Raw genomic sequence first — 72,089 nt, forward strand, 5'->3', positions numbered from 1 at the left:
TGATGGCCGTCTCAATGTCTGGACTTTAAACCTTATCTCTTGTTTTTAGCTGAGTCTCATTACAACAATGTCGCGTGGCTACGCATATGAAAGTTGGTTTAACTTTACAATCAACGTTAAATATAATAACTTAGCCTGAAAGAAACATAAATTCTTCCCTAGAGAATTCTAATATGGGGAGAGTTCTACTTTGGGTAGTGTGTGTTTCAGTGTTTTATTTTGCAGAAATGGGTTTTTGTAGTTTGAATATTCCACCCCCTCTGCCAGTTTTGCCGGTGCCGACTGCCAGTCAGCTGAAATGGCAGCAGAGAGAAATGATCATGTTTATTCACTTTGGCATTAATACATTCACTAATAGTGAACGGGGAACAGGTAAAGAGAATCCTGAGTTGTTCAATCCCAATGGGCTTGATGCAAATCAATGGGCAAAGGTGGCAAACGAGGCTGGATTTTCACTTGTTATTTTGACTGCCAAACACCATGATGGATTTTGTCTCTGGCCTTCTGCTTATACAAATCAATCAGTGAAAAGTAGCCTGTGGAAAGATGGAAAAGGAGATGTTGTGAAAGATCTATCAGAGGCTGTCAGGGCCCAAGGCCTGGATTTGGGTGTGTATTTGTCTCCCTGGGATCGTTTTGAGCCTTTCTATGGTAATGAAGTGCAGTACAATGAATTCTATTTGGGGCAGCTGCAGGAGCTTCTCACCGGGTAAGAGTTTTTTTACTTTTATGGAGTTTGTAATGCAAAAAAAATTTGTGAAAAAACTAAACCTACGTTTGTTTACTACAGAGTTTAAATATGGTTTTCTTATATTGTTTCTTGCGAATATTGAATCTGTGCAAAATTGCTACTCCATAGAAATTTCTTCACAGTTCTGATAGTAGAAAAAATTACTCTGATATATGCATATTATCTATACGGTGATATCCACTGTAATTCTATGGAACATCTTCACAGTTCTGATAGTATAAAAAATTACTTGACATATGCATATTATCTATGCAAACAAATACGGTGGATACCTACTGTAATTTGTAGTTAAACAATGACAAGTTTAACCTCTTTTTATTTGCAACATTATCTTTTGTATAATGACTAGATAACTTCAACTCCATTTTCTACATTTTAAATATAGATATTTTATTATTTAAAAAAATTATATTTCTAAAATATTTTCCATTTAAATATCATTTTTATATGATCAAAAAATCAATAGTAAATTACATCTCACTTATACTAAAAATATAAATGATAATTATTTATCACATTTTAATTAATTTAAACTAATCTTGATATATTTATCTATTTAACTATATTTTTCACACTTGTAGATTTCAGTCCAAATTTTCTTATATAGAGAATAGAGATGGTAAATGGTCTCGTTGATGGTTCTTCATGGCACAATTTGGATATTGTAGGGATAGGTGGAATTGGACAAGATAGTATCAGATTGGCTTATTTATTTATTTATATTATAATCAGATGGAGACTTGGCCGGCTCCTTTTGACTCTTTATAGAGCTTGTGATTTTGGTTGGAATAAGATAATTTGTGAGAGAGAATAGGATTTTGGTCTTTCTTTTAAGTAATGTAATATCTCTAAGATCTTCTTAGAAGTTGCCTCTTAATGTTAAATAGATTCTCGACCTTTCACATAAATTTGAGCATATCTCTTATGCTCGCATCCCCAGGAATGTCTACCCTTTGCTCAAATTCCTTAGTTTCTTCAATTCCTTTGTAATGACTTATCTTGATTCATTTGATTTTATTTTTCACAAAATGTTTTGTTTTATCAATTTCATTGTTTCTTAGACTAACATGACAGATTTTTGATAAATCTCCTTCAATCTTTTAATCTTTAAACTTTAATGACAATTGTTTTTGATTAGTGTAAAATAGGTTTTACAGGGGCCCGAAATCCATACAAAAAGAAACAGTCATTAGAGACAAACCAGAAGTGAAGCCACAATGGGCCAGTAGCAACAAAAACAATAGAAAATAGGGTCTAAAAATCCATATATTAAATAATTTCGTTCAGCATTTGAATAGCCTTAACATTTTTCTCAGTAAAATCCCTATTGATATCAGCTAGCTCCTCCATATCATTGGCATTGACTTGCTTATCTTTATCCCTGCTTTGAGTGCAAGTTGAAGTTCCCTTATTAATCTGGGTCTCATTATCTTGGATGGGCTCCTTCACCTTGACTTTGCCACAAACTGAAATTGAGGGAGACGCATGAGTGGCCGAAAGGGAAACATTAATTGATTGAACCTTCTCATTTAGCCTCTAAAAGCCCTCTGTGCTATTAGTCATGGTAGTTCTACTCACTACAATGACAACTCTCAGCTTTTCATTGACCTTAACCATAGCCACCTCCAAGTTCATTATTTTTTCTTCATGGCTTTGACATCTGTCACTAGTTTTTGATTGAGTTCGAGTAGGTTGTTTGTGTTATCCGAAGAGGGGGAGTTCAAGGTATTCTATCCTGTTGTAAGGTAATTGATCCTACTTTTCAAATTAGAGATCTCTGCGACCACCCAATTGAAAAATCTTGTTTCTCCTTACATGGCCACCTTCACCATAACTTTGCTAGCTTCAGGATCCACCGCAGAGGATCCCGTCTCTTTACCCATAGGGGTAGCCTTGCCCAGCTCGATTGAAATTTCAATATGAAAGTGCAGATTCTGTTGGTCACCAACAAACCTAGTGGCGTTACTAACCACTTTGTTGGTCACCAACAAACCTAGTGGGGTTACTAACCACTTTGTTCTTAGGGATTTTAATTCATTGAGACTTCTCTGGGGAGGGGTTTTTCTTTTCACACTAGAGGAAAAGCCCAGCTCAAAATTCCTATCATTGCCATCCGAAGACGGAGGCTTTGGGGCTTTCCCATTTTTAGCAAAGCTTGAGCTGTAGGAATCGGAAACAAACTCATCTAAGGGAGCATAGTCAGAATCCTCCAAATCGGATACATCCTTTTGAGGAACAAAACCCTTACCCTTAGAAGAGGATTTCTTTTTATGGTTTCCCAGGTGGAAGGCATCTTCATCAGAGGTTTCAAACTCCGATGATTCATCAGTGTAGTGCCAATGAACATTTTGGGCATAGTGAATATTTTTCTTTCTAGAGGTCGAGGGTTGGGGATTTATCTCAAGGGATTTGGCATGTTGCATGTTCGACGATCGGGAGAATCAAACAAGGGAGCTCCAATTCTTGAGGTGAGCACTAACACAATTACATAGAGACGATAGACGATAGCAGATAAAATGGAATCGAAATGCATCTATCATGCCTAAAATGCACTTTAATGACAATTGTTACTGTAATTTATTATTTTTAATAATCAATAATCTCTGCGAGATGCAATGATTCTTTACCTGTGAAAATCTCAAACCTTTCTTTTCTTTATATGATCTTATTGAATTAGTGATTGTAAATAAATGGCAGGTATGGCCCCATATCGGAGGTATGGATTGACAGATTCAAAGGAGATAACACAACAATGATATATCACTTCTCCAATTGGTTTGCCATTGCCAAAGAGTTACAAATATACGCAAACGTATTCTCAGACGCAGGACCAGACATTAGATGGGTGGGAAACGAAAACGGTACAGCAGGATTAACCTCTTGGTCCACCATCAATGGATCTTCCTACAATTTTGGCCAAGGCATTAAAGGGTAAGAATAAATATAAAACAACAAATCACAACTGACTTGGACTATCCGCTATTTTAAAGTTGCTTGGAAGTAAACAACAAGATGGGTTTTCCTTGCAGGTATTTGAACACTGGAGACCCATCTGGAATGGATTGGAAGCCCCCAGAATGTGATGTATCAATCAGGAAAGGCTGGTTTTGGCACTCGGATCAGGAACCCAAATCGCTAAGCCAATTGCTGGACATCTACTACACTTCTGTGGGAAGAAACTGTGTCCTTTTGCTCAACGTTCCACCAAACACAACAGGCCTTATCTCTGGAGAAGATGTGGAAAGACTAATAGAATTCAACAAGGCCACAAAAACCATTTTTTCTGTGGATCTGGCTGCTGCTGCTTTTGTCACAGCAAGTAGCGTGAGAGGAATAGCCTTCAACCCTAGCAATGTATTGAATAACGATCTCTGGGCGTACTGGGCACCCAGGGATGTTGGGTGCAGCGAAAAACCTCATTGGATAGAATTGAATGTCAAAGAAGCTGTTGAATTTAACGTTGTGAGGATTCAGGAGACCATAGTATTGGGGCAAAGGGTAATGGAATATGGTATTTATGTATCAGGCGTTGATGAGAATAAAATGATGCTTGTGAGTAATGGGACTACAATTGGTTACAAGAGGCTTCATAGACTCGAAAAGCCTGTGAAAGCTATTAGGGTTTTGCTAGTGATTTTGAAGTACAAAGGCAGTGTGCCAATTATTTCTTCTTTTGGCCTGCACTTTGATCCATTTTACAATGGGTTTTCACAATAAAACTTTTAATGAAATTTTGTTTTGCTTCCAAGTAGTGTAAGTGAAGAAAGATTAATTTACTTGAACGCTGTTATATGAACAAATAAATTCTTTGAAGTTTTACCTGCTCTCTTTGAAGTCTTTGAACATGCCAAGAGAATAGGAATATTTGTATTGTATTTTATCAATTATATCATGAGTAGTAATTGCATCTTAGTGTAATAGGTATGTTAAATGGCTCTTAAAAGTAAATTGTGATGTTCTTAGATTCAATGAAATGGCTCTTAAAGGTAAATTGTCATGTTCTTGATTAAATGAAATGTTGTGTTTAATGTAAATCTTTGTGAATATATGTAGTATTTAGATTATTAATGTAAAATAAATAATTTAAATTCAATCGATTTGAGTTTAGCTATCATGTGTTAACATTTAGATGCATACTCATAATGTGTGGAACATTTAATCACACTTTAAGTAGCATAGGCTTCATGGTATAAAACTTCATGGCCCTTCTTGTCTAATAGTTGACGAGAATAGTCCTTTGTCTATGGAATTCAAAGCTTGCAAGCATGAGCTTGTGAATGTGGAAGCATGTGGATCAATTAGTAGTTGGTTCATTGACAAGGACATCAATACATATTGGCATGTAGGTATGGTGGCTATACCTTTGATAAATATTGAACCAATGGTGATATTTTTATTAGAATGTTAAATCATTTGTAATAAATATGTATGACCTCTTCTTGATTTGTTAGAGGCACATATGCACTATCCTTTAGTACCCTTATCCTTCTTAAGGCAATAGACATCTAAGAGATCAAAATATAAAATAGAGGAATAATTAATATGGATTTGAAGTTTTGTATTTGTCTTAATTCTTCTAAACACCAAGAAAACCTTGCATAACCAATTGAAAATATTGGAACAAGGGTGAGGCTATTCTCCAATAATCTCAACAATTATAAATATTAAAGAATGAAGGCTAACCTCACCTATTCAACAATTGGAAAAAAGACTAAATAAATGGTTCTAGTTGAAATGCACCTTGTAATGCCCACACTTGAGTTGGAGCTATAAAATATGCTTTGATGCGCCATTCCATTACCATTACATCAAAATCCCTAGATTTTATAGCTAGTTGGTTTTGAAGAGAATTTAGTACTTTTATGTCGAGTTTCTCTATTTCTATTTGAATTGAGCCTTTGCTAGTCCATAATTATTTTTATTATTATTTGGATTTACTCTTTTTCAACTCTACAATTATTACTTTAATTTGAATTGGGTCATTTCAAGTTCACAACTTTCACCTTTAATGAGTTGAGAAGGCTCTAATTTCTAATTTATTAGGTATTGATATTATTATTTTACTAAACACAATCTTTTCATCTATAATTATTAGATGTATATTTCCAGCTTGAGTGGGCAAGGAAGGTTTCCTATTTTCCTACTTTCAATTTGTAATTCCAATATTGAATTCCAATGTAAAGTAAAATATTCAAATAGTGCTTGAATGATAGAAAGAGCTCAATGAGAAACTATAAATTATAATTCAACTATGTACATTCATTTTAATAACTAGATTTTAAGTAATACATTTAAGAATAATTTTCTTAAATAATTAATTACATTTGAGACATCAAAACTCTTAAATATCATTACTATTAAATAAATAAGTTATCAATCCTACCTTTACACTGTAGTGCCCCTCCCTCAATCAGACTCTGTATAACTTAGTTTGACTTTGGTTGATTCCTTGGAGGTGTATGTGATTGGATGTTACTCTCTTATGTGATGGTTTTTATCATGTCGATAATGCATTTTATCTTGAAGGATACTTAGATGTTAGATTATATGTGTATATATTGACCTTAGTCTAACATATCTTTTCATCTACAATGTAATAAAAAACACATGCACTCACATAACAAGCACTAACATCAAGCACATAAGAGAAAGAAGTGAATACACATGTTAAACACAATTAGGATAGGCAGGAGACACAAAGCACAAAATACTCACAAGGCACTAATCATCAATCTCAAGGATACTCAGAAGGAAAATCATACAACAGAAAGACCAACCAAACTAAGGGCACAACCTTATCCAGAGATCCTAGTGTTTGACATATTGCACGGGGGGTGGACCTATTGGTGCCACATGGTTGGGTGGAGTGCTACTAGCACCCATTGGGTTTGTCTCTTTCCACAACATGTTTGAGGAGGCTCATGAAAATATTGAAGACTGTTAATATTGTACCAAATTCATGTATTCATCCCATCATGGGACTCTTGGAGATTTGTATCTTGAGGATCCATTGTAATGTATTTGATATTCTTATGTGTAATCTTCAACAATGTGATATGTATCTTATACCTATGTAATTGAGCAATGTTGTTATTTGTGTAGTATTTCTTTGTTGATGATGTTCACCCTTGTGTTGCATCGTTATGAGGCCTACAGGACAAAATAGAATAGACAATGAAAAATTGAATAATTTTTTTTATTTAAAAAAAAAATGATGTGTTACATTACATATGCAAGAGATACATACAACAAGATGAATAATGATACACTATTAACAACTTTCAAAACAAGGTCCAAAGAATAAATTCTTTTTCCAGAAATTAATTTTAGTCCTGAGATCAAAATTCGAGGTACAAAGAAGAACAAATCTCTCATATTCAAACTGTTCATCTCATTCTCCTTTTCAATCAAACAACCAAACTGAATTTCATTCAATTTAAGATGAGAACCCAAATCTTACCTCCTTATGCTATCTGGAAAAGTAACTAGAGATAGAGGTAGGAACCGTCAGACACCAATCTAAGAAACTTTAGCCCAAAAGCTTCAATAAAATCTCTCGATTCCTTTACAAAAACCCATATTTCCCCAAATTTCTTTTGCAATTTCCCCAAAAAAACCCAATTTACCCCATGCATAGAAAGCCATTTCTTCATGGCCAAAAACCTCCATTTCCAGAAAGTTAAAGCACACACCGAAAACTTCACGGCAGCACCCCCCCATGCTACCCAAAAAGAAAGATTATAATAATTTTCCCAATGTAACTCCTCAAAAGCATGAAATTTTCCCATTAATTACATTCCATTAATTAATTTATTTTAGTAAACCCCACACATGCAAATAGGATAATTAAATATTAATTATTTTCTTTAAAATTGAATTTTTTAAACAATTAAGTAATAAATGTATTTTAATAGATTATTACATGAGTAATGAAAATAGTTAATTAAATATTTATAATTTACTATTTAATTAATCCTTCCATTTTAGATAAATAATTTAAGCCCTTAAGCTTCTCAAATAATTACATAAATAGATGTTATTTTTTTAATTCCCTTAATAAATATAATTTTTTGAAATAATTTAAATAATTTGAATGTTTTAGTTCCACTATTTCAACTTATTAATTAATCTAATAACGACATCCAAATATCATTAAAATATAATACTAATCTTTTCACAAAATATTAGATAATTATAATACTTCACACAGAAACAACAAAATACAACAAATCAAAACACAGAGGACCAACCGAGCTTACGACTAACATGACTAGACAAACATGACACAAGGACACCCGAGTCCTAACTGGGGACTCATTCCACAGGAATGACAATACCACAAGGTCCGACTAATATCTCCATTTTCCCACTTTACCATTGGGTTGTAGAGCACGCTCAGACCTGAAGATTCAAGTGGAGTTGATGCTCAGTACCTGCAATACTGCATCACCAAGAAAACATACATACATACATACATACATACACACATACATACATACATACATATATACATACATACATACATACATACATCTAACAAGTACAGATACAGTAGTGGAGGAGAGTCATGACAGTTTGTGTCCCTTCAAAGTGGGTGATGGAAGATCATCCCCTCACACCCCATACAGACTCATACTCATACAAGAAGATGAACACAAGAAATATCTCATACATAGAAAAAGATGTGTTAGACTAAGATCAATATATACACATATAATCTAACATTTAACTATCCTTCAAGATAAAATGCATTATCGACATGATAAAAACCATCACATAAGAGAGTAACATCCAATCACATACACCTCCGAGGAATCAACCAAAGTCAAACTAAGTTATACAGAGTCTGATCGAGGGAGGGGCACTACATACACATTGTGTCTACCATTTTTATATATAATTATGTATTTTTTTGAAATGATTATCAATTATGAGTACTATACTTCTGATTGAATTAAATTACAAATGCAAGGCTACCAAAGCCACAACAACTACAAATCTATAAAATTCTTTATCTATTATGCTTTGATGGACATCCACACCCTATTCTTAAGCTCCCCTTTTTTGTGGTTCAAAAGAATGTTGCCAAATGTTGTGATATTTTACAACATACTTTCCCATCTAATTTGTATGCAAGATAACAAAATATTAACATATATAATTAAAAATAAATGGCACAAGACTAATGCATATAAATATGTAATCACCATAAATTTGTTTCAATGACCAATGAGTTGAATAAAATTTACACTAAAATAAAAATTACATACATAATTGTATCTATCTCCAATAGTTAAATCATCTAGTAGGAATTATAATTTTTTGTTTTTTTAAGCTAAGCATCATTATCATTTGCACATTTAGAATATGTGATATAATATGTGGACATTGGTTAGGAAGTAGAAGACCATGAGACCTTTTTTAAATGTCTCATTTCTTCAAGTCATATTGTCAAATAATGACTTAAAGAAAGGATAGGTAACACTAATTAGGAATTGAATAAAATTATGGAAAACCCCTATAAAATCATTCCTATATAACACATTAAGAAAATGAATCTACCATATGAACTTATGGAATGAAATGAAAAGAATGTAAAAACTAAATATTAACTACAAAGTGACAATTAAAATCTATAATGGAGTTTCAATCAAAAGCAATAAGTAGTTGTGAACCCAAATTTCATAACCTTTGCCAAAATCCTCCATGTGTATGGCAAGATGGACGTTTGGAAAATGGTGTGAATATCAATAAAAATATAAAGGATAGAGAAATATTGTCAAATGTTGCAATTAAAACTACTCTTGTAGATGTAAAAGGAAAATGTGGAATTGTAGATAGGGTATGCTAATTTTTTGGTATAATTACTCAAATAAATGTGATCTAAAAGCCTACAATGATTGTATAATACATAGAAAATAAATTTATTGAAAATTCTTGAAATTATTTCAAGAAATTATAATTGGTAAGTATAAAGCTATATCTAAAACCTCTGCTTCTTTCTCCCTACTTTTATATAAATATGAGCTTTGGAAAAAGGTAAGAGAATATATCAAAGCATAATGCAAGGGATAATTTTGTTATATTTTATACATGTAAATGCCTTAGTAGACATATGGGTATGTGCAGGATCATGAGAGGCCAAAAAGTGACGATATCCTAACTAAAACTTCCTAATTGACAAGCTGATTGAAAAATATCTATAACTTTCAAATAATATCACTTTTTTTGAATCCAAAATATGAGTCACATTCTATTCTTTGTATACTATATGATTTAAAAAATAAAATTGAATTTCATAAAGTTTTGACCAAGTTATGATCATTAGACATACGATTTTTTTATATTTTTAAAAAGGTATAGTAAAAAAATCATAATTAATTATTTATTTAAAAAAAAAAATGTGTCACATCCAGACATGAGTCTTCTACTTATATCTTAAATCTTATAAAAAACATTATAATTTTATTGTGGTTAGGGTGGTCAGACAAACATTTGCTTCTTATCTTTTTCCTTAAATTTAGCATTACTGCATTGAAATTTCAATTTTTTGTCAAATAGATTTATTTTTTTCCAAAAAACAACTGGTATCATTGAAACTACATTCAATTTTTGATAGATTCTAATCTTATATATTTTTGAAATAATGTTGGTAACTTATTCAAATTTTTATGTCAAGTTGTCTAACTCTATTTTTCTGATTTCCATTGCCACTTAAGGGTCTATTTGGCCCACCGCGATCCTGTATATATCCTTATATGTAGTATATGGAATCATAGACAAATAAATTTTAACTATGTGACATAACACCTTAAAAATTATTGGCATTGCATGAAGATTGCATTGATGAAGTATATTATTGTCATTGATGTTAATAGTAACCAGTAATGAAGATGTATTGCAACCGGTAATGATGCAGTAAAGCAACCAGTCGTAAAGAAGTGAAGACAACCGATAGAATTATTGAAGCAGAGAGATCAACTAGTAACCCTAACTAGTTGATAAAAAGAACCTTAACCGATGGAGCTTGGAGAATCGGTTGTGATGATATATGATTGAATGGTGATCAAAGATGAAGATGCCACGTATATAAATTGCACGTGATGAGTTTCAAATTAGTTTTGGCGCGTGAAGATAACCGTTTATCTTGGGAATGATCAAATGCATAGCATGAAGTGAAAAATGCATGATGAGCTATAGGATCCAATGTGCGGTGATCCAAGAGCGATTGAAGTTGTCGAGAACAATGTGTAGTTGATTGCTATATAATCTAACAGTCAAGATTGAACTTATATATTTGTAATCTCTATGAGATTTGTAGGTTTTGTGTTGTGCTACCGACCTTTTGTATTTTCTTATAAGGTCGATGATTTATTTCAATGTTGTGTTGGCAAATTTGGTTAAGTGTGATTGTTGCCAAACCAGAAGGTGTGTCTGCAGAATGTTGTGAAGAAAGATAGGAGCAGAAAATGATCTAATTAAGAAAGGAAGTGCTATTACCAGATCAACAAAGAAACTGTTGTTCTCTAACCATTACAATAGTTAAATCCCTTAACAAGGCAAGATTTAACCGACTTGTTGTTGAAATCCTCTAACAAGGTGATCCATTAGCTTGGATTTGAAATCCTCCACTGAGATTACCTCTAACAGGGTATTGCCTTTAACAGGGTATTGTAGTCAATCCCTTAACCGACTGGTGGTCCTTAACTGGATCTGTTCTTAACAAGACATTATTGTATAAGCTTCTAACAAGGCTTGGCTCCTAACAGGGCAAACTTCAGAAGAGTTCAAAATACTTGTGGGTATTCATCCCCACTGTGGTTTTTCCCATTTGGGTTTCCACATGAAAAATCACTGTGTCAAGTGGTGAATGATTTTGTGGATGTGTTTTTGATATGGTTGATATGAATGACTCGTAAATCCACTAAGATATGTTTAGATGATCGGAAACGATCTGAAATGAGCTATTACTGATATTAGTGAAGTGGTTTAATGTTTTGATTAAATGCTATCTGAGTTTCAAATCTGTTACATTGTATCATTGATGTTTTGGCCAATCGGTAAAGTTTGAAAGTGCAGTTGCAGTTTTTGATACAGTGACTAAACCAGTTAGTTTAGTGATTGGATTCTGAGTTGAAAGTTTGTTTGGTGAAAGTTTAGTTTATTTTCTACCTACTGATTCACCCCCCCTCTCAGTAGTTGAGCGGATCCTTATAGTTTCATCATATTATCAACTGGTATCAGAGTTGTTCAGGTACTCTTGAGTTTAAGCCTAATAGGTTGAGGAAAATATCTAGGAGATCATGGTGAAGAAAGAAGGTCCAAAGTTCAATAGGGAAAATTACAGAATCTGGAGTGATAGGATGAAGATCTATATCAATAGCTTAGGAAGTCAATATTGGGAACATGTTGTTACTAAATATAACTTGCCTAGTGGGATTTTGACAGATGATCAAAATAAGGAGCAACAGGAGAACAATCAAGCATTGGAGGCCATCATCAGTTCCTTTCTAGCTTCAGAATATGTTGATGTTCACGGATTGGAGACTGCATATGAAGTATGGAAGAAACTAGAAGATATCTATAGTAGTGATGAGCATGTTAAGATTTCCAAGGAAGAGAGTCTGAGAGGAAAATTTGATGATATGCGGATGGTTGAAGGAGAGAACATTCAATAGTATGGTCAAAGGATCAAGGAGATAGTCGGAGAAATCAAAAGTGTTGGAGGTACAGTGGAGGATACCACTGTGGTTAGCAAGGTGTTAAGAACCCTTCTACTGGTCTACACTATCAGAGTTGAAACCATTCAAGAACTCAAATCTATTGATAAGACAAAGGTAACTCTTGACTCTATCATTGGTAAATTGACTGCATTTGAATTAACTAGTTTTGATGGAAGTGTTCAGAGATCTGAATATGCATTTAGTCCCAATCTCAACCCCACCGGTAAGGAAAAGTAGAGAAGTGAACTACAGTCTTGAGTCTAGATCCAACAGAGAGGTAGATGATGAAGATAGTCTGATTGAGCTTAAAGTATTGTTGGCCAAGCAGTTACCCAGAGGTATCGATAAGTATAGAGGTAAATTACCATTGAAGTGTTTTGCATGTAATCAGATTGGACATATTTATGCTAACTATCCAAATAGAGATAATGTGGAAAAACGTGAGAAGTATAGGAAGTATAAAGACAAAGGCAAAAGAAATTGTCTCATTGCAGTGGATGGAGGAATTACAAATGAAGAATCCGAGGAAGATGCAAATGAGGATATTGTCTTTGTTGCTATTAAAAAATAGATATCAGATCAGAAGGCATTGGTCTCTCACATGGATAGTTCAGATGACTGGATTATAGACAGTGGTTGTTCACACCACATGACCAGTGATTGGAGTAAGTTTCTTAATTTGAAGGAATTTGATGGAGGTGTTGTGAGATTTGGAAATGACTCACCCCACATGGTGAAAGGGAAATGATCCATCTCTCTGAATGGTAAGAGCAGTGCAGATGATGTCTACTGGGTTGAAGGACTGAAACACAATATTTTGAGTGTTGCTCAACTCAATGACAAAGGTTACCCATTGGAGTTCAAGAATGAAGTGTGGAAAATTTATGGAAGCAAAGATGAACTGATTGCAATCAGAAAACAAACTAGAGGTAACTTGTTTCATTTAAACTCTAAAGTCAATAATTGTTTAATTACAAAAGTAAAAGATAGTTGGCTTTGGCATCAAAGATTCTGTCATGTAAATTTTGATAACTTTGTAAGAGTCAGTAAGTCCAAATCAGTAAGAGGTTTGCCACAGTTGGACAAACCGATGAATGCTTTGTGCAAGGAATGTCAATTGGGGAAAATGACATCCTCAACCTTCGAGATAAAATCTTTCTCAGTTGAACATTTGCTAGATTTGGTTCATACTAACCTTTGTGGACTAGTGAGAACTAGGAGTATTCAAGGTGATCGGTACTTCACGATATTTATTGATGATTGCTCAAGGATGATGTGGGTCACATTCTTGAAAGACAAGACAAAAGCATTTAAAATTTTTAAGGCATTCAGAGACTTAGGTGAAAATGAAAGTGGAAGAAAGATTAAGTGCTTAAGAACTGATCAAGGTGGTGAATTTACTTCAGAGGAATTCACTAGATACTGTGAAAACAATGGAATTAAGAGGCATCTTTCTGCACCTAGAACACCACAGTAGAACGATATTGCAGAAAGGAACAATCGGTCAGTAGTTGAAGATGCTAGGACTATGCTAATTCAAGGAGGTGTAGCTAAGACATTCTGGAGAGAAGTTGTTAGCACAACTGTTTATACAATGAACTAGATATTGGTTAAAAGATGTAAGGACAAAACACCCGATGAGTACAGGTATGGTAGATCACCAAATGTCATTACTTCAAAAATTTTGGTAGCAGATGTTTTATCAAAAGAGGTGATTATATTGGTAAGTTTGATGCCAAGAGTGATGATGGCATATTTATTGGTTACTCTACCAAGAGCAAAGCTTACAAGTGTTACAACAACCAGACTAGGAAGATCATTGAAAGTATCAATGTTCGAGTTGATGAATTTCTTGAGAAATAAGAAGAAACCAGAAAAGAGAAGGAAGAAGAAGAACCTTACACATTGTTTTTGGAACTAAAACCGGTGAATCTAGAAGCTGGAAAACAGAACATAGAAGCCCTAGTTCAACCAGAACATGAAGGTCCAGCAGAAGATGAAGAAAGTGAAGAAGAAGAACTTGAAAACCAAGATCATGTTATTCCAGGGTATGCTAGACTCAATCATAGCCCCGATCATATTATTGGAGACAAGAATGCAGGTGTACTAACTAGAACAAGGCTTAGAGAAAACTCATGTATGATTTCCACCATTGAGCCTAGAACTGCAAAGGAAGCCTTTGCAGATGAAGACTTGATCAAGGCAATGGAAGAAGAACTTGATTAGATAGAGAAGAAAAATACATGGTCATTGGTACCCAACCGGAGAACAAGAATGTAATAGGTACAAAATGGGTATTCAAAAATAAACTAAATGAAGACGGAGTAGTGGTCAGGAATAAAGCCAGACTGGTATGTAAAGGATATGCACAAGAAGAAGGTAAAGAATATGGTGAGACATTTGTACTAGTAACAAGATTGGAAGGAGTAAGGACTCTACTTGCATTTGCAACATATTGAGGATTTAAAGTATATCAGATGGATGTTAAGTCAATATTCCTAAATGGAATATTGGAAGAGGCAGTCTACATTGAACAACCAAATGGTTATGCTTGAACTATAGAAAAGGATATGGTGTGCAAATTACATAAGGCATTACATGAATTAAAGCAAGCCCCAAGAGCATGGTATGAAAGATTGCACTCAGTAAAGATAGGTTTTCAAATAACCAGTGAAGATAGTAACATATATCTCAAGATAGAAGGAGATAAGATACTGGTAAGTGAGGTATTTGTGGATGATATCATTTTTGGAGGAAATGATGATATGTGTCATGATTTTGCTAATGAAATGAAGAATGAGTTTGAGATGTCACTGGTAGGTGAGATAAAAATCTTTATAGGTTTGCAAATCTAATAGATGAAGGAAGGTATTTTTATCACACAGTCCAAATATGTGAAAGAAGTGTTGAATACTTTTGAAATGGGAGACTGTAAACTAGTTAGAACACCAATGGTTACATGCTGTAAATTATCTAAGGAAGATGATTCTGCATCAGTTAATGAAAAGGAGTATAGGTCCATGATAGGTAAACTATATTATATTGTCCGTAGCAGACCAAACATTGGTCATGCAGTAGGATTGGTTGCCAAATTTCAGAAAAGCCCGAAGGAGTCACACATGGTTGCAACCAAAAGAATTTCCAAATACTTGAAAGGCACAATTGATTATGGATTATGGCATCCATATGCAGGAGACTTTGATTTAAAAGTCTATACATATGCAGATTGGGTAGGCAATATTGATGACAGGAAGAGTACAACCGGAGGAGCATTTTTTCTTGGAGGTAGACTAGTGTCTTGGAGCAGAAAGAAATAGAGTTGTATCTCTCAATCAACAACGGAAGATGAATATGTTGCAACATATATTAATTGTACCCAAGCAATTTAGATGAAACACATTTTGGAAGGTTTCAAGTTGAAGATATCAAAATCGGTAAGAATTTTATGTGGGAACACAAGTGCTATAAATATTTCTAAGAACCCGGTGTTGCATGCTAGAATAAAGCATATTGAGCTGAAGTATCATTTCCTGAGAGAGAAAGTGCAAAGTAAAGATGTGTCATTGGAGCATGTATCTACTAAAGAACAACTAGCAGATACCTTTACTAAACCTCTACCTAAGGCTACATTTGAGTATCTTAGAGGTAAGTTAGGGGTTGTACCCCTACACGAAGTCAATTAAGCAGATGTGGAAGACATCAGTACCGAAGCCTATTGAAAATCTTGAAGAAGGATTGGTGTAGAGTGGACCTACTCCACGGGGTGGGGGGGAGGGGGTAGCTAGTTGTAGATTGTTGAAGCATGGATGAGAACCAAAATGATTTATCTTCACTTTGGCATTGCTTTCAAAGGGGGAGAAGAACTGTATATGATTGATAGCCAATTACCAGCTGAAGACATGTAAGATATAGTTGAAGAAGAGTATAGAGAAAAATGTAAACTAGGATTCCTATACACTTTACTCTCAATCATCACAATCAATGGGTGTTGATATTTGTATTGCCATCAATGCCAACGGGGGAAAATGTTGGAATTGCATGAAGATTGCATTGATGAAGTATAGTGTTGTCATTGATGTCAATAGTAATCGGTAATGAAGATGTATTGCAACTCGTAATGATGCAGTAAAGAAACCAGTAGTAAAGTAGTGAAGACAACTAGTAGTATCATTGAAGCAGAGAGATCAACTGGTAACCCTAACCAGTTGATAAGAAGAACCCTAACCGATGGAGCTTGGAGAATTGGTTTTGATGATCTATGATTGAATGGTGATCGAAGATGAAGATGCCATGTATGCATGTTGCACGTGATGAGTTTCAAAGTGGTTTTGGCGTGTGAAGATAACTGTTTATCTTGGGAATGATAAAATGCATAGCATGAAGTGAAAAACGTGTGATGAGCTACAGGATCCAATGTGCGATGATCCAGGAGTGGTTGAAGTTGTCTAGAACTATGTGTAGTTGATTTCTATGTAATCTAACGTCAAGTTTAAATCGATATGTTTGTAAACTCTATGAGATTTTTTAGGTTTTGTGTTGTGTTACTGACCTATTATATTTGCTTATAAGGTCGATGATTTTTTTCAATGTTGTGTTGGCAAACTTGGTTAAGTGTGATTGTTGCCAAACTAGAAGGTGTGTGTGCAGAATGTTGTGAAGGCAGATAGGAGTAGAAAAGGCTCTGATTAAGCAAGGAAGTGCTATTACCAGATCAGCAAAGAACATGTTGTTCTCTAACCATTACAGGAGTTAAATCCCTTAACTAGGTAGGCTTTAACATGCTTGTTGTTGAAATCCTCTAACAAGGTGATCCATTAGCTTGGATTTGAAATCCTCCACTGAGGTTACCTCTAATAGGGTATTGTCTTTAACATGGTATTGTAGTCAATCCCTTAACCGGGTGGTCCTTAACCAGATCTGTTCTTAACAGGACATTATTGTATAAGCTTCTAACAAGGCTTGGCTCCTAAGAGGGTGAACTTCAGAAGAGTTCAAAATACTTTGGGGTATTCATCCCCACTGTGGTTTTTCCCATTTTGGTTTCCACATGAAAAATCATTGTGTCAAGTGGTGAATGATTTTGTGGATGTGTTTTTGATATGGTTTATATGAATGACTGGTAAATCCACTTAGATATGTTTAGATGATCATAAATGATCTAAAATGAGCTATTACTAATATTAGCGAAGTGGTTTAATCTTTTTGTTAAATGGTATTTGAGTTTCAGATCTGTTACGTTGTATTATTGATGTTTTGGTCAACCGGTAAAGTTTGATAGTGTAGTTATAGTTTTTGATACATTGACTAAACTAGTTAGTTTAGTGATTGGATTCTGAGTTGAAAGTTTATTTTGTTAGTTAGGTTAGTTTATTTTCTATCTACTGATTTAACCCCCCCCTCAGTAGTTGACCGGATCCTGCATATATCCTTATATGCAATATATGGAATCATAGATAAAGAAATTTTAACTATGTGACATAACACCTTAAAAATATGTCATCTTGTCGACTAAAACAATTGTGGATATCTCTAATACACCCTCCTCGCTTAATACCCAATTTGTTACCTTGGTGGTGAATGCTTTAATAAATTCCCGTTTCAAGAATTCTTTCATAAGCCTACTCTAGAACCCTCCTGAGGGATCCTCAGCTCCTCCTGTAAAATGCCTTCCTAGTGCTTATGTTATTCTTGAGGTGGTTCTTGGCAAGGTGGTTTTAGGTTGCATTGCTTACTATAAAAAACTTTCTCTCATCGACATACTTAACCAGTTTTGGCTATCTCTCTTGGCACTCCTCTCCTAGATTTTTGACTCACTAGAATCCTTTAGTGTTTGGCAAGTTGGAAATCTACCCTTGTGTTAGGGGTTTTTTTGTTGTTTTCTTTGATAATATAAAGGAAAAAGAGGTTGTTCTTTCATTGGGTCTTTGAAAAGTGGGATTCTCTTGCCTTAACTCTTTACCACTCAATCCCTTCCTTTAGGCCCCTCATGGACCCTATTGTAGTCTCCCTAACTTGGGTTAGGTTTCCTCACCTCCCATTTCACTTTTGGTGTTTAGCTACCTATGAATCCCTTAACAAAAAACTAGGATGCTTTATTAAAATTGAACCCAACACTAATCTCTTTTACCAACCTCTTTTGTGCAAATCTTAGTGGATTTGGACATCTCCAAACTACTTCAGGCTAAGGTCTCCCTTAAGATTAGTGAGCTTCAGTGGTGGTAGTGAATGGATTATGAAGGGATTATGTTTAGATGCAAGCATTGGTTTTCTACTATGCACGTAGCCTTGTTCTACTAGCATATTTTTCAGCCCTGCTCATCACCTACCTAGTGGACGGATGCTATGAGGTGTCATCTTACTATCTTTCCTGCGAATGCAAACTCTAAGTCTTCATCAGTGTTGGATCCCCTTCCCTAGTGGCTATTCTTACCTTTTGTGATTCATGGTTGCTCTTCCCTTGTAGCTCTGACCTAGGGGCCCCCTATTTCTTCAATTACTATTGCTTGCTCGAATGATATTTCACTAGCTCCTTCAGGAGATCTCTCAAGTATGAGACTTATTAATTCCTTGGTTTTATATTCTCTTTATTGAGATTATTAAGGTGTCTTGACTTTCAAATTCAACATCTATCTTAGAGGGTTTAGCTAGCTTATTTCTCTTGTCTCTCAAGAAATGGATTCTTCCTAGATAGTTGTGCATTGCAAGAAAAAGGGACATTCTCTTTAGTCCTAAAGATCTTCCTAGCTCTGATTACAAGTAATGGTTTTGTGATCTGAGTCGGTTTTGTGGTTTTGTTGTCAAGTTAATAGGGTGTAACTATGTTGTACTTTGTTTGATTTGTAACAGGTTGGGGCTCTTGCCCACTTACTTTAATAAAAAATCAATTACATAGTAAATGCACTCTCTTCATAAAATAGAGAAAAAATAGAAACCTATAATATTTCATATTGTTAAATATTATTTTGGTTCAGTGCATTTACTTGGTACATAAACCTGACCGTACATAGTTGAAGAAGAAACTATTATTCATTAAATCAAATCCAAATTCTATTAACTAGTAGAGCTCAAGGTAACGTTTAGTTTCTAAAATAAGTTTTTCTACCATATGATCTTATATAAGTTTTTATTTTAATTTTTAAATAAATAATATTTAAAATAAAAAAATGTATTGAAAGAATGTTAGTATTCAAATATTATGACATACAAATGAAAATAAAGATACCTTTAATATCCTACAAAATAATGTAATAGAATATATTTTTATAAACCAAATCCCTCATAAATCAACCTTGATGAAATTCCCAATAATAAATACAACAAAAATATTTTCTAATCATTGATAGATAAAATCTATACATCCCATCCTTTTCATTTTATTTCTAAAAATAACAAATTCTATTTTATCAATTCCTAACTCATTATATAATTTCATTAACCTAAATTTATGCAAAAAGAGATTTTATATAAAAATTTAAACGTTGTGTGCGAATGAAAACATAACCATGTGGTCAATGTCACTTTGCAAAAAGCTTTTAAAAAGTCATGTGCCGACCAATTGGACCATCAAGAAGGATACTGAATACTGTATGCGTCCTTGTACAAGTATCGGAATTATTGTCGGTGCACGCGAAAGAATCGAGACAAGCATAAATGGCAAACAACCCTGACCCGGCACGCCAACAAAGACAAATCACAGATCTACGAGAATCTCAATTGCATTCACACTCTAAAAGAATATTGCAGATCATACACACAGAAAAATACTAAGGAAAAACAACATATTTATGTTAAGTTAGAATTAGAGCTATGAGATTTCCATAATCTATTATACGATATATTTATTGTTTCTGAATTTGATTGTGTGAACAATTTTTTATCATCAACATTTCGAAAGCTGAAAGCTCAATAGTTATTCCCCTCTGTAAAATGGATCAAAATGCAGCCCAAATGATGAAATGAGAGGCACTTCTCCTCTGCATTTCCAAATTACAAGCATAACCTTGTAAGCTTTCACAGGCTTTTTCAGTCTATCAAGCTTCTTGTATCCGATTGTAGTTCCATTACTCACAAGCATTCTTTTCTTCCCATCGACGCCAAATGCATAAACCCCATATTTCATCACCCTTTGCCCAAGTCCAACGGCCTCCTGAATCCTCACAACATTGAATTCCATGGCTTCTTTGCTCTCCAAACATATCCAATTTGTTGTTCTTCTGTTTTTGTGATCCTTGGGTGCCCAGTAAGTCCAGAGATCGGTGTCCAATACATTGGCAGGGGCGAAGGCTTCCCCTCGCACACTGTTTGCTGTAATAGAAGTAGAAGCAGCCAGATCTACAGAAAAAATGGTGTTTATGGCATTTGTGAACTCCATTAGTCGTTCCACATCTTCTGCAGAGATAAGGCCTGTTGTATTTGGTGGAACGTTGAGTAATAACACACAGTTCCTGCCTACTGAATTGTAGTATATGTCCAGCAATTTGCTTAGCCGTTTGGGTTTCTCTTCTGGATGCCAAAACCACCCTGGCCTGATTGATACATCACATTCTCCAGGAATCCAATCTGTTCCATATGGGTCTCCAGTATTCAAATACCTACAGGAAAAAGCAGAGGAGTTGAATTTAGAGCTAAAGAATTTTTGGAGAGCGGAAAAGGAAATCTTTTGTTTTTGGAATATATTAATTACCCTTCGATGGAAGCTTCTCCAATCTTCAACGAAGATCCATTGATGGTAGACCAAAAGGTTGACCCTGCAGTGCCATTTTCGTCTCCCACCCATCTGATGTCTGGTCCTGCATCTGAGAATATGTTTGCAGATATTTGTAATTCACGAACCAGAGCAAACCACTTGGAAAACAAGTATGTCATTGTTGTGTTATCTCCTTTAGCTCCATCAAACCATACTTCGGATATGGGGCCATACCTGCCATTGTTACACCAGTCTTAATAGTTAAGCCCTCAAACAGAAAATAAATGGAAATTCAAATTTCTTACTAATTAAGCTTTCACAGTTCAATATTATTATACAAATTTTTCAGTTTGTGGGATTTTTAGTTTTTAGGCATTCTTCTGAAACAGTACAATGTTGATAAGGTACGAACAAATTGATCGCAATAATTCCATCTTAAAGTTATACTTTCTGGTTGTCAAAGTTTGAGTGCATGGGATGCCATATGAAAAGAAATATCGCTGTGTGCTTTTTGAATCCAGTGAAACTATGTGTAATATCTTGTTTGCAGTTATTATCACTGCATGTTTGGATCCAGTGAACAAATCTGTAATGCTTTGTTTACTGTCCATACGAATAACATACTAATGTGTATTGAATCATTTCATAAACTTTAAAACATCAAGTAATTTCACTTGAGAGCTCACTTTCAGAGAAATTCTATAAAAAGGGTCCATAGAATCAGAGACAAGGTGATTCCCTTGCCCAATCCCATTATTACACTTAAGATATTACCCCAATTCTGCAAAGGCTAAAGTCAAATATTCTCACCTATATGTACACCGTGCAGGGCGAAAAAACTGAATCAAACAAGGCCTGAATTGCACCCAGACAAATTTGACAACCCTCAATCCATAACTGTAAGATAAGGAAGATAAGAATATATGGATCTCATATGTCGTCTAGTCTTGAAAACATTTTGTATACCAGTTCAGTTTCTAATTATTTACTTGCCACATTTGAGATTTTGTGCAGTTTGGAACTGGAAACAATTTCATTAGATAAAGCCCACAAGAAACAAGAAAAAATGTCATTACATATTCAAGCATCCATTTCTCTTTGTTTGGGCTAAGAGTAGGGGTAAAAACAATTCCCACAGAATCCGAATGTTTTCTTACCGATTTTTTTTGTCAATCCTAACTAAACTTCCACATGGCTACACTATGGAATCAACCACTACTCTACCCAACTTTACCTACTCTAATTTGGTTTGGTGGGCAAACTTGGCCTCACATATTCTAGTACGTAAACTCCTTTTTCCTTGGCAGAGGCAAAACCAGACAAAAGGGTAGGAATGGTACGTGGAGCAAGGCCTATTTACAGGTAACCTAAATCAATTTTCATGAACTCCATCCCTTTCCCCTTATGGCTAATAAACAATTGTCCTGCAAAATTAATTTACATTTCTCCCAATCAATGAAACAATAAGGATAGCATAAAATATCTCACTTGGTAAGGAGCTCCTGCAGCTGTCCCAGATAAAATTCATTGTACTGGAGCTCTTTGCCATAGAAAGGCTCATACCGATCCCAAGGAGACAAATACACGCCAAAATCCACGCCTTGGCCTTGTGCTGCTACTGATAAATCCTTAACAACATCTCCTTTTCCATCTTTCCATGGGCTGCTTTTCACCGAATGATTTGTATACTTAGAAGGCCAGAGGCAGAACCCATCATGATGCTTTGTAGTCAGAATTACCAGAGAAAATCCTGCTTCTTTGGCCACCTTAGCCCACTGATTTGTATCGAGCCCCTTGGGATTGAACCACTGAGGATTCTCTTTCCCTGTTCCCCATTCTCTGTTGGTGAATGTATTCATACCGAAATGAAGAAACATAACCATTTCTCTTTGCTGCCATTTGAGCTGCTTGGCAGTGGGCAGAGGCACTAGAGGCAGAGGAGGAGGAACATCCGAATTGCAGAGCCCAACCTCAAAACTACAACAAAGAAATATACCCACCATTACCACCCATATGAAAATTCTCCCCATGTTACAGTGCCCCACTAAGATTTGAATGACTATTCGAATGATTATCCTCTTTTATGCTCTTACTTTCTGATGATCAGAAAAGTTGAAAAAAGACTCACAATAAAAACCAGAAACTATCCACAAAGATTCTTCCCAATTAAAGATCGATCTCAGGCTCTGTTGTACAGATATTTCACGTGCTACTGCAATAATCACCACTTTTGACCCCCAAGAGGTTTGAATTTTAATGAGGAATCACGTGTCTGTGATAAGAGCTTATCCGACTGTCGATAACATGCAGATCAAAATACAGTATTAAATCTGACCTGCACAAATCGTGCAGGATGAATATGGAGTCTAAAGATGCGGATTTTTAACTGCAGCCACACTAGGATAATGACGCTTACATTAATAAATTTCATTGTCGATGTAAAAGGCCCAAATCCATTCCTTCATTGAGCCAAATAGAAAAACGCTACCCAAGTTTTTCACTTTGTTTTCTATGGGCCATCCCCAAGGAAGATTCTGAGCTTTTTTATTTAAAAAGATAAGCTTTTGAGCTTTTCAGGCTTTGGGTGATGCAGAAAACTAGGCATGCCTGTCCCACACACTCAACCAAAGCGCCACAATTTCTACCCTCTTCTGACAGTAACCGCAATAAGCACTGCTCACCTTTTACGTGGGAAAAATTAACTCGATCACGAGCACTTGAGCTCAGACAAGATTATGGATTTATTCTGTAGTGCGTGCGCACATAAATCTGATGGCTGTACAGCTGTATTTTAGGTTTTTTTTCAAGGAAGTTTTATTGTATGAAAGAAGAGATTTTGTGTAGATTTTTTAAATTTACATGTGATTGATATTTAAATTGTATATAAGTTTTTGAAATAAAATATATTTTAATATTTAAAAAGTAATCTTTAATTATAGTCGTCATTGTGATTGATATTTAAATTGTATAAAAGTTTTTGAAATAAAATATATTTTAATATTTAAAAAGTAATCTTTAATTATAGTCGTCATCAAAAAGTTGTGTGACGAATAAAGTCAACGATCAAATTTAGACTGGTTATAGATGAATCATTACAACATTGCTGATATGATAAGATAAAATGTTCCAAGATTGTGACTCCTTTCACTTCAGCTTATTTGTAGTTCATACAAGACAATATTCAAATTCCTATAATCTAAATCTAGAAATAAAATATTCAAAATCACCATATAAATTATTCACAATATCAGCCACACATTATTTGCAACATCTTAGAAGTGTTGATGAGAATGAAGTAGAATAAATAAAATGGCTAATGTGGCAAGCATCTTATTAAGGATTTGTCTATTCAAAGTCCTTGGTTGTAATGTTATAATGGAGTTAAATATTAAGGATTTGTCTATTCAAAGTTCTTGGTTGTAATGCTATAATGGAGTTAAATATTAAGGATTTGTCTATTCAAAGTCTTTGGTTGTAATGTTATAATGGAGTTAAATAAGTGAAATGGCTATTACTACCAACCTCTTATAAAGGCTTGTCTATTTTTTAATTTAAATAGAGCATAAACTTTAAATGGATAAATAAAATGTAGCTTAATTTCATATCGAAAATCACAAAAGTCTGAAGAGTCAACTTTATAACCACTAGTGCCATCCATTTTAATCTTTGAAATAAAATCTCAAACATCCACCATATACATTATTTAAAAGATCAAGGAAGTCATTTCGATCATGGAGTAAAATAAATAAACTAGCCAATACCACCAACCTCTTGTTTATTTTAGATTAATTAGTTGGTGGAATCTATAGGCACCCCACCTAAGAAATGTATAAAACTATAAAGATAAGAAAAAACTATCAACACTTAGCAAAATGCCTCGCCCACCAACAAAAGCCAAAAAAATAGTGATAGCACTACAAATTAGATAGATTCCATGAGCTATAGCAGTTCAACAACCTTGAGAAAATTAGATAGACACTAGAAGTATAAGCGCACAATAAATACCATGCATAACCATAGAAAAATTAGTATCTAATCAATTCCTCAACACACACCCTCATAGCCTACCCTAGAGGCCTTAGCAACAATCTACCATTTTCCTCCATCACATGGTCTTTAGCTCTTGTTGTAGGAGCCAATACTTTGAAGAAAACACATAGAAAGATATATGCTCTTGACTTAGCGTTGTGCATAGATTAATAAAATCACCACAAAACACTAGAATGGTATAATCATTAGTGACTTCTAGTCAACCTTTAGCATGTTTCACCATTCAAACCAACATAACTTTTCCCATACCAAAGAAGGAGACTCAAAGCACTTGAATCCCTTAATACAAAAATTATAATATTTGGGACTCAACCTATGTCACATCTATGCCTCGTACACCTATTGCCTCCTCAAATTTAAATAAAATTCCATCCATAATCATCACATCTGAGGAAGTGCATATAAAACTTCATAGTGGTCTAGTAGGAACATTAATATAATCCAAACTCTAAGGGATGAATTAGGAACACCTTGATCTATTCTAATTATACATTATTCGCATGTCATTGTTCTAGACTAAGGAAGATCTACATTCCCAAGTTCATCTCACCCAATATTAATTTTTGATTTTTTTGATTTTTGATTTTTTGTATTGGAGAAGATTTGAACTCAACATCATTGACATGCCTACAACATGAACTTTGGCATTAAATCAAGTTTCTTCTAACGATTTTAAAAAATCTAAAGCCACTAATAAATAGTACTACAAAATTAAAACCAAATGAATATTTGAGATGTCACCTTTATACTAAAGATCCCTACCTTTCTTTACACTTTTGTGACATACTGTGAGAAAAATAAAAAGTATAAAGGAAACCTACATTGCAACCACATAGCTAGCTAGAAGAAACCACCATATTGATGCTATCAAATTGAACTTATTGATACTTCAAATTAAAAACATACATGCCAAATAATTAATTCTATAACTTTGTACGCTCCAATATATATTGTAATGCCCTTTCACTAATTCTGACCATGCAAAGAATGAATGTCAAATTGCCCATGCAAGAATGACCGTCAACGTCAAAATTGTCCATGCAAATAATGAACGCCTCTTTTAAAACATATTGCCCTCCTTGGAAACAGAAGACTCTTTCATCTGATAATGAAAGATTTTCTATGATAGGCTTTTTTTTTTTTTGGATAAAAGTGGATAAAACCACTAAACTATATTAAATTTTAAAAGTTTTTTATAGTGTCTGGTTCAAAAAGCACTGAAGGGAAAGAACCAGTAAGAAAACCCTTCAGTATTGCTTAAGTAACACAAGCCTATTCTACCCAATACCAAATGCCCATTGGCATAGTACATCAAAAAACCCATCCCAATTACATAAGCCGCATTAGATATTGTAGACGTATAAAAATGACCATATTCCTAAATGAATATTTTATGTTCATTTCTCTATTTGATTAAATCTAATTTAATTAAATTATCCACATTCTTCTATTTTATTAAGTAAATTACTCAATTTATTTAAATAAAATTCACTATACCCATTTAATGAATAAATCATTTTATTCAATTAAATCCCCCCTATCCACTTTTAATTAAATTCAAATTTAATTAAATAGTTATCCTAAAATTAAATAAATCTAATTTATTCAATTTCCCCAAATTGCAACCAAATTGAATTAAATTACTTTATTTCAATTAATTCCTATTATCCCTCCATCCACTTGCAAAATCCTAAACCCCTTTCTAATCCCTTCTAGAATCTTCTAATCACTTCTAATTAGCCTAACCCATCATTCTAAACTTTGTCACATCTCTAAGCAAAGGGAAGTCACTTAATTCCTCAAAGTCTTTGATAACCATTAAAGGCTTCCAACCTTCAACCACTTAATTCCTCAGAGTCTTTGATAGCCATTAAAGGCTTCCAACCTTCAACCACTTAATCCCCCAAAGTCTTCAATAACCATTAATGGTTAACTCAAACCCTCTTACATGGTTAAAGAATTTGTTTTAACTCAACCTTCACCCAACCCAAGGGTCTCATCAGGCCTTTAATGCTTTGACCATGATTATCTCTTAATCATTTGCACAAAGGTTTATCCTTGGATTAAATCTTAATCCATTGGGTAAACCTAACTTAAGCTTGACCCTTACCCTTTAGATAACCATGAGGTCTTCTCAAGCATTTAATGCCTCCAACCCATTCTCTCAACCCAACCCTATGTTGACACTTGTCACCATTTCATTGGTGCAAATTGCAAACATGGATCCCCAACTTTCAAACTCAACCCTTGATTAAATCTTTTAATCCTAACCATCCATTGCCCTATTTTTGCTATAAATAGAGCTCTCATTCCTCCAGTTTTAACAATCATCCTCCAAATTTGTAGTATCATACTTATGCTCAAATACATTCAAGCTTTCATATATCATTTTTATGCTCATCATTTTAGCCTCTCTTTAACTAGGAATTAGTCTAAATATGCATGTTTAAAATACTTTCTTTATCATTTAGCTCAATCATAGACTAAATATATCATGTCAGGATAGTATTTATACTAACCTTGTCATCTTATAAATCTAGTTTATTGCATTTCTAGAATCATGCATAGTTTAGGATGCATTTAATTCTAAAATCTATCAAAGCATCCCTCATTCTTACATTTGCCATCCCTAAACCATTTTGCTTAGTGATCTGAGAGCAAAAACATTGGTTTGAGGGACATTGTAAGATAGAGAACCATGGGACCAACCTTGGGAAGCTGAGTGACACTTCATTACTCCATAGCTTGCACCAAGAAGTCCTGTGTGTGTGTGTGTGGACAAGTCTTTTGGAATATTTTCACATATTGAGTTTTATCAGCCCACTTTTCCCGCATACATTTTTGGCGCCCACCATGGGGCCCGACCCCAAATATCAAATCGGTTTTTGAAACTAACTACTTTTGCAGGCACGCGGGAAAAATGAATTAGCGCATTCAAATCACTGTTTAGCGCATCCAGTAAATAGCGTAGCACATCCAGTCCACTGTTCAGCGCGTGGGATCTCTACTTGAGCGCGTACAGTCCTTTCTTTAGCGCATAACCCCACTAACTTTTCCTGCAGGTCTCAGCGCGGACGAAAAACAGAGTAGCGCATGTGAAAAATATATTGGTGCGTCGGGTCTGTCAAATAGCGCATCTAGCTAATAATCTAGCGCTTAAATCCCATCATCCAGCGCATGAAGGCCATATTTTAGCGCATCAAATCAACATTTTTCTTGCAGGTCTCAACGTGGGAGAAAAAAATAAAGCAGCGCTTTCAACGCATAGAGTAGCGCATCCAGCAAATAGTTTAGCACTTTTCGACATAATTTTAGCACATGTAGGTTGTATTCTAGCACGTGTAGTCTTTTCTGTAGCGCATCGCAGACAGAGAGCAAAAATTTAAAATTGTAACCGAACTAAAATTTAGACTTGTAGAAGTCCGCCAAAATCTAGATTTTCTAACTATTCAATTGACTTTTGGCAAGACTCTAACAATTTTCTTGCAGGTGGAGCGGGCCATTTTCTTTTAAGCAATTTCTTTTGCTGACCAAAACATCGAATTTACTTTGTTGACCAAAATTCCTTTTCATAAATCAGAAAATCATTGCCCTGAAAGGATAAAATAAACACCATGTTTTCATGGTGCAATATCTCCACATAGATTTTAGCAAATCACTGAATTGAAAGGCTAAAAAGAACTAACTTGATTGCTTTGTCTCGAAAGTGGAAGGAATATGCTCTCCCCTTAACTAGGTGATCAAAAATCCAGACCACTCTTATAGCTTTTTGTACTTCAAGTAATAAAACCTTTAGTAGGCCTGCCTTCCCGAGGAGTTGAAATCAACTCTTAAAGCAGTTTATGGCCGGTGTGAAGGGAACGACCTAAGTGGGGAACGACTTTGACGCCAAGAATTCCAACCCACTATAATCAAATGTGGAAAGTGATGAAAGTCCTTTTCAACGGTTGCGCACAGTGATTAGCCTTCCCCCAGTATCCTTAAGATACGTAAAGCCTTTGTTCTAAAGGTTGGGAAGCCTCTTGAGGGAGTTTATCACTGACGGCCTAACGGGAAGCCTGATTACAAACCATAGAAATAGAAGCTTTGAACCGAGTCAGTAACCAGACATTTATAACATCATAGTGCAAGGGTGGGGAAGAATCCGCCCCCAAGATTACTCACCATATATCTCCCAAGATAACTACTCAACTGTGAAGCAATTCACTTTGGGTTAATTTCTGAGAAAAGGCAAAAAAACGGGCGCCCTCTAGGGGTGACATGACTGTTTGAGCTGACGGAGTATCGAGACTAGTGGGCTATGATGTTATTTATGACCCTTGACTAAAGAGTCTTTCTGAAGTGTATTACTTGTAACAAAACTTGTTAAAACATTGGGGATTTGAACACATCCTCGCAGAACATACACTTTTTGTTAGATTAGGCAAAATGGTTGTACTTTTTATGCCGTGCTTGCATTTATTACCTCAGAAAATCATCCATCAAGCTTGAAAAATTCACAACAAAATTTCAAAATTCACAAAAAACTCAAACAAGCAGATTAGCGCATAAAAGCAACCTCTTAGCACATAAGGTACTTCTATTAGCGCATCCAACCATCAAATTAGCCCGTTGGTTCAAAACAGTAGCGTTTCATCTTAAGAAAAAATAGTGTAAAATCCTTTAGCGCATCAGAAAAATAGTCTGGCGCGTGGAAACAACAGTTTAGCGTGTGGAAACCAAACATTAGCGCATAAAGTTTAACAGTTAGCGTGTGACAGACCCAGGATAGCGTATAGCTTTTTCAACAGCTAGAAAAACAATTTTAACAGTCCAAAAACTTTAGCGTGTGTCTGGGGGTAGCCTAGCGCATGTGGTTATCATTTTAGCGCATAGAGACATTTATGTAGCGCATGTAGTCTCTGTTCTAGCGCGTGATCAAAAACAAAAAAACAGAGAGCAAAACCGAGAAATTTTTTGAAATTTTCAAAAACATTTTTAGAAGTTTTTTTTCATCAACATCATCTTTCATCAAAACAGAGTGACAAACAAACCATTAAAACTATTTCTTGCATCAAATTTGTGTCAAAATGAATGTTGTCAGAATCTTAAACGAATCACGCCATAAAGGATGTCTCTCCTATCATAATCTGAAAATTTCATGATCAGTATCAACCGAATCCTTTACCATCTTACAGATTTTTATCTCAAAACACTTGTTTAAAATTTTCAAATTGTCAAATCAAGTTTCCATATCGGGAGGCTTCTATCCATATCATTTGACATGCTTTGTCGTGAAGGGGCATCTAAACCTTCACTCTGATAGAGTAAGATTTGAAATTTTTCAAACAAGATCAACTGAATCCAAACCAATCAAAGGAAACCATTGATCACTCATGCATGACTAATCCCCTTATTCTGAGAAGAAAGAACCTTTATCGTAACATCACGTTGAAGAAACAACAACCTAGTTTTTTCAAATTCATCAAAAGAAACAAGTTTTTATACATCAATCGTCAACTCTTCAAATCTCATCGGGTATTCCTTCATCACGTCAAACGGTATATCCAAAACAAGTCCAGCGAATTTGACAAGGACCCCTTGAAGACAAGAGCATACTGTCAAAAGTCTGCTTTTAATCAAACCATAAACCACAGCAGAAGAATCAATCCCGGATTCTTGCCCGACGAGTGTATCACTTATAACACATCTCGACCAGAACCACCCACCTCCGAACAACATATCAACGAGGCTTTTGTCCCTTTCATCATTGAGAGTTTCTACTAAAATGCTTGTTACTCGCTCTCAAAGAGACAAACAAAGCGAGACACACGCTGAGTCTAGTATGAATCGAAGATTATCAAATCCTTTTGAAGTTCCCCCCATAGAAGAACCTGAAATTACTGAAGCACTTCTTCGGGAATGTCAAGAAAACCCTTCATTCCAAAAACTTGTAGAAAAGCTTATGGAAAATGACAAAGAAAAATATCTGCTCATGCTTATAAGCAAAGGCGTTAAACTTCCTGAAGATTTAGACCCAAACATCTTTAAAAATGGATCTCGACAATATGCATATCAAGAGCAACAAAGAGAAGAAGAAACCCATAAATTTGAACAACATATACCTGAGCAACACATTCCAGAACAACGTATACCAGAAATGCATATACCTGAGCTAGAAACACCAGAGCAAAATATACCATTTACCACATCTTTTCAACTAAGAACCAATACAAGGGAAGAACTTTTCCCTTGACAAGACAATATACCTTTGGCAACCCTTACTCAACAAATGCAAATGTTGCAAAGGCAAATACAGGATATGCAACAAGGGACAACAATGTGGTACTCTTTAAACGAAATCTGTCCTTACCCATTTGACAGAAGACTGAACATGGTGCCTTTTCCTCCAAACTCAGACGTTCCCAAATTTGATAAATATGATGGCAAAAGTGATCCCCGGGATCATGTTCGAGAATTTTGCACACTGAGCCTTGAATTTGCTCATGATGACACCTCTTTGATGAGTTTATTCTCTAGAAGCTTGGGAGGGAAAACCATGGAATGGTTATCCAAAATTACACCGCCTGTGAGATCATTTGATGAGTTGGTTAACAAATTCATAACCCACTATTCCTACAACATCCAACATGCCATAACCATGCTAGATGTCTGCAATACCAAACAAAAGAACAATGAAACATTCATGATATTTCTTCAACGCTGGCGATGCATGGTATCATGATATCCTCGAGATATTCTTGAAAAGGAGAAAATGAAAATCTTCATCGATAACTTGAATGGCGAAATGAGTTACAGACTAAAACTTCAATGCATACCATCTTTCGCTAAATTGATTGAAAATGGCATTCAAGTAGAAGAAGCATGTGTAAAAAAGGGAACACTCAAATTCTACAAGGAAGGAACAAACTCATCAAACTAAATAACCAGAACAACACCAACCTTGACAAATCTCGATTTTGGACTCGAAACAAAAATGAAGGCAACAATGAATCATATGATCTCAAATCTAAGCAACTAGTGCTTGCATTATCCGGAAATCCTCAAAATACGAAAAATCCTAAAAATGCTACTCCCAGTGCTAACACATATGCACCAAACACTGATCACGGACAACTCAACACAAACAACACCAACGATACTCAAAGCAAAAACATGAATCCAGGACCTAACAACAATTCACGCAACAACACGAACAATTTCCAAAAGCGTATCTTCACACCACTGGGACAATCATTAGAATCCGCATTCAGAGAACTTTTGGCAAACAAGATTCTTTCTTTGCCTCCAATCAACAACTATGAACCCCCAATCAAACCACCTTGGTGGAATGATTCACAGTATTGTGATTTCCATCGCAACAAGGGTCATAGAACAAACGAGTGCATGAGATTGAAACACATAGTACAAGACATGATTGATCGAGGTGACTTAATGGTGGATGGTCTCAAAACAAATGGTGATCACAGAGCCTTCAAAAATCCTCTCCCAAATTACAACAAAGATGGATCATCAACCTCAGATGATACACGCGGAGCTCGTATCAATCACATCTACAACAACACGATCAACCACATATCAGCTGAAGATCATCAGGTAAATGTCATCACCATTCGAGATTGGCATGATCATGAATATGTCAATGTAGCAACACGAACTCAGAAATATGTCTTGAAAGGACATATTGCATCTACGACTACCACACCAAAAATTCAATATGACTTGGTTAGCCAACTACGCAAAACTCCGGCTCAGATATCTATACTAGAATTGTTGAAACTATCACCAAAGCACAAAGACATATTGGAACAAGCGCTATTGGAAACCAATGTACCTCCAAATCTGGATGCAGATAGATTTCAAGCCATGGTCGCCCATATGACAGGATCTCATAACCTCACCTTCTCAGAGCATGACAATAGTTCCTTGAGCCATCCACATAATACCCCTCTCCATATTGAAGTCATTGTTTGCAAACACCGAGTAAAAGGAGTCCTAATAGATGGAGGAGCCGGACTTAATATATGTACTTTAAAGCTTATCCGTGCATTAGGCTTCTCAGAAGAATCTATTGATCCCTGCAAGAAGATTACCATAAAGGCATATGATGATGAGGAAAGATCCTCTAAAGGAACTGTGATATTACCTATTCAAGTAGGACCAATCCAAAAGGATACTGTATGTCAGGTCTTGGACATAGACCTTACCTACAATATTTTATTAGGGCGACCCTGGATACATGAAATGCAAGCAGTACCTTCCACATATCACCAGTGTGTAAAGTTTCCTTATGACAGACAAGAAGTATCCATATCTGCTGATCACAATCCATTTCAACATTGCAACACAATGGGGGCAGCCCAAGATAGTTTAGTTCCTCATAATAGAGAAAAGCAGTGATCTTCAATATCAAATCCACAAACAGCAAAATCCAACTCCTTATGGGGAGACTTCAAACAGAAGATGCAAATCAAAGACCAGGGCATGGGCGAATACTCTTTGGAGCCTTTATGTTTGGCCAAATTGTCAACATCACCTAGATCTCATGGATTGCCAACTACATCAACACATCTGGTCACTCAGCCCATCACCAAATTTGATGGTACCTTCATCCAATTAGGCACTTTGGCACATGAATCAGAAAATAAGGACGTTCTTAGCTGGTTATACAAAGATGAGGAAGAAGATAATAGAGCAGCCACTCTGGACATTGTTCTACCAACACACCTATATGGAAAAGGATACTTAATCATGAAGCAAATGGGATATGACAGTAAAGGACCTATTGGGAAATGCAAAGAAGGAGTCACTGAACCTATAAATCTTCCTTCCCAACCCAATAGAAACAAAGTAGGATTGGGTCGTGAGCTCACCTTCCTATTAAAAAGGCCACCCCACCTAACTACCAAACCTCAATGGAAAGCAAAGACGAAGTACAAAGAAGGATCCTGGCAGGAAGCACTCTTTGAATCAACAGAAACAATCCGCAAGGCACGGGAACGTCAGGATCAGAAGTTGCATCAGGGAAAGCTTCTAAGTCATAAGAAGGCCCTATCTGCAGCAATAGCTCATATTCAAACACCAATGTCTCAAGAACAAATCATGTCATCTCCAGATACCGTTATTCCTCCCCGAGGAAGCACAGTCTATGAACAAATCCAAAAAGTAGAAGACGGATCTGATACAGAATCAACAAAAACCATCAAAATGGTATCCATCATCAAAAAATTGTTTTCACCATACAACATACCTGTTTACAGCACAGATAGAATCTGGGATGATGCCTATGAGACAGATTCCAATGAATATGAATGGGGTACCTGCTCCAATGCTACTACAGATATCCCTAATGATACTGATTCTATATCTCTTTCTCAAGAAGAACATAACGTAGAAGATAGACCTCTTGAATTTGGACCACAAAATATCTATGATGCCACAGAAAGCGAACAGAAACATTATGAGCAAGTCTATGTAGAGGATAATACCATTGAAGACCTCGACGAAATCATGAACTTCTTTAAAACTAAGACCCATCACGATGAAAAATCTGTCCTAACACTTACAGTAGCAGAGCTTGATCCACCCAACGATTCCTTACCACTTGTCTTTCCTGACCTTATCAACTGGGATGAACCTAAAATCCATGATATACCAATTTTCCCAAATGATGAATCTATTATCCATTACCTATGTATCGTAAATATGAAAACAGGCTCTACCAGTGAACAAAGTAACGATGTCTACAAACCAGGGAGTGCCAAGTCTCTCAGTCGCAAAAATACACCAAATAAAGGATCTGATGCTGAAAACCAGTCAATGGCAGCTCTAGATCACAAAAAAGTAAAAATAAAGGATGCATCTGAAGGTGAAAACCTTTTTAAGGCACCTAACGATGGGAGACTTGACACTCTTCTTGAACACTTTCATGAGCGATCACCCATTTTGGTTGAGCCCACTCAATCAATCAACATTGGTACCACAGAAGCAACCAGAAACATACACCTTGCAGAATCTCTGACAGAGGAAGAAAGATCAACATTCATCATCTTCTTTAAAGGACAGCAAATCAACTTTGCTTGGTCATATGCTGATATGCCCGGAGTAGATCCATACTTAATCATGCATCACTTGTCCATTTCTACAAGAGTTAAGCCGGTCAAGAAAAAGCTACAAAAAATGAATCCACAGGTGGCACTCATGGTCAAGACTGAACTGAAGAAACTATTAGATGTCGGATTCATCCGACCCATTGACTATGCAGAATGGATTTCCAACATCGTTCTAGTATCAAAACCAGATGGTAGTATCAGAATATGCACTGACTTCAGGGATATCAACAAAGCTTGTCCAAAAGATGACTTTCCTTTGCCAAGTATCGACATAATTGTAGATCTTACAGCAGGCCATGCAATGCTCTCACTAATGGACGGTTTCTCAGGCTATAATCAAATCAAAATAGCTCCTGAAGATCAAGATAAAACAACATTCACCTGTCCTTGGGGAACGTACTGTTGGAATGTTATGCCTTTTGGCTTAAAGAATGCAGGGGCCACTTATCAAAGAGCAATGACAACAATCTTCCATGACATGATGCACACATTTATGGAAGACTATGTGGATGATTTACTAGCTAAATCCTTCACCAGAGCCGAACATCTCGGCATCCTAACAAAGATCTTTGCTCGCTTGGAGAAATTCCAAGTCAGGCTCAACCTTGAGAAGTGTGTCTTCGGGGTTACATCAGGCAAGTTACTAGGCGACATTGTCTCAACTAAAGGTATTGAAGTGGATCCAGCAAAGGTACAAGCCATTATGGACATGCCACCACCAAAGAATATCAGTCAACTCAGATCTCTACAGGGACGACTTCAATCAATCAGGGGATTCATCGCTCAACTAGCAGATAAAAGTCTACCATTTAACCATTTACTACACAAAAATGTACCATTCAAATGGGAGACCAAGTGTGCAGAATCTTTTTACCAAATCAAACAGTACTTGATGAATCCACCAGTTCTGGTACCACCAGTCGCAGGAAAGCCTCTTATCTTATATATCTCAATAACAGATATATCACTGGGGGCACTATTGGCACAAGAAGATCAACAAGGGAAGGAACGTGCCATATATTACATCAGTAGGACATTGAATGGCTATGAACTCAACTATACATTCATTGAAAAGGCTTGCCTAATAGTAGTCTTTGCATCTCAGAAGTTCTGACATTATATGCTAGCACACACCATTAAGCTAGTCGCAAAAATTGATCCTCTCAAATATCTACTTAGCAAGGCAGCTCTTACAGGTCAATTGGCCAAATGGGTCATGATTCTCAGTGAGTTTGACATCCAATACATAGAAAGATGAGCCATCAAGGGACAAGCAATTGCAGATCAGTTGACTGAAGCATCGCTACCAGGCAAACAAACCATGGCGATTGAATTTCCTGACAAGGACGTTCTTGCTCTTTCTCCCAAGCAATGGACCCTATACTTTGATGGATCCTATACACAACATGGTTTAGGGGCTGGCATTCTATTCATCACTCCTGAAGGACACACTATACCAAGATCATATAGGCTTATGTTTCCATGCGAAAATAATGTGGCTGAATATGAGGCATTGGTTATAAGTATCAAAATGGCCGTAGAATAGAAAAAAACAGAGTTAAAGGTCTATGGAGACTCACAACTAGTCATCAATCAAATCAACAACAACTATCAGACAAAGGATGACGAGCTACTACCCTACAAGCGAATGGTGGATGACTTCAAACAATATTTTTTGCACATCACCTTCGAATAAATACCAAGATTGAACAACAAAGCAATCGATGCAATGGCTACTATTGCTTCACTACTACAAATTCCAGAGCAACAGAGTTGTTACGAGCTCCTGGTAGAGCAACTGTTCTCCCCCGCCTATGACCACTCCGAATCCCAGGTTATCTATGCCTTGACTGGTTCAGATTCTCTATTATATGGACCGATATACGACTACCTCAAGCACAATATCTTACCAAATGACCAATCCCGTAACCAAAAACGTAACTTTATCTGACAAGCTGCCTGTTACACCCTTACCGCCGATACTTTATATCGTCGAGGTTTCGATGGTACTCTTCTTCGTTGCCTTGATCGTAATAATTCCGATTCTGCTTTACACGAGCTTCATGAAGGTATTTGTGGCACACATTCAAGTGGTACTACTCTTGCTAAAAAGCTTCTACAAATGGGATACTACTGACTTACAATGGAAAAAGACTCATATCACTTCGCCAAGAAATGTCCTAAATGCCAGATCCATGGCAATCTGATACATGCACCAACACAAGAACTGCAGCCATTTACAACATCCTGGCCATTTTGTCAGTGGGGACTAGACTTGGTTGGCAAAATTCATCCTTCATCTTCAAATGGACACAAGTTCATTATAACTGCAACAGAATACTTTACCAAATGGATCGAAGCAGTTCCCATGACCACAGTGACTGGGAAACAAATTGCCTCTTTTATCCTAAATTATCTGATCTACAGATATGGTATTCCAAGTTCAATCATCACAGATAATGGACGACCTTTCAAAAACCAAGATGCATAAGAACTATGTGAAAAGTTCAAAATCCAACATCAGTTTTCTACACCATACTACCCACAGGGCAATGGTCAAGCGAAAGCATCTAACAAGACAATCTTGAAAATCCTAAAGAAAATAGTAAATGATGCAGGCAAAGATTGGCACGTACAACTCAATCCAGCACTTTGGGCATACAAAACTAGCATCCGCACACCTATAGGAGCAACACCATACTCATTGGTATATGGATCAGAAGCCATTTTACCCTTGGAGGTAGAAATCCCATCTCTCAGAGTCTCTTTGAAAGGTTTAATCCCAGATGAAGAGTATCGAGTTAACTGACTGCAAGAACTTGAACTATTAGATGAAAGACGCCAACATGCTTACACTCATCTCAAAGCATATCAACAACGCATGTGCAGGAGCTACAATCACAAAGTCATTCCCCGCCACTTCAAGGTTGGTGACCTAGTCCTCAAAGAAAATCCAAGAAATTAGCAAGATCGAGAAAAGAAAGGGAAATTTGAACCTAACTGGTTGGGTCCCTATGTTATCATATCTGTCTATGGCTCAGGTGCCTATCAGCTAACAAATTCAGAAGGAGATGCCCTCGATGAACCAACTAACAACATCCATCTGAATAAATACTATACTTAAGTAGCCTAGTGCACGGAAAAAGCCAAAACAAGCAAAAAAAAAAAAAAAATAAAAAAAAAAAAATAAAAAAAAAAAAAATCCAGAAAAAAACAAAAACAAAGTACAATAAAAAACAAATGGTGAAAACCTGGTAAACAGGTGCTCCTGTGAACAAATGTCTTCTCTATCTATCTCCATGCCATTTTATCCATCAAAACACTATCGGCCATCGCCCGACACTTCGTAAATATCCATTCAGGACATACTTAGCATAGTCACTATCCTGATTTGTCTATATATATCCTCTTACCACTAATCCACCATGGCTTGGAAATCACTGTACATGATCATATCAAGAGGCACACTCAGCTAGGGGCATTAACTTGTTTAAAAACTTGCAACCATTAAAGACATCAAGGCTATTTGCAAAAACTCAACAGCTTGACATCCAACAAACCAAAAAAAAATATATGCTTCATCGCAACACAAAACAATTCACAAAAATACCAAGGATAGATGATTTTCTGAAGTACTGGATGTTGCATTATAGCATAAAATCTTGACTAGTTTTGCATTTTTTGAATTATTGGATTCTCTTCCTTATCTCGAGAGATCAAGAGGAACTTCCAATATTTTCTTAGTCTTCTGTATGGGAGGCGATCACTTGTACTGTGCGAATACTTGCCTCGAGACGTGATACATTAAATATCACTGAAGGCCTGATTCCACTTCACGCATACAAATGATCTAATCTTGTCTGTTTACGCAATACGCACTCAGGTCGTCCTGGTTCAATTATACCTTGACGCTTGTGCTATCTTGCAAAATCAAAAATCATGTAAATTTTTCTCAGGTCATTATGGTTCAATTATACCATTATGCTTGTATAAATTTTCAAACATATCCTAAACAAATTAATGCTCAATGATGATATCTACAAAGAAAGCAAACAAATGGCTATATCGGATGGCAAATACATAATGAGGATGCTACCATAAACATTAGTTGCATATCATTTTACATTAGTTGCATATCATTTTACAATTCGTTGCATATCATTTTACATCAATTGCATATCATTTAACCATAGTTGCATATCAAATCATACATCTCATTTTCAAGATACATCTCACAGCATATAAAAGCATACATCCTGCATCATGCATCGTACATTTAAAACATTGCATCATCATAAAGTAACAAAAGAACACATATAACATGCATCCATATAAACACATCACATGATCACAGCAAATGGTGCTGTATATATATATCTCAAAATGATCCAAATGTACAAAATGTGTCAAACACTGTGTCCAGTACAAAGAATACAATGCTCAAAAATACAACAGAGACCATGTCTCTCAAGTATGACTATCCCCTGACGGAGATGGTCTCGCTCCAGATGTCCCTGCTCCTGGATCTCCAGGAGGGTCCTATCTCGGTGGCCCCGTAACACCTCGGCTCTCCGATCGCAACCCAGTATCTCGAGATCGACTAGATCTCGACTGTGCAAAACTTTGTACTCGGCGATCCCTGGGTACTACAGCCTCATAGTGCCACCGATAGTACTCTGCCTCTTGGGCTCTCAGTGCCAGCTCTCTCAGGGTGTCTCTCATCGGACCACCTGCCGCTGCTCTCTGCATACTCGACACCACCTCCTCTGCTCGTCCCCTCCGCTCTATCTCGGTATCTCGCTCAGTGGTCAACTGAGAAATCTGCCGTTGATAGGTCAAAATCTGTGCCTGCAGCTGCTGAATAGTCACCTGTAGGGTCCGGATCTGGGCATCCTCAACATGTGTGGGGATCCGAACTTGTAGTGGTACCTGTGCCGGGGCAACTCCTCCAACCCTGCCTGTCCTCGGTACTGGAGGTGGGAGCACATCTGTCCTCCTCCTCTGAGCTGGTCTCCTTGCCTCATCATCACCCCCCACCTCAGCTGACACCTCCCCCACTCTCCCCTCTCCACCGGCTCTGATAGCCAATCCACCTCTCCCCTATCTATCCTCCCCTGTCTCACCGCTCTCTCCACACCCCTATCTCCTCTCCTCGCTCTACCTCCCCGCCTCCCTCTAGCTCCTCTCCCTCATCCATCTCCTCCTTCCTCTCCATCATCATCATCATCATCATCTCCCTCTCCCTCCTCCTCATCTGAATCAAAAGCTGGCCTCATCTCATCAGGATCAGATATCCTGGCCACCGCCTGTGCAGCAAACAATCGAGCAAACTCATCCGTCATGCTCGCATCCTGAATCTCAGGGGCATAATCCCATATCTGCCTTGCTAACCCCAAAAAATCCTCCACCACCACTCCACTACCAATGGTCGGCCCCCAATCAGCCACATCCTGCCTCCACTGTGCATACAGGCAAGCTCCCTGCGGTATACCCTGCTGGCGCCCAAACTACCTCAAAACTTGGGTCACCACAAACCTCTCAATCATGAATGGGGTCCTCCCGATCAGGTACCTGGTCATGAATACAAAGGGCATCTCCAGCCCATCCTCCACCCACACCTCACATCCTGTGTACGGTTGCCAAGTGACCGTATCTATATCATCCAGCACCTTCCTCTAATGCTCTAGTTTGCCTAGCTTACGCTGGACAACTAGCCCCCTATATCCGTAGGCATATGCCGCACCTACAGGCCTGTCTCTGTTTGCTAGTGGCCTCGCTACTGGAATGTGCTCCCAGCACCATATCTGTAATAATGTCACGCCAGCTGACAAATTGCCGTAACCGAGGTATACCACCTCATGTAGACCCCTGTAAAGATGGGCCAGCATAGCTGATCCCCATGAAAACCTCCGGCCCTGTGTAACCATCTCCTCCAAAACCAGCCCCCATCCCACCGAAAATCCCTTTGATCTGCGATCAGGATAAAGGAATCCACCAATGAACCCTGCTAGTACGGATGGCAGTGGTGCGTAATCCAGGTCTAGAAACTCCTACCATGGGATCTCATAGCCACAGACTGTATCATCCTGGAAAATGCGGCGCAGTGCCTCTGTCCCACCCTCCTCCGACTGCTCATATGGTAGTAGTGCCCCTACTACAGGGATGCGCAGGATCCTATAACAGTCCTCTGGTGTGACTTCCATCTCTCCAGTGGTAAAATGGAAGGTGTTCGTATCACTGTGCCACCTCTCCGCAAGTGCTGTCAATAGCCCCCGGTTCACAGTGAACCAAGGCATATCTAAGAGAGAAGTCAACCCACATCTCTCGATAATATCGAGATCAGCCTGTGACAACCGCAGTATCAATATCCGCGGTCTGGGAAATCTCTCCCGCGACTGCACCACACCCAATCGCTCCTGTCAACAAGCAAAACAAATCCAATATCAGTTTCCACATCAAAACAAAGATATCAAAATCAAACTCACATCAACAATATTGAACAATTTGCTCATCTACATCAAGTTCAAAATCCTATCATCTCATATCAACTTGTAAAACAACTCAAGTTCTCAAAAACCATATCAAAACTTGTAACACAACTCAAGTCTCCACAATCACAAAAACTTGTAAAACAACTCAAGTTTCCCACCCATATCAGCTTGTAAAACAACTCAAGTTTCCAACCCATATCAGCTAGTAATACACATCAGGCTTCACACATTGAACTTGAAACACGATTCGCAAATCAATCATATTTTGATCAAAACACCACATTGATATCTATACATAACTTGAAAAATCGCAAATCAAAACAAGTTATATCGACACTCCTATTGGACAAATCCATAAAATCAGGACAAACAGGCACAACAAATTTACAAATCGGCTCATCTCGCAAAATTTTTCCTGATGCGCTAAAACAGACTCCCGCTGCGCTAAAACAAACTCCCGCTGCGCTAAAATTCCCCCATGCGCTAGGCTGTTTTTCCTACGCGCTAATCTATTTATCTTATGCGCTAGACTGACTCTACGCACTAAATCTTTCCCCCCATGCGCCACCTAACCTACCCTATGCGCTAGACTGACTCTACGTGCTAATCTACACTTCCTAGGCGCTACCCGTTTGACCCTATGCGCTAGGTTAACCCTACGCGCTAAACCCCCTTACCTATGCGAACCCTTGCGACCCCTATGCGCTAGGTCTACCCTATGCGCTAACCTGTTGACCTGACACACTACCCGATGGTTGCCATGCGCTATTCTACATATATGCGCTAACCTATTTGTTTTATGCGCTATCCTATCTATTTCGGACGCGACCCCTAATATTCGACTTCATGCGCTACTTAAAACTTTGTATGCACTAATCTAAGCCCTAGATGCGCTAAACCGTTAAACCTGAACTTTGAAAATAAAAAAATGACTAAAAACGACCAAATGAAAAATCAAAAGAGGGTCAAAAATGTTGACTTATTGGTGGTCCATACACTGCAGGTCTCTGGTACCTCCGAACGTGCTCGAAACGGTGTTTATGATACAGAATAGGCATTTTCTCTGCAGACCAAATTCTCTTTCTCCAAAGTCAACAAAGCACAAATGAATCTAATTCAAGCCCTTTTCCCCTTTTATAAGAAGAAAATGAAATTAGGGTTAGCCGAATGGACCTCTAATATGGTCGCGGTCTCCCCTATACCATAATATTTGTAACTTATCGAGAGATGAATCAATTTCTTCACATTTCACATGCACGAAATCATACACATCATACGAAACTCATCAAATTAAATAAAAAATTTTCAACATATTGATTCATCTCCCGAGGGGGCATCACCATCAAATATCGAATCTGGGGCATCACACATCAAATCAAATCTGGGGCACAACTTGGAAATCATAAGAGCGACACAAAAATTGCATTTGATCATAAATCACAAAAACACATCATTTTCTTTGAAATAACATGTGCACACACGTCACTTCAAAGAGGGGCAAAATGTAGACGTATAAAAATGACCATATTCCTAAATGAATATTTTATGTTCATTTCTTTATTTGATTAAATCCAATTTAATTAAATTATCCACATTCTTCTATTTTATTAAGTAAATTACTCAATTTATTTAAATTAAATTCACTATACCCATTTAATGAATAAATCATTTTATTCAATTAAATCCCCCCTATCCACTTTTAATTAAATTCAAATTTAATTAAATAGTTATCCTAAAATTAAATAAATCTAATTTATTCAATTTCCCCAAATTGCAACCAAATTGAATTAAATTACTTTATTTCAATTAAATCTTATTATCCCTCCATCCACTTGCAAAATCCTAAACCCCTTTCTAATCCCTTCTAGAATCTTCTAATCACTTCTAATTAGCCTAACCCATCATTCTAAACTTTGTCACATCCCTAAGCAAAGGGAAGTCACTTAATTCCTCAAAGTCTTTGATAACCATTAAAGGCTTCCAACCTTCAACCACTTAATTCCTCAAAGTCTTTGATAGCCATTAAAGACTTCCAACCTTCAACCACTTAATCCCCCAAAGTCTTCAATAACCATTAATGGTTAACTCAAACCCTCTTACATGGTTAAAGAATTTGTTTTAACTCAACCTTCACCCAACCCAAGGGTCTCATCAGGCCTTTAATGCTTTGACCATGATTATCTCTTAATCATTTGCACAAAGGTTTATCCTTGGATTAAATCTTAATCCATTTGGTAAACCTAACTTAAGCTTGACCCTTACCCTCTAGATAACCATGAGGTCTTTTTAGGCATTTAATGCCTCCAACCCCTTCTCTCAACCCAACCCTATGTTGACACTTGTCACCATTTCATTGGTGCAAATTGCAAACATGGATCCCCAACTTTCAAACTCAACCCTTGATTAAATCTTTTAATCCTGACCATCCATTGCCCTATTTTTTCTATAAATAGAGCTCTCATTCCTCCGGTTTTAACAATCATCCTCCAAATTTGTAGTATCATACTTATGCTCAAATGCATTCAAGCTTTCATATATCATTTTTATGCTCATCATTTTAGCCTCTTTTTAACTAAGAATTAGTCTAAATATGCATGTTTAGAATACTTTCTTTATCATTTAGCTCAATCATAGACTAAATATATCATGTTAGGATAGTGTTTATACTAACCTTGTCATCTTATAAATCTAGTTTATTGCATTTCTAGAATCATGCATAGTTTAGGATGCATTTCATTCTAAAATCTATCAAAGCATCCCTCGTTCTTACATTTGCCATCCCTAAACCATTTTGCTTAGTGATCTGAGAGCAAAAACATTGGTTTGAGGGACATTGTAAGATAGAGAACCATGGGACCAACCTTGGGAAGCTGAGTGACACTTCATTACTCCATAGCTTGCACCAAGAAGTCATGTGTGTGTGTGTGGACAAGTCTTTTGGAATATTCTCACATATTGAGTTTTATCAGCCCACTTTTTCCGCATACATTTCTGGTGCCCACCGTGGGGCCCGACCCCAAATATCAAATCGGTTTTTGAAATTAACTACTTTTGCAGGCACGCGGGAAAAATGAATTAGCGCATTCAAATCACTGTTTAGTGTATCTAGTAAATAGCGTAGCGCATCTAGTCCACTGTTTAGTGCATGGGATCTCTACTTCAACGTGTACAGTCCTTTCTTTAGCGCATAACCCCACTAACTTTTCCTGTAGGTCTCAGCGCGGATGAAAAATAGAGTAGCGCATGTGAAAAATATATTGGCGCGTCGGGTTTGTCAGATAGCACATCTAGCTAACAATCTAGTGTTTAAAGCCTATCATCCAACGCGTGAATGCCATATTTTAGCGCATCAAATCAACACTTTTCCTGCAGGTCTCAATGCGGGAGAAAAAAACAGAGCAGCATTTTCAACACATAGAGTAGCGCATCTAGCAAATAGTTTAGCGCTTTTCGACATAATTTTAGCGCATGTAGGTTGTATTGTAGTGCGTGTAGTCCTTTCTGTAGCGCATCGCAGACAGAGAGCAAAAATTTAAAATTGTAACCGAACTAAAATTTAGACTTGTAGAAGTCTGCCAAAATCTAGATTTTCTAACTATTCAATTGACTTTTGGCAGGACTCTAACAATTTTCTTGCAGGAGGAGCGGGCCATTTTCTTTTAAGCGATTTCTTTTGCTGACCAAAACATCGAATTTACTTTGTTGACCAAAATTCCTTTTCATAAATCAGAAAATCATTGCCCTGAAAGGATAAAATAAACACCATGTTTTCGTGGAGCGATATCTCCACATAGATTTTAGCAAATCACTGAATTGAAAGGCTAAAAAGAACTAACTTGATTGCTTTGTCTTGAAAGTGGAAGGAATATGCTCTCCCCTTAACTGGGTGATCAAAAATCCAGAGAAGGTAAGATTGATAACATTACTTATAGCACCATCAAAATTCAATTTAAAGTGCCCTTGCGGAGGAGGTTTCCAGCAAGCAAAATTTCTCTTACTTATAGCATTAGTCTTATTTAAAATAGATCCATGAGAAGGTAAGACTGATAACATTCTCCAAACTTGAGTTACCATACCATCCCAATGAGAAAAAGAGGTAAGGGTTTCCAAATTCTTATAGATAAAAGACAAAGCAACTTCAAAGATGGAAGATTCAATCCTCAATAAAACCTCAGCCAAGGAAGAACTTGTTTGTTTAAAAATCATATTATTATGCTCTAACCAAATATTCCAAATCACAATAGATGGAGAAATAATCCAAAGACATGCATAGAAAGATGAGGCAAACAGTAGAGGCTAGGCTCTAAAGTGGGAAAGGAGATCCTTACCAATAAAAAAGGATAGATTAAGCTTTTCAAAAAACCACTGTCAGCAAGCATAGACAAAATCACAATGAAGAAACAAGTGTGCAGAGGATTCTAAATTTTTATTACAAAAGACACAAGAAAAAATTGTAGTAATACCCAACCTGTCCAACCTCATTCTTGTAAGGACCTTGTCCTGCACTGCTAACCAAGCGAAAGCACCAGCCTTTGGGAGGCAAGCTATATGCCAAAACAACTTGTGTGGCCAAGTAGATAAATCTTTACCAACCAAGAGAGAATTATAGCCATCCTTAACTGTGTACTTGCCAGAGATATTCCTTGTCTAGATAAGCTCATCATTGGCATCAGAAAGAATTATTACTCTCTCCCCAACATCTTTTCATATTCCAATTTCACATTTTGATCAATATCTAAAAACTCAATTGATTTCCATTTTGCCACCTTAAGATTCCCACTATACTCAATTTCAAAATAATCAGCCACAAAGACACCCCAAAGGGAAGAAAGAGTGGAAATTAAAGGAGACCAATCCCTCACGTTCACCAAAGGGGGATGTCCATTCCAAACTTCCTCCCAAAACCTGACCTTTCTACCATTATGAACAATCCATGAGAGATGAGGCAAAATCACTGATCTACATTTACATAGAAAATTTCAAATAGCTGAACCAGACGGTAAATTAGAAACTTGAAAAACATACTCTCTTGGTCCGTTATTTAAATATTTAGCAAACATAATTTGTGCCCAAAAGGAGAATGGTTTCTTATACAATTTCCAAACCAACTTAGCACCTAAGGCTAAATTCTGACTTTCTAGACTCCTAATGCCTGTGCCCCCAAGGTTTTTATGAAAACAAACTTTATCCCATGCTACCAGAGGGAGTTTCTTCTTACGTTCCTCATTATTACTCCAAAGGAAGGACCTAAGAGTATCTTGCAAACTAACAAGAACCGCTTTCGGAGACTGCAAAACAAACATGAGATAAATAGGAACAACATTTAGGACAGACTTAATAAGAACAATCTTACCAGCCAAAGATAACCATCTATGATTCTAGGATAGGATCCTTCTAGAGATAACTGAAATGATCTTATCCCAAAACTCAACTCTATCCTTCTTAATGAAGAAAGGTATACCAAGATAAGAACAAGGAAGATTTCTAGATGCAAATCCCCAAAAACTCTTCAATCTATCCTGAACCAATTGTGAAGCATGAAGGAAAAAAATCTTTGACTTATCAACATTGACTCTCTGACCAGAAAGGATGCATAATTCTGTATTATCCCCTTTATCACTCTTGCCTCACCCAAAGAGGCCTGACCAAATAACAAGGTATCATCTGCAAACAAGCAATGCGAAATACTTTGTGGAACATTATGAATCCTATTTCCCTTCCAAAGCCCATCCCAGCTTAGTGGCTCTTATAGCCCAACTGAATGTTTCAACTAGAAGAATGAACAAGAAAGGAGACAGGGGATCCTCCTGCCTCAAACCCCTAGAAGAGGAGAAAAAACCACAAGGGGAGCCATTAATTAGAATCGAGAACCTTGCAGAAGAAATACAAGCACGAATCCATTTGACCCATGCCTTGGAAAAGCCCAATTTAAGTAGAACAACACACAACGCCCCCCATTCTACTCTATCATATGCTTTCATCATATCTAATTTGAGGATCATGGCTGAGATTCTCTTGAGTAGAAATAGAATGCAGAACCTCATGCGCCACTATAGCTCCCTCTGCCGTCTCCCTTCCTGGAACAAAACCACCTTGTTCTAAAGAAATGATCCTAGGCAGAATTTTAGCCAACCTTAAAGAAATAGCCTTGGTAAAAATCTTGTACAAAGTATTACATAAAGCAATAGGGTGAAAATCAACAAATGTCTTGGTAACCTCTTTTTTAGGAATAATTGCAATCATTGTAGTATTAAGCTCTTTCAAAACAGACCTATTCCTTCTAGCTTCCTCAAGGGCCAATAAAACATCATTCCCCACAAAATCCCAACATTTCTGAAAAAATAAAGGAGTAAATCCATCCGGTTCTAGAGCCTTATCAGGGTTCATTGCAAAAACAACATTCTTAACTTCATCCAAAGAAAAAGGAGACATCAACATTTTACTATCTTTCGAAGATACCAAAGAAGGAATATTAGAAGAAATGTTATTATGAAGATCTCCATGCTACGAAGACAATAGTGACTTAAAAACCTACCTGCCTCTGAAGCAATATCCTCATGTTTTTGTAAAAAGTCTACCATTTGAACATTGAATACAAGATATCCTATTTCTACTTCTCTTAATTTTTGTTGAAGAGTGAATTTTTTTTGTATTTCTATCGCCATCTAAAAGCCAGATCTCCCTCAATTTCTGTCTCCAATAGATTTCTTCTCTAGACAAAACTTCTTCAAGCTCTGCTTTTGGCAATTTTAGTTCATCAAAAATAAGAGGCACCATACCATATTGAATCACATGTGAATTAAGACATTCAATCATATCTTGAATCCTTTGTTTTTCCAGAAAGATGTTCTTAAAATGCAATATATTCCATTCTCTAATATTAAATTTCAAAAATCTCAAATTCTTAGCAATCTGAAACATTCGGGATCTAGAGCAATAAGGAGCAAAACTCCACCATTTTTTGAGCAAAGGCAAAAAGGAAGAATCTCTAAACCCCATAGGTTCAAATTTAAAAGGTGACTTAAAAGGAGCTTTATCTTCCAGAATTGATAGAGAAATTGGAAAATGATCTAACCTCGAAACTGGAAGAATAGAGGAAAAAATTTCGAACTCTGAATCAATCCAAACATCTGATAACAAAAACCGGTCTAACCTTTCCGCAATCTGAGAAAAATCTCTTCGCATATTTGTCCATGTGAAAATCCCATTCTGAAACTGACAATCAAAAAGACGAGTGTCCTTAATGAACATCCCAAAGTCTTCCATAATTTTTTTATTAGGAAGAATACCTCCTTTCTTTTCTCCCAAGTCAGTGATAGCATTAAAATCCCCCCAAAAGATTATAAAGGGACCATGCCTTAAAGGGGAGGAAATCCTCTTAAGTTTTCCCCATAATTTAGTCTTCCTTTGAATACCAGAAGGAGCATAAATATTAAAAAGCCAAAACTTAACCTTTAAAAGCTTGCTTTTAACTAAGGCCAACATCCAGTTTACAATAGAAGCAACTAGCTCAACCTCAATGTTATAGTTATTCCAAAGAAATGCCAAACCCCCTGATGCACCACAAGCTAGAGAGGAGAGGAATTCCCACTTTCTCGAAGAAGAAAAAACCAAATCAGCAGACTCCTTTGACAATTTTGTCTCTTGCAACATGAAAATATCACACTTAACTAAGTCCATCTGGGACTTAATTAAGTGCCTCTTGTTAGGGGCATTTAAGCCCCTAACATTCCAAGATATAATTCTCATTGCTCTCGAGGGGAAACCGAGGCTCCCCTCTTTCCTTTAGACGGAGAAGACTTTCCTTCTCCAAAACTACTTTGAAGATTACGCTTCACAGCCCCCAACCTAGTCATAGGAGGACTAATAATAGACCTCTTACTCCTCTTGCCCTTAGGATTACCACTTCCTTTCATAGCGTCACCAAGAGAAATCGAATGCTTCCCTTTCCCAACACCAGGAGAAAGAGACAAAGTCCGCTGAATCCCAACATCAATCTCCAATTGAGTCTTTCGATTCTTTGGAGGCCTACCCCTACCAGGAGAAACCACAGGTGAAGCCCTAATTAGAGTAGTTTGAAAAATTGGTAAACTCTTACTTGACTTAGGAGAAGTCATGGCTAAATTATCTATGATGCCCACTTCTGATAAGGCCAAAATCTCAAAAGGGTTAGCAGATGCAGAAATAGGAAGGGTCGATTTAATTCCCCCCAAGTCATTCTCAATGGAACAAATAACCCTATTTGTAATGTCCGCATCCATCTGATGCTCATGATCTTTAAAAAGATCATTCACTTGGTGAGCCAGATTTTCATCTGGCACAATAACAGGAATGTCCCCCAACTGAATATTATTTCCTAAGGTGGCATTATTATCCACATCCACATCAACATGTTGCGAAGAATTAGACACTAATTCTTTGACTTGTTGAGCAAGGATAGCATCATCAGGAAACCCTAGAGAAGAAACCCCAACATTAGACTCTGAAACAACCCTATCATTCTTCGAAAAAATCTTACCAATCCCCTAACAACTTTCTAAGCATTCTTTTGACTTCACAGGATAGACAGGATTCCCACCACCATCATTTAGTGACTTATCCAAGAAATTCAAGGTAGTGAGATTTGGAAGTAGATCATCCACTTTGTTGTCCCCCGAAACCACAATATTCTGGTGAGCTACTGTTTTATCCTTGTAAAAAACCCTACAGACTCCGGATCGTGAGACACAACATAAACCTCTCGCTTCCCAACATCCCTCATAGCCTGGTTAACCTCAAAAGTAGTGGGAGGTTTCCCAGTGGAACCATTAACTAATAGTTTATCCATAAATAGATTATCGTTACTACCCAAGCAATGTTCTGCCTTATCCAGAATAGAGGATTTTGAAAAATCCATAAGGAAAGGAGCATCCAATTGCAAGGAAGTTTTACCAAAGTCTTTCTCCAACTTATTAATTGGTTGTTTCCAAATGCCCTCATGAGATTTAATGATACAGGTTTGAGGGCAAACATTATTAGGGTTAGTCAAGACACAAATTTTTACCAAAACCTCCCCCTCCACAAAATCAAATCTTGATGATAAGAAAGAACCACAAGTATTACCAATTTGTTCCAAAACCTCTGAGTTCATAAATTCAAATGGTAATTTGGGCAAGCCAAACCAGAAAGGAACTAATTTAAAGCTTAACCAAGCAGGGACATAAAATTCCAAGCCGAAACAAACACTATATTTTTACCAAACTAGTAATGTGAAGATTTTAAAACTTCATCCCTAACAGAAGAAGAGTTGAAAACAATAATAAATGCATTTGCAGAGAGTAATTGAAAATAATGCATATCAGACCACTTTTTCTGCAATTTATGATGAAATTTAGATAAACTAGTTGCATCCCCCCATATTTCCCCAGAAATAGCATGTGTATGCAAACAATGAGCTTTCAAATCCACAACAAAATCAAGTAAATCAATGCATGGAACAGGAGCCCATACCTGTGAAGACCCACCTCCTAAATCAGACCCGGTTTGATTTTCACTTACCTTATCGTCTTTTCCTGATGTCGAAGATTTCCTAACCTTATCCCCCCTTTGATGTGACGAAGATAACTCAAGCGGGTTACTGTTAGATTGTTTGTCCATCATCTTTTCACTAGTGTTCAGCCGAGAAGCCCTAATTGCCTCATTTACAGATGAAAACTTCACAACTTTCGCATAGGAAGGTTTTCCTCCTAGCTCTGTAGATCGTTTACCCGGAAGCCCCTTTAAATGATTTGGGATAAACTTTTGCTGCGGGCCCTAACCAAAATGCCTACGATCCAAAAATTGTTGATGCCCTTCACCAGATCTGTCCATACTCCGCCAATTTCCACTGCTTGGACCTCTGAAAAAACCCCGAAAATACTTGGAGACCGGTTTGAAATTTCATAAGTCTGCTCTCAACCAATTTTGTGCTATCATATCTACCCAATTGCCCTTTGTGAAGACCAGCTGTGGGACATGCGGCTGATCTTCCTAGCCCACATCAACCCACGCGCCAATAACCCTAGATTCATCCATATCTTACAAGCAGAAGAGCAGAACTTGAAGAATACCAAAATGTGGGTATGCTGCTCTTTCAGAAATAAACTTGGACAATTTAATCAAACCCTAATTCTCTGGCAAAAAGCAAGAGCCAGATATTGATTAATCTATTATTAGCGCTAGATAAATTGCAACAATATATTAATCGCCGAGATCCATAGTCTTTAAGTTGCTGCTCTCTGATAATGAACTTATAAAAAGTCGTTGCTCTCAATTTGGTTTTATACTTGTTGTTTTCTTTTGATCAAAAGTTTTTAAAATTTTTTCAACAAACATATTTCGTGCAAATTCAACAATCACGCCATGCCCTTTGTAGCAATCAAACGATTCACATGCCCTCCTTCAAGACTCCCATTTTGCTGTAAGCCGGTTATCTGCTATCAAGGAAGCCTTAGGCTATATTTAACCAATCTGCAGAATAATCAGATGTTTAACAAGATCATTGTGCAGGATGTCATGCCAGGTCGCCGCCATGCTTGCCCTTTCCTGTTCGCCACCATGTTTAAGCTATTGGAAAAGAATTATAATATGTTTTCTATGATAGGCTTATTGCTACGCATTCTTTTTGTAACTTAATGAGTTTTAGATTACAATTTTTCTGGGATGGGTTAAAATTATTTCTCAAATCTTTACAAGTCATAGCATAGAGTAAAATTTCAACATATAGGCATTTGATAAATAGAATCAACAAATGTAAAAAGTTTTTCGTAAATTGTTCACATCAAGAGAGAAAATGAATTAATTTGTAGTGTGGTTAATAGTCTATTTTGAAGAGAACAGATAGCCAAAAGACCCATTTGGTTTATTCATCAGCAAAATTACATATTTATAGATATAAACAATTCAACAACTTTCCATAAATGTCTTAAAAGGAATTTGACAGCTAACTAAAAATCAAAGACATCTCTACAAACACATGTTCTTCCATATTGACTCTATTATAATTTATTCTAATAGAAGATTAGTTTATAGGCATTTTCTTGTAGATTTTTAAGATTAGAAAAATAATTTTTTTATTTTTATCAAAAATATTATTATATTTATATTATAGAAAAAATAGTATAGAAAAAGATCATTTGTATTTTACAAAGAGATATACAGAATAAATGATAATAATGAACTTTGTCATTAAATCAACTTAAATTTATATTATAGAATACGAACATAAAATATTGCATTCATTACATATACAAAAATAATTTGTATACAAAACATATGAAAAATTATGCACAAAAATGAATAGATTGCAATATCGCATTATAAAAGTTGTCTTTAATTAAGTATATTTCTAATCTACATTTTTTTTTTTTTTTGATAAAAGTGGATAAAACCATTGAAATGTATTAATTTCTTTTTTAATTTTTTTTACAGTGTCTGGTTCAAAGAGCACTGAAGGGAAAGAACCAGTAAGAAAACCCTTCAGTATTGCTCAAGTAACACAAGCCTATCTACCCATTACAAGAAGCCCATTAGCATAATTCATCCAAAAATCCATCCCAATTACATAAGCCTCATTAGATATAAAGGAAGCTGCCAGAGGAGGCATATAGAAAGAGAAATATTAGAGTGAGATCTCAGAAAGAAGTATCCATCCAATCCACCAGAAGAGCAGCCAAAAACTCAAAATTGGACCACCCCTATCTATGAAACACAATTCTCCAAGCCACTGATTAAAATGATACCATAGAGGAGAAGGGAAATCATAATAAGAGATACTGTCAGTACAAACATTGTGAGTAAACATAGTATAACCCAAATGAGGAGAAGGAGAGGATGCTGAAGACATTGAGGAGCCAGAGTAAAACCAAACCACATAAATTCCCACAGAAGTAACCAAGAAAATAGAAACAAAAGGAGAAGCCATCTCATATACCAAACAATCTACAAGTTCTAATTTCTTAAAGACAACCACTAGCCTCCAAACCTAACCAAAATCTTTCGGATAAAGCAAAGCATCTTACCAAATAATAAACGATAACATAGAAGAAAGAAGCATAAGACGACCAACAACAGAGCTCCAATATATACCACTCCCACAGAGCAAGCATTATGGAAATACCAAATCCACACATGAGACCTCCTCAAATGTGCAAAGATCAACTCAAAAATATGATAACTAAGGAACGTTCCACATACTCATATGAAGGAAAAGAAAAACCAGGTTGGCAGCATGAAATCACCGAACTATATTGAAGCATAATCATGGTATAGAAACATGACTCCCAATGATTACCCAAATAGAAATCAAACTATCAACTCAAGGTAACCATCATAAAATAGCCGAGCAAGTGAATAGCATGTAGAAAGCACACTCAAGCAATGATACCCAAGACAACCTTCCCAACATACCATAACATGATTAGCACATGAAGCCACCAGAAAGATATGATGAAAGGAATATGCCCTCACGAAACAACAAATATACAACTAATGAGTACATCCTAAGTAATACGCTTAACAAGTCCGGGTACTCATACTACTTTCACATTTAGAAAACATAGCATTAACATGAGAAATAGACCACAACAGACCTATGAAGAGAAAAATGAGCACATACCAAGCCAACAGTACAGGGCACACGATTGTAGTCCCCACACCCTCCTTGCTCCATGCAGAGATACTTACCGAATATGCCATTAACAAGGGAGTTATCATAAGGCAGACAACACCCTCCTCAACGTCACATGCGAAAGAAAAACCACACCCAACAAGGAATATAATGCAGGATACAATTATGTCAAATCTATTTTACTACTGCAGGGCACACGATTGCAACCTCCACACCCACCTTGCTCCATACATAGATACTTACCGAATATGCCAATAACAAGAGAGTTATGATAAGGCAGACAACACCCTCCTCAATGTCACATGCGAAAGAAAAACCACATCTAGTAGGGAGTGTAATATAATCTACAAGCATTCACGATCAATTTAAAAGAGAATACAAATACAAGAGGCAGGGATATCTCTAGGGGAAACCTCCAAATACTCAGCCCCTTCAACAACAACCGTATTAGCCAAATAGTTCACAATTTTTTTTACCTCCCTATAACAATGAGATATAGAAAAGGTAGAAAAACACTTGAACTATGTAAGGATGCACTCTAACAAGTACTGCAGATGCCAAGAGACACATTTCTTAGCAGACACTGACTGAAAGACCAACATTGAGTGTCTTTGATAAACTTAATCAATATTTAATAGGAATAAATCTACTGTAGAATTATATAGAGATCTTAAAATACATAAAGTCAAAATTATATATATAAAAGGAATATGGTGTGCATATATATTGACTACAATGATCTACACATTTTTATTATAACTATCACAAATCTGAATTAACATAATGTTAATTATATATATTTTTTTTCAATAAAAGTGGATTATTCCACTAAAATTTTTTATTAATATTTTTTATTTTTCACACAGGATTCAAAGAGCATACTAGAGGAAAGAACATTGGGAAGAAAACCTCTGGTCACAGCTCATAAAATAAACCTATAGTATCTAACGGATCAATTTATACACCCCGCCCAAAACCACATACAAAATATGGTCACAACACATATAATATCAGTTTTGCATAGAGCCCATATGACAATTTGCCAAAAAAACCCATCGGATGATTTTCAAATGTAGACTCCATAGGTGCTATCAATGGAAGAAGACAAAATTTTCCAAAGCCCTGTGCCAAATCCCATGAGCCAAAAACCATCCCGCCAAAAAAGAAAGTATCAAAAAACCTTTGGAAAAATACTATTATATCAAATACCATGACCTCGAACTCTTCTCCAAACAACGAACATGAATACTTGAAATGAAAGGGGAAAGCGTGAATAATTATCATCATAAAATTTTACATTGACGTTACTCAAGAAAATCATATGACTATTGCTACAAACCTTCCCATACCCTAGAAGGAATTTCCTCAAAACCCACCTCTCGCTGATTAGCATTGCTATCAATGGCTAAATTTGCCAAATAATCTGCAATCTTATTAACTTCTCTGTAACAATGGGATACCAAGAAAGATTCAAACAATTCTAATTTTTGTAAAATGGGATCAAGTATATACTGCAAATTCCAACAATTCAATTTCTTTTTCATAACACATTGAATAATCACCATAGAATCACCTTCAATTATTAAGTCCTTAATTCCCAAAGAGATTGCCATATCAAATCCAAAAGACAAAGCATGAAATTCCACATAATTGTAGATGTACAAAAAGTAAAAATGAATGAGATATTTTTTTAATAAAAAATTGACATATAACAACACACATTGTAAATTATGAAATTTCATTAATATGTCAAGTGTGAAAATCTTAGATGTTAACAATAATTAGACCTTGCATAAAATCCAGATCTTAATATTCATTTAGTTAAAGAAACTTCTGACAGGCAATTCTAAAACATCATTTTATGGGTTCATAATGCATACCCTTGTGTGTATGAAACATAAAAATAATCTTATTCTTCTCAAAACAAACCATTATGCAAATATAAGTATCTAGATTTATTTGACTTAAAACATTTTAAATATTTATTTTCTAAAATGTTTTGTAGTAGGTGTTGATTTAACACTAATTGTTTCCAGGTTGATGGACAATTGACTTAGATTAGGGGAATGCATGTTATACCAATAAAGTCATTTGTTTCTTACTTTCTTAAAGTTTTATGCTCGGTATTCATTGTTTTAATTTTATGTGGAATATAATAGTAATAATAATTAGTAAATAAATTATTGAGATGTTTTTATAATGAGATTATGAAAAAAGTCTAAGATAAAATGTATGTTTCTTTGAATTGAAAAGTTAGATAATTAAAATTTTTAAATAAATCCATATTATTGAGAAAAAATATCTTTATTTAAATCTTCATGAATATAATCTAGCTACTATTATTTAAAAAAAAATCTTTTTACTAAGATTTATAATCACATTTTGGAAAACAATATATTCTCAATTAAATATATCTATTCATTTCTACTGTAATCCATTAATCAACAAAAGTACTAAATCTAGTTACATTATACAATTAACAAAAGTTTAATGATACAAGTAAATGTAGAATTTATATACTCCTAAATAATGACGGCAAAAATATATCAACAAAATAAGAACATGCAACAGAGCTAATCTACATAATAAAAGTAAACATACAACACACTTTGTATTTATCCATAAAACAGATTATGAACAATAACTTAACTTTTATTGCTCACTATACCTTTTACATCAAATAGAGTAGCTTTATATAAGAACAATTCTCAATACAACATTGTGAATAATGGACTGTTTCCTTTCCACTGTAGAAAACTTACTATGGTAGCGAAAGAGTTTATTTGACAAAATCTAAAAGAAAACTTAAACTAAAATAAAAATTGTAGGTTGCAAGTGGTGATGCAACATTAAGTTCCAACATACTACCCCTTGATCGAGAGAGGACTCACATTATAGTCTCAGAGCATAAAAATGAATGTTTTCAACTCACTATGCAATATTTCCACAATTATTGTACTTGGTCTTATAGATCCACTCTGTACACTTCTTATAGAAATACCCATCTCTCTCCTTCATGAGATCACAAGGTTTTCCACTCCTTTCTCTAACATAGAGAAAAAAACTAATGAAACTTCAATGTGCCAATCATAGCAAGTAGTTATCAACCACTTTACTCAAACCTAGAAACCTTGATTTACTAAAACTTTGATCAACACGTGAACTTTTAGGTTTATACAATCTTTTGAACATAGTTGTTACTCTTTTCCAATTGGATCCATCAATCCACCCTTAATCAACCTACATACAACCTTTCATAGATTGTCCATTCAACTCTTTATTCCAACATGAATTTCAGAGTGATTCCTCAACCCACAAATTGTACAAGGGTGAAGATCCCAACACTTCTCTTTTTTATGCCCTTCTCTTTGACAATGAGAATATTGCATATGTTCCATCCTTTGAGATTATTTCATTGAGCATGCAACACCTACAACATTAGGGTAAGTGCACCAAGATGGTGAACAAAAAGGGGGTATAAGTGGCCACTTTTTTCTTCTTCTTCTGAAAACAGGTAAACCTAAACTTCAAAGAGATATTTGAAGGTCATGCACTAAAAACTAGGAGTTGAGAAAAAAATGAGAATTTTAGTGCTCTAAATTTTGTTTCTAAACTACTAATTTTTTAAAAAATTGGATAATGTTAAGAGGGTCAAACCTCTCACACACGAAAAACTATTCCTAATTTTTTCAGAAAAACATAACATAGCTATTTTTGTGCACTCTAAAAAATATATAGTTAGATTTAGTATTTTTCAAAACCCTTTTGTAGGATGATAGGTGAGAGTGAGATCTAGAAGTTGTGTATTTGTTTGTAATTTTCTGTTGAGTATTTTTTTTTAATGATTTTTTTAAGTGACCGCATCCTGAAAATTTGGTACCTCTTCGTGCGCAGGGCATAACTTGCATCAAAATAATCGAAAATGCAAACTTATTTTTTTAAAAGTGTATAGAATCTAGTGTAGAACAAGAATATGTAATTTATTTTGAATTTGGTCAATTATATCAAAATTTATTAAAAATATAGTAGACATTTGTCTATGAGGACTGTCAAGGCATTGGTAAAGAAAATTAAAGTTTACTATGCTAATGTTGTCCAAAAATAGAAAAATTTATATGGTTAGAAAACTGAGAAGACGTGAGATTATGGTGGTAATTTTAGAGATACCCACTTGATCATTTGTAAACCTGATGATGACGAAGTTGAGAAATCATGTTGGAAGATGAAAAAACATGTAAAGGGACAAAAATGGGGGAAAATGGGCTTGCAAGACTTAGGGTCATTTTCCAACCCTCTTACCAAGCCAAAACCTACACGGGTTTTGAAAAACAAAAAGTACTATTCACAATTCTACATAACCTGCATGGGTTTTGAAAAATAAAAGTACAATTCATAGTTCTACATAACTCGCACAGGTTTTGAAAAACAAAAAGTACTATTCACAGTTCTACATAACTCGTACGGGTTATGTAGAGCTAAAACCATTAATTTGTGTTTCACAAAACCCATACGGGTTATGAAGACATAATAATGTATGTGTGTAAACTTAGCATTTACTACACATATGTATAGACATACATATATAATATGTATTTATGTATGTATATATGCATATCTATAGTTATATATACATATATTTATATAGATATATGTATATATGTTTGTATACATGCATGTCTTATTTTCCTCTCTCTCTCTCGTCTTCCTTCCCCCATCACTATCTTTGTCTATTCTGAGCCTTAATTATCCTCGAGTTCTATCTCATCTCTCTCCCCCTCACACTTCTCTCCCTACCTCATGTCTCTCACCCTCTCCTCCTCCTCCTCCTCTCTCTCTCTCTCTCTCTCTCTATCCTTATCCTATTCTCTCCCTCTCTTCCTATCCCCTATTCTCTCTTACCCCCTCTCCCCTACTCCCTCTCTCTCTCCTTTTCCCAATCTCCCTCTCTCCCTCTCTCCCTCTCCTTGTCTCCTTTTCCCAATCTCTCTACCATCAATCTCCCTCTCTCTCTCCCTCTCCCTCTCCCTCTCCCTCCCTCCATCCCCTCTCCTTCTCTCTCTCTCTCTCTCTCTCTCTCTCTCTCTCTCTCTCTCTCTCTCTCTCTCTCTCTCTCTCTCTCTCTCTCTCTCTCCCCATCCCCTTCTCTCTCTCTCTAACTCTTTCTCCCACCCCCTCTCGTTATCTTATCATATTCTCTCTCTCCCCCTACCTCTCTCTCTCTCTCTCTCTCTCTCTCTCTCTCTCTCTCTCTCTCTCTCTCTCTCTCTCTCTCTCTCTATCCCCCTCTCCTTGTCCCAATCTCCCTCCCCCCCTTCCCTTATCCCAATCTCCTTTCCCCCCCTCCCCCCCCTCTCTCTCTCTCTCTCCCCCTCTCTCCCTCTCTTCCTATCCCCTATTCTCTCTCTTACCCCCTCTCTCTCTCTTCCTATCCCCTATTCTCTCTCTTACCCCCCCCTCTCTCTCTGTATTTCTCCATAAAATAGATTATGAACAACAGCCATAACTTTTATTATTCTCTACACTTTTTACATCAAATAGAAAATCTTTATATAAGAACAATGCTCAATAGAACATTGCGAATAATGAACTATTTCCTAACTACCATAGGAAACTTACTATGCCTATAGAAGAGTTTATTTGATAAATTCTAAAAGAAAACTTAAACTAAAATAGAAACTACAAGTTGCAGGTAGTGACACAACATTAGTTTCCAACAGTAAATTAAGGATAGACATTATGTTTAAAATTGTTTTACCAATCACTTCATGGAAGTAGGCAAATGCTAATATTTGCTAATTTTGATATAAGGTACACAAGATACTACTTACCCAAATCTAACAAGTGCATATCGATTTCTAAGAGTATTTGAAAATAATAATCATGTATAACAAAATTAGATATCGATAATCAAATAATAAATACCTTGATTGTGGTTATTTCTTAGACCTATGCACTCCCTCTCTAATTCTTCATGGTTATTTGAGTTGATTTTGTGTGTTCATGTTAGGGATGAGGTCCCATGTTTCTGACTTGACCTAGATTAGACAAGCTAGAATGTAATGTCCCCTTTTGGCTTAAGATTTAATTAAATAAGTAAAAACATGTTTAACTATTTAATAAGCCATTAGTGTAATTATTTAATATTATGCCTTAAAAAAAAGTACACCATAAGGATAATATTTTATAATTACTTAAGTGGCTTAATAAAGTGGGAAAATGGATCAAGTCACCTTTAATTCAAAAGTGAAATAAAAGAAAAGAAAATGAAAAGGCAAGTGGAAATGGAAGGCCAAGGGACATTTAGCAAGTTATAAAAGAGCATTGAGAGGATTGTTGGATCGTTTGGGGTTTATTCATTCTTGGTTGTAACCATGTGAGGTTCTGGAGATTTGGACTTGGTCCATATCAACCTTCTTGGGGATGGAATTCTTCTTGAAGAAGACTAGCTATGGTGGTGAAAGATCTACTCTGGTTGGTGTTTGCTGAGATATCAAACTGTTGTTGGTATGTGGATTTCCAATCCTTTTGTACATCTTGTATCTATGATTGGGAGGTTTTTCAATACATCCAATCTTTCTATAAGTTCTATGGATACGATTGGAAAGATAATTTTGTTGTTTATTTTACTAGAGGTTGTAATGGTTTATCTATTTGATGGCAATACTCATATATAATTTTAGTTGGTTGTTCTAGTTTGTTAGTATATGATTTACAATATACTTTGTGTGCAAAGATATTGGATGAAAATAAATTAATTTTCATGCAAACTATTTGTTTAAATTCTTGTGGAATATTAGTAAAATCTGGAGAAAATATCCATAGGGGATATTTCAGTGGTATCAAAGCTAGTTTTCCTGCCGGCCTATGATATTTCATGAACGTGGCTTGGTTTATTATTTTCTCTTGGAGAATTTAGGAGCTTTTGCTTTTAGTTTCATACCCAAGGACGGGAACCCTTAGGTTCCTTGGATTGGACAAAAACCTAATTCCATTTCACAGGTGGATTCATTTTAGAATTCACTGGTGTGATATAAAGTCTAGAATAATGGAGGTTTCAACTAAAGAACTCGAAAGGGTTTTTACATATAAGTCATTCTTGTGAAGTCTCTAATAGAGACAAATTTAGAAAAAATAAGAAATTTTCAAGTCTAAGATGTTTTAATCTGAATTGGGAAAATAAAAATATTTAAATTTTGATTATTATATCTTTGGCGTCAATCTTGGCTTCTGCAGATTCAAATAAAGAATATTTTCTAAATAATAATTGTGGGCCCGATTTATTGTTTAGCTTTGTTCATAGATCATATTGTGAGATTTAATGAGTCTGATGATATTAGATAGGTAGCGATGATTCAAATAAAGGGGGAGTTTTTGTCATAATTTATTATTGCCGAGTATATTTAGAATGATATTTCTAAAGTGTTATGCTTGCAAGGCTAAGGTTGGCGGGAGAAATTATTCAAAGCAAGGTCTTTTTAATTTAAGTGGGACTGATTAATAAGGTTGGAAAATAAATAATTTTACCTTTTCCATCACCATGAATCTCCATTAGTGATAGTCTTTATCACAAGAGAAAGTTGTGTAATCCCTTGTGACTATCATTATCATGAAAAATTGGTGCAGTCATCGGTAGGAGGGACCTCAAAAAGATCAATCCGAACCGAGCAACAAGAGTAAACACATTGGAAAAAAGAGGATATGATGGAGGCAAATGCAAAACTGGATGAATTAGATCATCAAATATGATTATAGATAACAAGTAACATCGAAGCCACAATATTCGGCTCATAGGCCTGCCACATACATGCTCAATTATAGAATAGGTAAACTCCGGACCTTTAAATCCTAATATTTATCTTCTAAATTCTATTTGAATAACTCTAATTCTCATTTACAATGATTTATATGATCCAAGAAGATCCGGTCGACCCAAAAGGGATCAAATCCCGAAGAATAAGATCAAATGTGTAAAACCAATATGTCGGCCTCCACCAAAGAGATTCCTCTAAAAAATCCAAACAATGAAGTGTGGATACAAGGGAAGGTAGGGCACATGCTAAAGAGCATTGGAATCCATGAACAAGGGCTCTGCAAGCTATGAGAAATGGTCCATAAGATTCAGCAAAATAGGTCCAGGTAGTTTTGGTGTCAAAGCCAAAAAAATGTCTCAGAATTTGGAATCGATAACTTACTGAAAAATGATTCAAATGCTCCGCAATTTAGGAATAAGGAATATGATCATGTCCTCAAGAAAAATCCATCTTCGCAACATCCTATGAGCCAATGCAAGAAAATACATAAAGAAAGGCTAAACCATACAACAAACTCAAAAGGAAATGTTTTGGTTGATGCAAGATTGCCAAGAACTGGGGATGCTCCTGCCTCAAAACATTAGGGGTTGTTGAAAAAGTGAGTCTCTCACTTTGCTAGGGTCAGAGGAAAGCCAAGATGGTCTACCTCTGCCCGAGAAATCCAAGATGAATCTTCAATTGGTATGTCCTTCCATTTCACTAGATACTCTTTGTATTAGCTGCTTTGGGTACAACGCCCAATCCTACTTCCAAAATATATTCAATCTGACCTAGTTCCTTCTGGGGCAATTGTTTCTCCAAGTCTACAATATTGCCTTTATGGAATTTCGATTCATGATACTGACGTATATCTGCAACATTAAAGATAGGCGAAATACTCAAACTATATGGTAACTCCACTTCATATGTATTTCCAGAATTGAACTTCCTCAACATCTTGCAAGGTTCAAACTTCCTCATTTGCAACTTGTTATAGGTTACAACTGGAAATCTCTCTTTTCTCAGATACACTATCACTTCATCCCCAACTTCAAATTATTTATGTTTTCTCTTCTCATCTTCTGTCTCCTTATACTTGTTGTTCATATCCTCCAAATCTTGCTTAACTTGAATATGCAAGGCCTTCATGTGATCTGCAAATTCTTTTGCCTCTACACTTTTCTCATCTTCATTGCTGATATCTCTCAATTCTGATATACCTCTAGGGTGTGCTCCGGTAACAATCTCAAAAGGTGTTCTTCCTGCTCACTGAATTATTGTAGGCAAATTCTTCTTGTGCAAGAATCAAATCCCAACTTCTAGTTTTCTCTCCAACTAGGCATCTCAACAAATTTCCTAAACTCCTATTTACTACCTCTATCTAGCCATTAGTTTGTGGGTGAAAAGTAGACTGAACTTCAATTATGTCTTCATCTTCTTCCAAAGTGTTCTCTAGAAATAACCAACAAACTTAGTGTCTATGTCTGAAACTATTCTCTTAGGTAATCCATGCAATCTCACCACTTCTTTGAAATATAATTCAGCTACATGCATTGCATCTGATGTTTTCTTACAAGGTATGAAATGAGCCATCTTTGAGAATCTATCCACCACCACAAATATAGAATCATTCCCCCTCTGTGTCTTAGGCAATTCAAGTATGAAATCCATGCTTATTTCTTCCTTGTTAGATAGTTCAAATATCCAGAAGACAACTGAGATGGGGGGGGGGTGAATCAATTGTCACGAATTACCAGAACATTTAGCAATTAATTTTTTTATATCGAAACCCAAAACATTAATACCAAAACACTTAAACCAAATACCAAAATAGTAGTTCAACCAATTAAGAATAAACAATAATTAAAGAATAAATACCATCCACATGACACCAAGATTTATATGTGGAAAACCCGGTAAAGGGAAAAACCACGGTGGGAAGCCTACCCATAGTCAGATAATACTTTTGCAGTAAGTATGTAAATTACAATTGAGGGGCCTGCACTTGTAGGTAGGCCAACAATCTAGAGCACACTGCTCATCACAAAAGGAGTCTCACTGACTACATAGAAATCTAGATTACAATCTAGGAGAAGGAATGAATTACAAAGATAACATCTCCTATGCCTGAGTACAGTTCCAATTAAGCTCAATACTGGAGGACTAAATCCTCTTACATAAACCCAATTCTATCTTCAATGATCGACCAAATCTTCTGCCTGAATGATATTACATTATTCCCATATTACCTCCCTTTTACCATAACCATGATGATCTACAATGAGATCTTACATCATATATATATAAACCCTCGACCATAAGCAATCACGTCGGCCACTAGATAATAAACCAATTACATAATTATAAAACATGTCGGTCTTAGACCAAACGGACAATATCCAACACATAAGACATCCTAGAAACACATCAAGAGGTCCAATTCACAAGTTTCATTAAGTCGGTCCATAACTTAGATCAACTAGGACCCAATATAGGTCCACACGTTAAAGAAATGATCTCCATCCACCAAGTTTTGAACATGATCACCAACAACATCTTGAATCTCCACCAGAAGCTGCACCAACACCACTTATGCATATTATCAAAGATCTTCATCAAGCCTCTACCGATGAAACCCTCACTAGAACCACAAGCCAAGCTTCCAAGTGAACATGATAGCATCCGATCACCAGACCAAAACTAACTTACTGAATATGAACATGAGTATCATGAATAAGCCAATTCCATAACCAAACTATACTGGAGCATACTAGATCATGCCAGATCCAAACCAACTAGAAACCACTCATCCTACCAGGACCAAAAGGGTGCTGGTAAAGCATCCAAAACATCTAGTGTTGACATCAATGACAAAACATCAATGAAACACATAATCAATTTCTCCAAATGCCAACAATCTCCCCCTTTGGCATTAATGTCAACACTAGATGTGAAAAATATTTAAGTACCAAGAAACGCCAAACAAGTCTCCCCCATTGGAAGACAACCAACAATCTCCCACTCAAAGATATAGCAATGAATTTATAAAACAAAGACCAAACTCCCCCTTTGAATGATATCTCTATAAAGCTCTAAATTACACATATCTCTCCCCCTAATGTATACAACTCCTTTTAAGTTTTTCTTTTTCACATCAATATCTCTCCCCCTTTGACATCAATGCTAGAAATCTGATGAAAATATCAAAGCAAAAGCATAAAAAATTGAAACACAAAGCTGACTACTCCCCTTGAGAAGTAGCATCCCCATATCAGTGACAAAATGTATAATATCTCTGATAATACATACCAAACTAATGCCAAAAAGAATCAATTAGTTCTCTGCAGGAGGGGTAGACCCCTAACCTGTCTCTCAAGTACTCAAATGGTTCTTTAGACAAAGGTTTAGTGAAAATATCTGCAATCTGCTCTTTAGTTTTCACATAAACTAGTCGAACTTCATTTTCTTCAACCTTCTCCTTGAAAAAGTTATACTTGATAGATATGTGCTTTGTCTTAGAATGAAATACCGAATTCTTTGATATGTCAATAGTAGCAGAGTTACCACAATGAAAAACTGTCGGTCCAGTGCAATGCACTTTGATATCCTTCAACATTTGCTTCATCCATAGAACCTATGTACAATTAGTAGAAGCAACAACATACTTAGCTTCAACAATAGATAAGAAGTACATGATTGTTTCTTGTTGATCCATGAAACCAACCTCTTTCCTAGAAAGTTCCACCAAAAGTACTTTTCCTGTTATCAACATCTCCAGCCCAATCAGCATGTGTATATGCACAAAAAGTAAAGTCATCATCCTTAGGGTACCACAAACCATATTCTGATGTACCTTGCAAGTATCTAAAAATCCTTTTCACCCCACTCTCATGATTTTCTCTAGGATCACTCTGAAATCTAGATGCAATATGTCTGGCATAGTCTGAGTCAAATAAAGCAGACCTCCAATCATAGATTTGTATCTTGTAGGATTTACCGGTGTAGAAACATATTTCCTTGTCAATTTCTCACTTGTAACCATAGGAGTATTTATCGGTTTAGAATCTCCCATACCAAATTTATTCAACAATTCCTTAGAATACTTAGTTTGACAGATGAAAATACCTTTGTTAGTCTGAGTAATCTACAAACCTAAATAAAATAAAATTTCCCCAATCATAGATATTTCAAATTCTTTCTCCATATTTTTAGAAAATTCCATGCACAACTTATCTTCACCTCCCAAAATAATGTCATCAACAAATACTTCAATAATCAGTATATCATCATCAGTGATCTTATAATATAAATTATTGTTAGCATTACCCTTTGTAAAACCAAGCTTCAAAAGATATTTATCCAACCTTGCATACCAAGCTCTAGGTGCCTGTTTCAATCCATATAAAGCTTTCCTTAACCTACAAACCATGTTTGTATCATCTGAAAGTGAAAAACCATTAGGTTGCTCAATATAAACTTCATCATCAAGATCCCCATTCAAAAATGCACACTTAACATCCATCTGATAAGCCTTGTAGTTCTTATGGGCAGCATAGGCAAGAAATAATCTTACAACTTCAATCCTAGCTATAGGTGCAAAAGTCTCTCCATAATAAATTCCTTCCTTCTAAGAATATCCTTTACAAACCAATCTAGCCTCATTCCTTATAACTTGACCATCCTTATTCAATTTACTCCTAAACACCCATTTAGTTCCAATAACATTCTTATTTTTAGGCCAAGGAACCAAAGTCCATGTGTTATTCTTTTCAATCTGATCTAATTCTTCTTCCATAGCTTTCAACCAATATTCATCTTTACATGCTTCAATTACTGATACCGATTCAACTTGATAAATTAAACATACCTCATTAGTTGCCAGTCTTCTTGTCATCACTCCATTTTTCTTATCCCCAATGATCTAATCTTCTAAATGATTCAATATCACATAACTAGGAGTCCTCTAACTCTCTATTCTTCTTCCTGAATCTTTAGTTACTATTGAATTTTCTGATACTGCCAGAGTAAGTCTAGATCAACACTATATTTCAGTAAAGGTGCTACCGGTTTAGATATAATCATTTCCACCACCGTTTCCTTCTCATAAACTCTAATTTGAACTCTATTCAACTCATCCACCTTGACATTAGCAGTCTTCACAATTCTCTACAATCTCTTGTTATAAAATCTATATGCTTTGCTTTCATTAGAATAACCAAGAAATATGCCTTCATCAAATCTATGATCAAATTTACCAATGATATTATCTCTTCTGATATAACATTTACTACCAAAGATTCTAAAATACTTAACTATAGGTATATTGCCAAACCATAATTCATAAGGTGTCTTGCTGGTTTCTCCTTTGATATGTATTTTGTTGAATGTATAAACCATTGTGCTTACTTCTTCTCTACAATAGATATGAGGTAGACTAGCTTCCATCGTCATTGTTCTAGAGGCATCCAAGATAAATTTGTTCTTCCTCTCCACAACTCCATTTTGCCGAGGTGTCCGAGGAGGAGGAAATTGTCTCCTAATACCATGCTTCTCACAAAAGTCATTAAACTCATTGGATGTGAATTGTCCACCATGATCTGACCTCAAACATTTAATCTTCAGTCTTGTCTCAGTTTCCACTTTATCCTTAAAGATTTTAAACTTTTCAAAAGCCGTAGATTTCTCCCTTAGAAAAGTAACCCACATCATTCTAGAATAATCATCAATGATTAGCATAAAATATCTATCACCTTGAAATTTTTTAACTCTAGTCGGGCCACATTAATCAGTATGAATAAGATCAAGAACATTATTAGATTTATCTTGTATACTCCTAAAAGAAGTTCTAACATATTTTTCCATTTGACATTCTTTACATACCAGATTATATTGCTTCATAATCTTAGGTATACCTCTAACTACCTTTGTTGAACTGATCTTTACAATGCAATCAAAATTCACATGACACAACCTCTTATGCCATAGCCAACTTTTATCAATTTGTGCAACCAAACATGTCTTCTCACTGGAATTAAAATAAAATATATTACCTTTTATTTGTGTACTGGTTGCAATCTCCAAACCAGATCTATTAATGATTTTGCATTTTTCATCCTTGAACTATAATTGAAATCCTTTATTCACCAATTTTCCTACACTCAAAAGATTATGCTTCAGACCTTCAAAAAAATAAACATTATCAGTGTTGTTCTCACCATCCAATGATATAGTTCCCTTTCCTCTGATCATACATGCTTTGTTATCTCCAAATCTAACCAGACCGCCATCAAATTCTTGCAAAGATAGAAACTTCCCTTTATCTCAAGTCATATGATGTGAACATCCACTATCAATTACCCATTCATCTTTGTCTTCAATTTTAGTAGTAGGTGCCTTCTCTTCAGGTACATTCTCTTCCAGTATCAGAACATCTTCCTTGATTATAACCAAGAACACCCATTCCTTTCCATTGCCAAAACCACTAGCAGAGTCTTTTGCCGGTTCATCATGAGAGTCAGTTATACTTTTCTCATCTACTATGTAGCATGATTTGTCTCTATTTTTCTTGTACTTATACTTGTTCTGATATCCAAGGTTAGGCTTAAAAGATCTTCTAACTCTTTCTTTAAATCTTGAATTCCTTTCAGGACATCTAGATGCAAAATGACCAATCTTATTTCATGCAAAACATTTAAAAGGTGCTTTTCCTTCATACTTACTTCCTATCGGTCTTTTAGGTACTCTGCTAGAAAATAGTGCTTCAAGTTGCTCATACTCATCATCTTCTCTCTTCATATCATCCAATTCCTTAGCATATAAAGCTTTCCAATCTTTCTTACTGGTTGATGATGCAGATGCATGAAAAGTCAGTTCAGACTTCACAGCTCCAGAAGGTCCAAATTCTTCAAGCTCAAAAGAAGATAATTTCCTAACCAAGGTATCTCTATTAACATAGGTATTAGCCAATATTCTCAACTCATTAATAGTAGTAGCCTTCATTTTGTAAGCCGATGGTAGGGCTCTCAGGACTTTAGAAATAATTTCATCTTCGCTCAGAGTTCCACCACAATATTGAATTCCCATAACAATCTCATTTACCATTTCCATGAATGCAATAATCCTTTCATCTTCTTCCATCTTCAGGTTTTCATATCTCACCTAGTAACCATCAAGTTTATAAATCTTCACAATAGGTTCATCTTCATTAAGAGCCTCCAAGTTATCCCATATAGCCTTTCTAGATGATTTGTCAGTTAATCCCATTATTTGTTGATCAGAAAGTGCACACAAGAGGGCTTCTCTTTCTCTACAATCATTCTCAAGCTCCTTATCTAGGTTTTTCAGAGGAGGATTTCGAGATGCCGGATTATAAGGTGTAACACCATTATGTGTGATCTCCCAAATCTCCTTGCCAAGACATCTTAGACGAGTCTTCATCCGAATCTTCCATACTTTGTAGTTTGTTCTATCAAGCCTAGGAATATCTCTCCGAAAGACAGCTCCAGATGAACTAGATTAACTTTAATTGTTAGTCGCCATAGGATATTCCTCAAGTGGTTAAGCTTTTTGTAGAGAGGACCAATGCTCTGATACCAATTGTTAGACAATTCAAATAACCGAAAGACAACTGAGAGGGGGGTGAATCAGTTATCAGAGATTACTAGAACATTTAGCAATTAAAACTTTTATACTAGAACCCAAAACATTAATACTGGAATTCTTAAACCAAATATCAGAATAACAGTTCAACCAATTAAGCATAAACAATAATCAAAGAATAACTACCATCCACATGATGCCAGGACTTATATGTCGAAAACCTTGTAAAGGGAAAAACCACGGTGGGAAGCCTACCCACAGTCAGATAATACTTATGCAGTAAGTATGTGAATTACAATTGAGGGGCCTGCACTTGGAGGAAGGCCAACAACCTAGAGCGCACTGCTCATCACAAAAAGAGTCTCACTGACTACATAGAAATCCAGACTACAATCCAGAAGAAGGAATGAACTGAAAAGATAGCATCTCCTATGCCTGAGTACAGTTCTGGTTAAGCTCAATACCAGAGGACTAAATTCTTACATAAAACCAATTTGATCTCCAATGATCAACCAAATCTTCTGCCTGAATGATATTACATTATTCGCACATTACCTTCCTTTTACCATAACCATGATGATCTACAATGAGATCATACATCATATATATACAAACCCTCGACCATAAGCAATCAGGTCGGCCACCAAACAATAAACCAATTACATAATTATAAAACATGTTGGCCTTAGACAAAACAAACAATATCCAAAACATAAGACATCTCTGAAACATATCAAGAGGTCCAATCGAGACGTTTCATTAAGTCGGTCCATAACCTAGATCAACCAGGCCCAATATAGGTCCACACGCTAAAGCAATGATCTCCATCTGCCAAGTTTTGAACATGATCACCAACAAAATCCTGAATCTCCACCAAAAGATGCACCAGCACCACTTATGCATATTATCAAAGATCTTCATCAAGCCTCTGTCGGTGAAACCCTCACCGGAACCACAAGTCAAGCTTCCAAGTGAATATGATAGCATCCAATAACCAGACCAAAACCAACTTACTAAATATGAACATGAGTATCATGAATAAGCCAATTCCATAACTAAACTATATTGGAGCATACTAGATCATGTCAGATCCAAACCAACTAGAAATGACTCATCCTACCAGGACTAGAAGGGTGCCGGTAAAGCATCCAAAATAGCCAGTGTTGACATCAATGACAAAACATCAATGCAACACATAATTAATTTCTCCAAATGGCCAACATTCCCGAGGTCTCTCTGGTACCATCAAAGGTGTATACAATCCTACATTTTGACTATTGCCTTTTGCAATTTGACAAACTCTACAACTTTGTACAAATTTTTGAACAACCTTATGAATCTAAGGTCAAAAGTAATGCTCACTCACCAATGCGACTCTTTTGTCAATGCCAAAGTGTCCAACTAATCATCCACTATGCTTCTCCTTTATAAAATTGTCCCTCATAGAACTCTTAGTTATACACAACTAAACTCTTTTGAATAACATCCCATCCTAGATGAATTAATCTAACCACTGACTTCTATCCACCATAATTGGTTCTCTACATGCTTTCAAAGGTTCTGCAAAATCTGGGTCATCATCATACAAGGTCTTCAACTCCTCAAATCCTAATACTGTCATTCTCATCTCTATCAACAAGTTCCTCCTTCTACTCAATGCATCAACAACTTTGTTTGACTTTCCACTCCTATGCTTCAACACAAAGGTGTAACTCTTTAATAACTCTACCCATCTCATATGTCTCTGATTCAACTTATTCTGACTGTTTAAATACTACAAGGCTTGGTGATCGGTATACAACATAAACTCCTTAGGAAATAGGTAATGTCTCCATTTCTTCAAGGCTTGAACTATGACATAAAATTCATGATCATACACTGTATATCTCCTCTTGGTATCATTCAAATTCTCACTAAAATAAGCTACTGCTCCCCCTTCCTGACTTAATATGACTCCAATTGTAGTTCCACTTGCATCACAATCTACTTGGAATACTTTGTTGAAATTTGGTAAAGCTAACATAGGTTGTTCAGTCACTTTCTGCTTCAGCAATTCAAAACTTTTATTTGCTCTAGTTGTCCACTTTAATTATTTCCTGTCTCCTCTCATTGTCTTTGTCATAGGGCTACAAATAGAACTAAAATTTCTGATAAATTTTCTAGTAGAAACTAGCCAATCCATGAAATGATCTAACCTGTCAAATGCTTTCTAGTGTAGGTCATTCAACAATTGCTTTCACC

The 72,089-nt window shown here is 36.0% G+C and overlaps 2 protein-coding genes across 2 annotated transcripts; one reads left to right on the forward strand and one right to left on the reverse strand.

Moving 5' to 3' along the window:
* The first annotated feature begins 227 nt into the window (after positions 1-227).
* Positions 228-4,468, forward strand: LOC131062911 (putative alpha-L-fucosidase 1). Its single transcript, XM_057996658.1, has 3 exons — positions 228-709; positions 3,449-3,682; positions 3,781-4,468. The coding sequence occupies exons 1-3, from the start codon at positions 228-230 to the stop codon at positions 4,466-4,468; spliced, it is 1,404 nt and encodes a 467-aa protein (XP_057852641.1).
* Positions 4,469-20,293: 15,825 nt separating this feature from the next.
* LOC131062553 (alpha-L-fucosidase 1) lies at positions 20,294-23,789 on the reverse strand. Its single transcript, XM_057996250.2, has 3 exons — positions 22,649-23,789; positions 21,158-21,394; positions 20,294-21,065 (listed from the first exon to the last, which is right to left on the reverse strand). The coding sequence occupies exons 1-3, from the start codon at positions 23,188-23,190 to the stop codon at positions 20,384-20,386; spliced, it is 1,461 nt and encodes a 486-aa protein (XP_057852233.1). The 5' UTR covers positions 23,191-23,789; the 3' UTR covers positions 20,294-20,383.
* Positions 23,790-72,089: the final 48,300 nt, after the last annotated feature.

This window comes from Cryptomeria japonica, chromosome 5 (assembly GCF_030272615.1).
Source record: "Cryptomeria japonica chromosome 5, Sugi_1.0, whole genome shotgun sequence".
In the NCBI taxonomy this organism is placed as follows: Eukaryota; Viridiplantae; Streptophyta; class Pinopsida; order Cupressales; family Cupressaceae; genus Cryptomeria; species Cryptomeria japonica.

Excerpts from the sequence above, each read along its gene's own strand:
- LOC131062911 (XM_057996658.1), top strand. The coding sequence starts at position 228 with ATGGGTTTTTGTAGTTTGAATATTCCACCCCCTCTGCCAGTTTTGCCG. Across the intron at positions 710-3,448 it reads CTGCAGGAGCTTCTCACCGG|GTATGGCCCCATATCGGAGG; the intron begins GTAAGAGTTTTT and ends AATAAATGGCAG. Across the intron at positions 3,683-3,780 it reads TTTGGCCAAGGCATTAAAGG|GTATTTGAACACTGGAGACC; the intron begins GTAAGAATAAAT and ends TTTTCCTTGCAG.
- LOC131062553 (XM_057996250.2), bottom strand. The coding sequence starts at position 23,190 with ATGGGGAGAATTTTCATATGGGTGGTAATGGTGGGTATATTTCTTTGT. Across the intron at positions 21,395-22,648 it reads CTGCAGGAGCTCCTTACCAA|GTATGGCCCCATATCCGAAG; the intron begins GTGAGATATTTT and ends TAACAATGGCAG. Across the intron at positions 21,066-21,157 it reads GGAGAAGCTTCCATCGAAGG|GTATTTGAATACTGGAGACC; the intron begins GTAATTAATATA and ends TTTTTCCTGTAG.